This window comes from Puntigrus tetrazona, chromosome 24 (genome assembly GCF_018831695.1).
Source record: "Puntigrus tetrazona isolate hp1 chromosome 24, ASM1883169v1, whole genome shotgun sequence".
NCBI lineage: Eukaryota > Metazoa > Chordata > Actinopteri > Cypriniformes > Cyprinidae > Puntigrus > Puntigrus tetrazona.
The window spans coordinates 14,655,325-14,725,469 of record NC_056722.1 but is presented as its reverse complement, the minus strand read 5'-3'; the positions used below and the strand labels follow the sequence as shown (position 1 = coordinate 14,725,469).

General features: G+C 38.0%; 1 protein-coding gene across 1 annotated transcript; it reads right to left on the bottom strand.

Annotated features, from left to right (window-relative positions):
- Positions 1-9,603: 9,603 nt before the first annotated feature.
- Positions 9,604-46,379, bottom strand: LOC122330209. The gene is made up of 2 exons (XM_043227071.1): positions 45,448-46,379; positions 9,604-9,989 (listed from the first exon to the last, which is right to left on the bottom strand). Exons 1-2 carry the CDS (start codon positions 45,749-45,751, stop codon positions 9,604-9,606), a joined length of 690 nt encoding a protein of 229 aa, XP_043083006.1. The 5' UTR covers positions 45,752-46,379.
- Positions 46,380-70,145: the final 23,766 nt, after the last annotated feature.

The following is a 70,145-nucleotide window of genomic DNA, read 5'->3' as shown; positions in this document are numbered from 1 at the left end:
TCTTTGTCTACAAAGTGCGGTGGTGATAACTCACTTATCTTTAATTCACTTATCTTCATGGCTGTCTATGCTTTTATAGTCGTACCAATAAGGCTTGTGCAGAGACAAAAGAAAGACGATAAAAGTAATAACTGCACCATACCATCTACGAGTCAAATGTTTTATTAATGAATGAGAAGGCTGGACAGAGATGATTTTAAGCTAGACTGAACTGGCCACTGCAGTTCATTTTACCCTTTTTCTGGGCATGATACTTCGAACATGCTGAGATTCCCTTGCCATAATGTGACATCAACTATTCTCATTGGACTAGAAAACACTCACACAAGATGCCTTGGAGTCTACCTTGTCCTTGTCTGCTCCCGGATTGTAGATAAAGATATTTGACTTTTTCCTTAGTTTTTCCACTCAGTCAAGCTTATAATGGGTTAGTGCAAAATGGCTTTACTGTACTGTACTCTACTATGCTATTCTCTCTTTGTCCTCTCACAAGATCTACTATAATATTAAATACCTTCTATGTACAAATGATTGGCCAACTTGTATCTGAAATGAGTAACAATGTCGAAGTTGTTGGGCACTTAAAAGATGTTGGCATGTAAATGTGGAGCAAACAGTGGTATGTTGTCTGCCTCAAGCCTGCGGTAAATCATTATGGTGACGATGCCTGAATAGCCTGTTTTTCTGCTTAGTCTCAAAAGAAATAAACAAAAATCGGTAGCATTTTTATTTTGATGGAGTCACTTTAGACATTCTGCTAACAGTAATTAACTTTGCAACATCAGAAATGTTTCAAGTATATGTGAACTTCTACTAACTACCTACTCCAGTCTACTCTAGTTAGTAGACATGTTGTTTGAAAATTAATGAGAATTAGTTGACATATAGTTACAAAATGCGGCGTGGCGTGAACATGATGAACCAGATGCGGACAAAGCAGCGGCTGGCGCAGAAAACTTCACTGTTTGTTTTGCTTTAGCGTGAACAGGCCCTAAACGCACGTTCATGCATTACACGCGCCAAGCACTTTAGTCAAACATTCTGAGTGATGGTTTAGTCTACTTTAGAATGGGAATGTATGATGAACTCACATCAAGTGCTGACTTAGCCTCTAAAATATCCAATCACGATGTTTCTAATTATAGATAGTTCAGACAGCTGGGAGGCATTATATTTAAGTCTTGTTTTTAAGTATATGTGTTTTTACTCAAAAGCACAAGAAGGCAGAATCTCATCATTTCCTTTCTACTACTTTCGCATTGCTTTTCTGCGTCAAATCATCTGCACAAAATTAGCTCCTTCTCCTGTCATCAAACCCCAAATGCCAATAAAAATGAATGACTGGCACTGTGACCAATCACCCCTGAAATATAGGATAGCTGAATCTTTCAAAAGTTTATTTTATTATTCAGACAGCTATCCCACTATGAAACTAACTAGTGTAAGTAGCCTCCAAGATGCATGTGAGATGCACACAATCCAATCAATGACTTAAAACCACCACATTTAACAACCAAAAATATTTTCTTCCCTAAAACCAGACACATAATCTTATCAGTAAAGCAATAACAGACCTACAGTTGGCTCTATATCGCCTGCACACACAGCAGGCCGGTAGATACTGTATCTAAATCCTGGCCAGAATGAAGATATCTGGAAAGTTAGTCCATCTGGTCTGTGTGAAAGGTATAAAAGGCCGCTTTTTCTCTTTTCCCTTTTATGCAGCGCCTCTTTCTTTCCTGAGTGGATAGTGCATGAGGGTGAGGTAAAAAGTCTGTCTGGGCCAAACAGAACCAGATGGTTGCTCTTTGTTTTTCCGCCGGCAAAGTCTTGTGACATGCTTCCACCGTGCCGGTGCTTGAGGTGGTCTGGTCCTGCACGCAAAGGTGGGACACAGATGTTCGACAGGGAGGTGTGTGTTTATAAACATCTGAGCGATCCGGTCACATCATCAGCGCTGACACCTTGGCAGGAAAATATCACACACACAGATGGGTTTGAGTATGTTTGCTGACTTTGCAGGTTAATTCTCAATATAATACAGAGGAGATTTTTTGCTGGCGATGTGCAGTGTGTATGTCAGATTGTAAAATTGTTCAAATGTATTATTTTTTAACAACAATAAAATAAACTACAGCCAAATTGTATATAATATATAAAATAAATATTTTGTGGGGTTTTTTTAATAAAAACGAGACAAACTGCTTTACAGAGTTTTAATCTGACATTCATTTTTAATAATATATTGATATATTTCAAATGTATTTTCTACTGCAATAACAGTAAAATAGGCATAACTACTAGTAACTAACCTAAACCATATTCTAACCTTAACTCTAAAATACATTAATGTTATTCATTAATATTAACCTCCCACAGAGGCTGAGTGCAGAAAAGGTAAAAAAGTCTCATTGTCTGTGACTAATAAAGGCTTTAATATAATAACGCACTGGCTGTATCTGAACTGACCCTGCTTGATGATTTTAACCCCTATATCCTCTAAACTGTCTCTAGTGTTAAAGCCCCATCTGGAGGGTTAAATTTCCAGGTCACCTCCTGAGAAACTTTTAAGAACACCTGAACAGACAGTACAGATACGCGCTCACCACCAATAACAGAATGTCACTAGCTATTTTTAATATTACTGTTACTGTCTGTGTCAGTCTCATTCAAGGAGTATTAAATACTGTAATCATCAGCAATTTCATGGTCTAACTGGAAAATTGGCTGTTTTCCTACTATTTCTGCTAACCTTGGTGGTTTGAAACTGTATTAGAAAAAGAAAGAGAATGTGCTGACACATCAATAACCTTGAGTGTGTGTGTGTGTGTGTGTGTGTTCTAGCTGTGAGAAATCCACATTCTGCAGAAAAGGTTATGTAGCATCTTAGCACTAATACATGACACTTTAATATATACACAATACCATTAATGTCTATGGATCGCGAGATTTGTAAATATTTTGGAAAGAAGATTCTTATGCTTACCAAGGCTGAATTTATTTGACGACTCCAGCCAAGTCTTACCGATGCCAAACGTATTACTTCAAATCACAGATCAAACTACAGCTTTAGCCAAATCTGGCTCCACTCAACAAAACAAAGCCCGCTCTCATTCCAGTCTTCGGTCTGGTAGTGGCTCATGAAGAATGGGAGAGGTCAGCTCACAGACTCTCCCTCTCATTACAGGACACTGACGTTTGCCACACGCTCACATATAAATCACACAGATACCCACGAGCACAAAAACACACGGGAAGAAAGAGGAATTATATCTTTTAGGTGACAGCATAAGAGAAGGTGCTGGTGAAAGAGTGGAACAACAGAAAGCCGAATAAAGGAAAAGAGGCAGCAAATAGTAACAGAATGAGTCACTACATTAATACATATGCTGAAAGATCACTTTTCAAACCTGTCCAACACAGAGACAAAACACTCCTGAGAAAACTCACTCAAACCTCCTCTATTCTTTTCACACATTCTCAAAAACCTTGACGTAACTGAATCAGAAGTTTCACTTGCATAAACCCATATATGCAATGTTGTAAACATACTCTACAGTTCAAAAAGGTCAACCAGGCTAAGTAAGATTTTGTTCGGAAGAGGGAAATATTCAGGAAGTTAATGACTCAAAAGTGAGCGCCAACAACATTTAAAATATAACAAAGATTTAAATTTGAAATAAACATCTTTGATTGGGTCAACCAAATTCTGTAAGCAGGACTAAAAAGCATTTAATGCAAGGGTAATTTGTTTACTTGCTCTCATATGCTGTGTCAAGTGCCACCATAAAAAAAAATGAAACCCGCTCAATAAGATACATCCTTCGGTTAGTGATTTTTGCATGATAAAAGCACCTCTCGCACACCATAACAATGCATAGCTGGTTGGTCCTCTTCACATCATGCTTAAACGAGCATCAAATCCCCATCAGAGCAGCTCTCCACAGTATTTGCATGGCCCTGTGAAATTGGACCATTCATGGGAATAAAGCAGCCAAACATGCAAAACTGAAACTGCACTGATGCTCTGAACCGACAGCGTCTCCAGAATGAGCTCATGACCGGAATGACCCGCAACTGAACATTTTAATATATCAATTCACTCATGTCTGCTCTTGGCAGACAACGGCAATGATGGAGAACTGGGAGGGTGCCAAGAGGTTGATCTGTGACCAGCCAGGGTAACTGCACTAAAATAAACTGTGCTGGAAGATCATTACGAAGAAGTAGTGAATAGGGTTGTCAACAAAGAAAACTGTGCTAATTTGGTGATTCGTTTAAACGTTTCTGACACCCAACAATTTAATATTACAGTGCAATTAGTGCTAATGATTATCCAATATAATAAGAGACTGTTAGTTAGCGTTTCAAACCGGCATAAACAGTGGTGTTTTGCTCAACACTAATTGGAACAATGTAGGTCTTTGTGCAAAATTAATCTTACACTTAAAATCAACTTCCTGTAAAACTTAGTTTTTACCCAGAATGCTCATCCGCTTGTGAGCAACGCATTAGCTGTCAAAGTCTGCAACAGGATGAATTCTTAGTTTAACTTTCCAAACAGGTCTAAGCAGCTTTCGAATGGAATATATCATGCCTCATTTCATTTGAAAGCAAACTCTAACAGCTTCTTTACAGCATTATTGACGGTCTATCAGTTTATTAGGCATACAGTATGTTTTGTCAGGTCAATGAAATATAGCATTGTATTGTAATACCTAACTTAACCAACAAAGCCTGATTGGAAAACCATGCCCACATCTACATTTTTTCAAAACTCTTAATAAACACTACTGACTTTCAACTTTCATTCCTTTCCACATCAAATAATAAAGACTTTAATAAAGTTTTTGCATGGTTCCTCACACAACACAATGCTATAACCTCACAACACTTGCATTATAGTGCATTATTTGTGAACTAAATAAATTGCATCACATTACAGGCTCCATATAACTGGTTCTTTTGACATAGTAAACTTGCTTGGTAGCTCACCCGGTACAGATTATACTTTTATTTAAATAATGCTATAAATCCTTCCCCTATATTGTCTTAAGTTTGTAATAAGAAATTATTAATCCTGCTGCTTTACATTTTCTGGTACACAACTGGTTGTTTTAAACTAGAACTGTTAAATTATCATAAACCCCCCCAGAATGCATTAATTACCACCAGCAAATTATCACAAAGTACATATTTTTATGATGCGTTAAGATCCTTTTTAAATCACTATTATTGTTAATAACGAAAAGTCTGAAATCCTTGTTGAAACGTTTACATCGAATAGAAAATATACGTTTCCACCTATTTTGACATCTTTGATCAAGCTCCGCCCCCTTCCATTATTCGCACCTTGGACCCAACCAATTGAAATTTCCCTAAAAACTACTATACCAGCAACGAGCCCCAAAAGCCAGGTCTTCAGATCTTATATCTCCAACGCAAACTGAGGGCAAAAACAAATCTCAAGAAGTCTATCGCTGTCTAAAATCTAAACCGGGCATGATGGAACAGTCAGAAAGTTATATCAAACGTCCAAACTATGGCTAAAAAGTCTCCCCCCCCCCTAAGCACACCTGTTTAGGGACAGCAGACCCCTGGCATTGTTTTCCGCATCTTTTCAGCCGTGTCACACACTAGAATGAATCGCGTGTCGGGTTACTTACTGCAACAGTAACGTGCAGGAAACACAAACATGCGCGCGCCTTCTCCAGTTACAGAACGCGCCGCTCAGAAGTTTGCGCGCAAGACAATCGCACGATCACCGAGTTTGCAGGCGAATGGATGGAGCATATATAAATAGATTGCGAGTTTTTTGTTTGTTTTTTTTTAGGTATGAGGAACTGTTACTATACCTTATTTCACAATTTGCATGCACTCTCAAAACAATCGTCCTCACTTCCGACCCATACTCGGTATTCCCATCATTTGGAGGAAGGCTGAATAGCATGCCATGTCCTTTCAGTCTCTGTTTCCCGGAGTAAGTACGGTTCGCTCAATGGAAGAGCACGAGTGTGCTGCGGGCCCCTCCTCTCCGCGCTTTGCCCCGGCAGCTCTGCGCGCTCACCTCGTTGTAAACTGAGCCAAGTCTGCGCTTACATCACACATTACTATGGTGACTTCAAATCCCTGTAACTCTCCACCCAAAATACCTGGCGGATCACCGCACAAATAGAAATACGCTTGTGGCTTGCAACGTCAAATGACTCCTAAATTAAATCAGAGCATGCAACATATTAACTACGACTTTTCCATCAGAAATTCCTCATTTGCTGCTTATTAATAGTTAGTAAGGTAGGTTAAATTTAGATATTGGGTAAGATTGGGGATGTACAATAAGATCACGTTGAATAAGGCGCTGATATGTTTAATTACTGCTAATAAATGGATAATATTGTAGTAATGTGCAATCTAATAAGCAACTATTTCAGAGACCCTAAAATAAAGTGTTTTCTTAATTAATTTGATTGCGTTTTGTTTAAGTTTAAATAAAAGAATGATCACAACCTATGCTTTATGCATTTGTTTAATATTTGCTGTTTAATTTTATTGTCCGGTTTCAAATAAAACATTTAATAGGCAATTCTGCAAAAAACTAAATTATATAACAATAGGGCTGAGAATAATTTTGAACGAATAAATCTGACTGCCATAATAAATGAACATGCACCATTTAAATCCATGCATTCCACTATTTGTATTTGTATTTTTTTGAATGCGACATTACACTTACGGTATATTTGTTACACTTTCATTAATATTATATTAAAGTACAAATAATGCAAAAACAACCTGATAAAATGTGATGTGACACTCCCCGATCTCTCCTGCTTTTGATTTAGAGTGAGGTGAAGGGCAGGTGGAGGCTTCCACAGCTAAACTAAATGCTGAACACCTCGCCTTAAGCGTGATTCAGCTGATATAGCTCAGCGGTCAGCCATACAAAATTAAGACACAGAGACAGAACAGCTCGAATGACACACACTCGATGCATCATACCCAGATTAACGCAGGACTGAAGAGTTCCCATATAATAACCAGCCCAACCTTTAAAACAAGATACGCTTTTATATTGTTTGTGCAATTATTTTATAATAACAGGTCTGTGTTAAGTATTGTAAAAGCAAATGATTAACCATACAAATAAGATACAGAGAAAAAAGGTTAGTCAAGTGTATGGATGACTGGGCACTAGACCAATCAAAATTCCTCTCTCTCTCTCTCTCTCTCTCTCTCTGTGTGAGTGTGTGTGTGTGTATGTAAACCCACCTTCACTGTTACAAACTCTCTCTCACACACACACACACACTCACATTCCCCAGCCAAGTACTCTCAGTCTTGAGAAGCTGTCAATCACCTTCATTGTTCTGCTGTGTGGGTCTTTAAGAGCAGGTGAGAGAGCCTTTTGTTTTCAATCAGAGTAAACACACGCAACACTCCCTCACTCACCCGCTGTGGAGAGGCGTTTGGCCCCTGCCCCCACCTTTTCTCTTTAATACCCCCTGGGGCAATCCAAATAACATTCCACAGGCCCACTGAGTGGATGAGTACGAGCAAAAACGAGTGGAAAGAGAAAGAGCGCATTTTACAGAAAGCATGTTGATCTCACAATCTTAATATCACAAAATGATACATGTAAAAGTATTCGATTATTTAGTGCTGTGATATAAAGAAAACACACTACCAGTCAAAGGTTTAAGGTTTTTCATTTTTATTTTTTTATGATTTTGAAAAGCGTCTCTTATGTGCACCAAGACCACAAATATTAAAGTTTATGCTAGAAAAAAATATTACAGTTCACTGTACTGTTCATCAAATATTTGGTCAAAAATTCTGTAAATTGTGATACTGTGAAATATTATTACAATTTAAAATAACTTAAAAAAAATTAATCCGGTGATGGTACAGCTGAAATTTTTAGTTGTTAAACAGTTTAGTTGTTTAACAGTAAATATTTGCTGTTAAAAAAGCATTATAGTATTGTTATTATATCTGTTGATAAAAAGTTGTGTTTTTTTAACAATAGTATAGTTGCTACAATGTTTAATCAATGCTCTAGTGCGTATAAGAGCCTTCTGTTAAAAAAAAAAAAAGAAAAAGATCCTAACTATCTCAAACCTTTGAGCAGCAGCTTAAAGATTTGGTCAGCGCTAAAGTTTGTCATTTCTATTAAACATTCTGACTAGAGTGTGAAACTGGACAGAAAAGGGAAATTTCAGGGCATGGCCGGACAACAAAAATGTGTCATTATGATATATGGCACAGACTTCAGTTCTCACCTCAGGCAACAACGGCTGGGCACAAGCACTGAAAATGGATTCTTTCAGCCAAAGGGAAAAAATATAAAACAAACCTCCACCTGTTCGGACTGAGAGGTCATTCTATTTACAACCTTTTTTTAAGTACCCGGGGCTTTAGAGTTATGGGTTTGTAGTGAGATAGAGAACTATCCAGCTTTTTATTATTAAAATAATTTAGCGTGCAATGAATGGAGTTAAAATGGGTTAGCCGAGAGGTGATCCCTGTGGTCATAATTGAAGAATGTGCAGCGTAAGGACAGCAATGTCTCACATTCACACACTGAATATAGTTTCATATTGCGAGATGTGTCAGTCACTGCAAAAACCGCTCATTGTTCACTGATGACTTTTTTTAAGAAAGCAGACCAGAAAAAAAAGTTATTTATCTTCACTACTTCTTTTCTTGACTATTTGGCTTCTATCTGATATTTACAGCCACTAGACAATTCATTCTTTAAGATCCGGAACAAAGAAAACCTTTAGACAACCTTTGGCTCACCCGCTGAAGATCAATAGATAACACACACACACACACAGAGACACAAGACACTTTTACAATGAAATAAAATCAGTGTCTGTTACTATAATGTTGCATGGTGCAATGCAATCATTGCAACCATTTAATGCCAGATACATAACTTGTTTTAATGTTTCTAAAGTAAAACTGCTGCATTCTCCTTAAACCATTCAGCTACTAGTTATTGATCATATTAACATTTCCACTTGTTCTCCCAGCATTGCAATATGGCATATTTGTATAGCATTTTTACCAAATCTGTTTCAGTCATGTGACATATATGCTATGATTGTGACCATTAGTGTGACAAAGTTGCAAAAAACGTCAGTGAATACAAAAACATATGCACGCACATATTAAAAAAAAAAAAAAATCTGATATTTCAATTTGATCCACACTGGACGCCAGAAATATTTTTTATCGTTTAGCGAAGACCTATCAAATCTGACATTAACAGATATATTATATTTTACATAATAATTCTATTTGTGTGTTTACTGTGTATATTTATTATGTATATATAAATACATATGCATGTATACATTTCAGAAAATTTTTTTTTATATGAATATACATTTAGATATGTGAATACACGTAAATAGTGTACTTTCAAAAAATACACTGTATGTGTGTGTATGTAAAAAAACTACTTTTTGGAGGAAGTATTGCATAAGTGGCTATAAAATGGCATGTATGTGATACTCCATTATTATAAAGAGATTTAGCCCAGGGCTGTCATTTAGCTCCGTTTATGATGCTAAATACACCTATTTCCACAAATCAGCTTCATATCCGTAGTTCAAATGCATTTGCAGACAGATTCTGCCCTTCTGGGGCTGACACTGGGACAACAGATAGTATTGACAGTGAGTGGACTTCACCTGTTCTCTGAGTCTCTCCTGATGGCCCATGATGGCAGAGGCGTGGTGTGGGTACTTCTGTTTCAGATGTTCCAAAAGGCCTCTCGTTTTTATCCATATCTGAGGGCTGCATGGCCAGGATCTCCTGTGAGCTGCGCGCTCCGCCCACCGTGTGTCTTCGTGGAACCCCTACACGGCTGGATTTGGCCTCACAGCTTCTACCGGGGCTGTTAGCGGAAACAACCTGATGTTTACGGGCCAGGTGCTCGGCGTCTTCGCTAGAAGTCACCTTTAGATTTCCCTTCAGAGGTTCTAGGGAAAAAATAAGTCAGAATAGAGAAAAATATGAGAATGTTTCCTTGTGGACAGCATTTGCACTGGGTATTAGGAAAATCAATACATGTGTGCACACACACACGCTAAATAAACCTTTACGGATGTCAGGCAGATGATTCTCAGATGGAGCTGTCGGGACAAGATTTATTAAATAAAGATGACAGGTTGATCATTCTCAAGCTTCAGTTTCCAAAAACCGAAAGAAGCAAACATGTCCTAACAAAGCTAGCAAAGCGTTAGCGCTGAACGTTTACGTATATATCAAATGTGACACGCACACCCACAAGACACTGACATCAAAATATCAATGCATACACTTTCTTAGAAGTGAGCATAATCGAATGCTAAAGTAAGACAAAAACATTCAGTCATATTTAGTTAGTGTCTAAAAGAATGTCTAAAAGTTCTGAGGAGAAAAATACTCTGTCAGCAAAACTACTGTTGGGAATGACCTGCCTCTCTGATGTATTGCCCTCCGGTGTAAGGCTGGAACGCAGATGTTTGTACCTAACCTGAGCATTTTTTCCTCAATAAAGAGTTGAGATACAGCCCAACTGGGATTCATTGTTTACTTCATATATAAGGTGAGAAATATTAGGCTAACGTTCACTTGCGCACAGTGCTCTGTTGTTTACCATAAATGCTCATTAATAGGTCAATAAATCTCCCAAAGTGTAAGAGTGCAAGGTTGAGAAATCCTGAAACCCATCCTCCTCCCCTGTACGCTTAGTGTCACAGGACAGCAATCTATCAGGTCTATTTATAACTGCTAAGCTACACACACACACTTGTACACACAATCTCAAAGTAAGTCAACAAGAAAATCAAGAAATCCTGTTCCATTCAGAAAAACGTTCTACCCTGTCATTGCAACCTTGCTTTATCACGTCTACATCAGCGTCACGGAGCCCTTACCTTCCGCAGGCATGTCTGTCTTATTCTTTTCACCAAGTTCTGCCATGTTCTCCAATACAATGACCCTATAGATACTGGATTTAAGAGCCTGTCTGTAGAGAGCAGCTGTTGGCAAGATTCCACAGCCTCTCACATGAATGAAAGACGCTTTAGCAGTTTAATTTAATGGAGTCTGGATTACTCTGAACTCTTGTGATCAGCTCTAGAAACTTGCAAATTGAAAACACCCCGCTGCATGCTGAGTGTGCAGGAGCCTGTGTGAGTGTGTTCTCATTCCCAGACCTAAAAAGGTGACGGTGACGTTAACGTTCCCATGTAAAGCTTAGCGAGGGGCCCTCGCCAACAGGTGCTAGATCCACACTTCCTCTCTCCTTCTCTCCTTTGCATTTTTAGCGCAATTTTCTCACTAAATGTTAAAGAATATTTAGCTATCTTTCAACAAATGACTCGGAAGAGCTTAACCCTTTAGAAAACACAGTTAGGAAGTTAAACGCATATATGATGCTTTGTACATTATTATACATCATTATTATTATAAATAATGTACTTTTTTTTCTCCAGTAAAACATTATAACAGTACAATCCACTGAATGTACAATACTTTTATCACACACAGCCTCAATTTCATCACTGTCAAAAAATTAAATATGGCACTAAACTGGCTAAGCTCAGTAGACATTAAATAAACAATTAAATATAATATATTATTGGTTAATAGTTATTAATTAGTTTTAATTGATAAAATATTTATTATTTTCTTAACCGTTTTTTAAAATTAAATTTAATAATAAAAAAAGTGTTTGTCCAGCACAGCCTAACAACCAATTCATACATATTTTATGAGGTGGTTAATTCATACAAAAAAACGTACGATTTAACAAATAATCAAATGCATAATTAGAGGTGCTTCCTGTTGCCGCTTATAAAAGTCAACTTCTCATGTTTGGTTGAACCTTTTTTCCAATGTGTCTAATGTGAAGTGATTGTGAGAGCACTGTAATCCTTCAACAGCTGAATGTGGGCGGCTGCTCCACAGCTTCCTGACGTGTAGATTATTCAATGAAGGGTATTTTAAAATGTTTCAAATATCTTCTATAATCCTGTTCGAGTCTGCCATTACATCAAAGGGGCATAAGAACATCTATGTCTGTGTGTGGACGCATTCAGTGTGTAATTCATAGTAGTTCAGTCAGCTCAGAAAGAAAGATGAAAACTAATGCATAACACATGGAAAGGAAAGAACCTCTTGTACGTTCATGTAAGTCTTATATTGTTGTTTTTGTTAACTAAACACTATCCCTCATGTCAGGGTACAGACACCATGTTTTATTTGACATGCCTATGAGAAACTCTTCTACTTCTGCGTATTTTGCATCAATTTTTCACCCAACAAAAAACTGAAAATGTATATTTCTAAAATATCCAGTGCTAAGAAAACGTTGAAAATGTTAGACTTTAGTAAATACTCAGATTATGTAATCATAATAGATAGATCATGTGCAAATAAAAAGACTGTGAATGTTTCTCCAAGTTATATATCAACCATGTTACTATTGTATTTTTCCATTTTGAAAGTAACAAATTATTTGAAGCTTTTAAAAACGTGAACTCTTCAAGGACAAAGTCTTGTTTCTAATCTCTAATCTTGTTTCTAATGTTTGAAATCTTACATTTCAAACATTTCAACCCTGTTACCATGATTTTGTGAAGAAAACAATAATTGGCGAGCCAGTATTTGAAGAAGTATCAATTTTTCCAAGAAGCATCTTGTATTTTAATGAAACTGTCAGTACGATTGTACCATTTGATTATATCCTAACATATATTAAATTAAATGCAAAATCATTTTACCAACTTACTAGCATGTTGCTATATTATGCTTTAACGTACTAAAATCTCGATAGGTGTATTTTAGAGCACGTTTACATAAAAAATGTTTGCAGTTTGGAGTCCCATTTGACAATGTAAGTCTATGGGAATTTTGACCTATTTGGAAGTCCGCTACTGGGATTTCATGAGTTGGATCAGTTAAACAGGATAGAGCAACATGAGTCAGGCGAACCCAAGTTTGTTTGATCTAACTCAAAAGCTTTAAGAAGCGTCATGAGGAAGTATATGCCACAGTGTGTTTCTCTAAGACATATGCATATTATTTCTCTAATTTCAGTTTTTAAAGTGATACAAATGTATTTTAAATACATTGATTCATAGAATGACCCTGTTATAGTGCATTGCAAAAATGCACTGCATTGCAAAAATCCATTGCCATGGATGTTAAACAAAATCTTTCGGTCATTCTTCCGTTTCAAAAACCAAAGCAAACCTACTACCTCCATAAAAGTCAGTTACAAGCATGAATACCTAAATGACCAAATGTTCCATGATAAAACATAATACCAACTGTACGGTAAGTCATTATCATCAGCAGCACCTCTCATATCTACCAAAGCACCAGTGACCTTCTGCAAGATGTTGATTAAGCTCTTCCCTATCACACATATTCCCCATTGCTTACTTTCCCCCAAACCACAAGCCTAAAGAGCACAATTTTCGTCCACCAAACCACACGATTCTCCCTTTCCGATTAAAAAAATCTCACACTAAACAATGCAGAGGAAGTATAACCACATCCCTCACTCCTTCCCCTGTAAAAACACTTTTAAATCCATTCCAGTCTTCTACACCTCCTTTAACTTGCAATTTTTTGGTCACAAGACACAATGGCCTGACACTGAGCTGTAAACCGAACGGGGCATGTGTCTTTAGTAATGAGATGTGTTGTGTGTGTGTGTGTCCCGGTTCGTTTGGGGTCAGTGGTGTAGGGTTGTGCTCAGTAATGGATTTATGGAGGAATGTGTGCTACCACTCATAAACTTTCATCTCCTCTCTCTAAAAACAACGTACATCTCTCTCTCTGGTTGGACAGAGCTCTTTTGTGTGGCTGGGGATATTGTGTTACTGCAGACAGTGACTGAGTAAGAGATGAGAGTCTCATATAATAAGATAAGTGAATCTTACAAACATAATTTTAAACACACCCCACAAAAATGAATTCTCCTAAATATGGTCATCCTACTATTCATTTGTGTCCAAAAGTTAAAACCAAGTACATTTGGACTTGTAAAGATTCCAGAAAACATGTTTGGAAACCATCATAACCTTTGCAGTTCAAATTGAAACGCACACACACACACACACACACACACACACACACACACACTTCTCTACAGATTGTTTACTTTCTCTACACCTCTAATAAGCCCATTTAAAGATCCTCCAAACCCAGAGGCATTCTGGGCTGAATGATTCCAGCTGTCAATCACTGTCATTTTTAAGGATGAGCTTCAGGGTTTGGGTGGCAAGATGAACTCCTCATCTTCATCATAGTCTTTTACTTGAATAATTAACTTTAATTAGATTGTGAAAGCATAAAAACATACAATAACATGATACGGGAGTGACACTATGTGCCTTTTTCCACTGATCACAATGCTGGGTGGCACGTTCAGCCAATGAGACTGATAAACCCTTAAGACAATACAAAGAATAGAAGGGGCCTTTAGGCGGAATCTGTTTTTATCTCCTTCATCAACTTGTAATCCAGATTAAATCTGACTCGCTCTGTTTCAACAGGTTCCCACAGATGATCTCGTTCCCTCAGCCAGCAGAAAGCCCAAGGCAGAAGACACTGACAAATTCCCATAGGAAAACTAGGATTTCTCAACAGAAAACCCACAAATATTTCGGACGACATACATTCACAAGCACAGCATTTAAGTTGACCACTAGAGACTACGGACTTTGCTGCAGTTAAAGCATGCAGATGTTTTACCTTCTCGGAAAGTTTACAACCTCCAGACCTTTACACACGCATACACACTTTTACAGGCGTCTGTAAAACAGGTGTGGAGTATAGAAAGTGTGTTACAAGTTCCCGTGATATGTGCAGGTGAGCGATCTGATTTATTTAAAAGAGCTTTCTGCTGTAAGCACACGATTTTGTGATGCTGTAATGGTGCCACAATGCAGCCTGGTAACATTTTTGCCTCTCTCACAGGAAGAGTTCAGCTTTCGGCCTCCAGTATCTGTTTACAGTGGATGTTGATCTTTTGATCTGCAAGCAGAAGAGCAGAACCGGATAAAAGTGTCAGAGTTCAGTCTGCTCAACGCTTGCCTTCGTTATCAGATTATGCTCTTATTCACCCACTGTACTGTAGTGCCCTTATTTGTATAAGGCCAAATCCTGACCTAGTGCTCTAGATCTATCTATCATTAACACATTATTTTGATTGGTGCACAACATACAACATACTGACTATGACAAACCTTGCAAGTATGTGAACTTATTCTACTAAACCTAAACCTACCCCGACAGTCTACACTGGGAGTTTAGTAGACTGTATATAAACAATTGAGAATTAGTTGGCATGTAGTTGACGTAGTTACAAAGTTACTTATATTTAGTAAAATGTCTAATTTTCATAATATCAAAATAAAGTGTAGCATATCTATCTATCTATCTATCTATCTATCTATCTATATATCTATCTATCTATCTATCTATCTATCTATCTATCTATCCATCTATCTTAGTATGGTTGTTTTGGAAGTGACCACAAGAGGGAACTATCACAAAGTGAAGATCACTTATTCATTTTCCTTAATGAGAAATGAGAAGGGTACATTCCTTACAGATTTTCTTCCAAATTATACTTTTTATTTTTTCGTAATCTGCCGTTTTAGGGTTTTCTTTGCGTGTTACATGACAGTTTGAATATGTGAGTTACCAGGCATTTGGCCACAATTGACCCTTCCCCTTAATAAAGTGAATAAAGAAGCTCTCGACTGTGTGTTTGTCTCTGTGTCAACGGTCGCCCTGCCAACAGAGGGGCTTGCGGCACCCTGAAGAGAGGAGATGTGGGAGCCGCCTGTGAACAGCTGCTCACACACACATACACACACGCACACCGGCCCTAGCTGTGAGAATTGCATCTTGATTATATTTGGCAGAATGAACTCATGGATCATTCTGCACACAGCTGGAGAAGAGACATCCAAAGGTGTGTGTGAGAGAGAGATAGAGAGAAAGAGAAAAAGGGAAAGAGATGGGAGAAACGAAGAGGATAAAGAGGGAAGCGCTACATCACAGTTATATTGTATAGTACAGCGAGCAGCCAAAGTCATGCTCTCTGTTGAGATTTAACAGGAGTCTGCCCTGGCAGGAATACAGCTGTCTGTCTGACCAGAGATATAGACAATAAGGTACTGAATACAGTCTGCTGAACACAGACACACACGCCGTTCTTATCTCAGTCCAGATTGTTCATTCTGTTCAAGGGCTTTGCCAAATTAGAATTTATGTTTTAATATAACACTTCTGAAATGGCTTTATTAAAATGTGATTAGAATCCATTCGCTGCTCTAAAGCAAAATAAGCACCTTCAAATGTCAGCGCCTTATTCAGACATGACCGCGCTCCACACCTCTCTCTCCCTTCATTCCGTCTCTGTCCCGTTAAATTAAACCAGCACTGTCCCGCATGGTCAGATCTTAAATTCTGGGGGTTTCAGAAGCTGCTACATTCACTATACGCTTTCACTATATAATGACTCAAGCAAACCATTTGTGGTAACACTTAAGACCACATATCATTCGTATAAATATTACTTTAATACAAGCTAATGGTGATTTAAGGCAAGTAATAATCAAGAACTAACCTTAAAGTGCCCCTATTATGAATGTTTGAAAATGACCTTTCATGTAACTCTGAATGAAGTGAATGAATAAAAACAAAGTTTTAAATCTGAAAGTGCATTGTGTATATTTTCTCACAAAAGAAAGAGCCAACTCTGAATCATTGAACTGAGTCATTTTTAAACGAGTCCCAAGCCATTTCATGTTGATGCCAAAATGAAACATTAGCCCACTTATTAGATTGTTGGTTTAAATAAAAATTTAAAATTAATTCTTGCCACTAGGTGCCACTTTTGGAGCGTTTAAAACTCATAAGCACTGCTTAGATGAAATCGACCAATCATCAGAGGGGTTTGAAAAAATGTATCATTTGGGAGTCGTTGAATAAGGGAAAAAAATGCATATGAAAAGACAATTATAGTGTTTTTTAACCTGTTTTCAACCTGTTGTTTGGGACTCCCAAAACCAAAATATGAACCTTTTCATAACGCACAACAGGGACACTTTAATTATAAGTCAAATAAAGTAATATGATTTAACGTGTAAAAAGTGTTAATTAATACATTAACCAACAATCATGTAAGCTTTACAACCCTTGGTCCCAATATAATTTAACTGTATAAAAAAGCAGAGTGAAAATTCTTCTGAACATCTATTTTTGTGATCCGCACAAGAAAGAAAGTCATACAGGTCATAAATCATGGGGAGAATAAATGATGACTGAACTGGCCCATGGCACAGCACCCGCTGTCACACCTTCATCACACCCCTGGCTCTAAAGTGACCTCTAAAATATGTGTTCTTTTCTAGATAGACAGAAATAAAAATCAAAGGGGAACAAGATTATAACATTTGACAGCTATCGCGCCTTGGCACAATATGATACAGAGCTAAACAGACTACATAGTGCAGAGACGCATGAAAACCCACAAATATACACTGCTATTCATCTCATAAATCACAAATGAAGATTTTTTCAACATCTGGTCAAGTTAAAAACTTCTCAAAGTCTCCATCACTGTGTACACAAAGTCTTTCCAGCCTTAATTACTGCAGCCTACAGAAAGAGTTTCCCACACACTACAGACCCCGGCACACTGATATCATCCAAGACAGCGGTCAGAAACACTAATACACACGCTGATAGAGAAAATACCAGCTTTTAACAGTCATATCTAATGAACTGAGTCACTATGGAAAAAGCAAACATGGCTTTATGCGACTAAGGAAAGACTAGTTTGGCTTCCTCATGTAATAAATAAAAATTAATGGATGTCACAGTTAATCTATTGTCTTATAATTTGACTAATCTTTCGATGACAAAGTGCAGTCTACTATTTTGCTCGAAAATTTGTCACTTTCTTTGATATTTTATTTTCCCTCAAGTGTGCCCTGAAGAAGTAGTCCACATCAAAAAGAAGAAAATTCACCATCATGTTCCAACCTTTTACGGCTTTCTTATGGAACACTGAAGAAGATGTTTTAAAGAATGCTAGTAATCCATCATTTCTCTACCATTATAAAAAATGTACAAAAGCTGTCACTGGGGTGGTACCTTTTCAAAAAGGACATGTACCTTTTTGTACCTTAAAGGTACATTTTAATACTTAAAAGTGTACATATTTGGACCTAATGGGTACAAAAGTGCACATTTTGAAAAGGTACCGCCCCAGTGACAGCTTTTGTACCATTATTTCTGAGAGTGTATATTGAATTCTTCTTTACAGCGTAGGGGAAAAAAAACTCTTTTGCTACCAAAACTTAGATGCTCTTGGGGCCGCTGCCCATCTACATTAATGTTAATTTTATTGATACAACTCTGCCTCCCTCTAGTGTCTGATTTACAACATGCACACACATCTGGCAAAGTGATTTCTTTAGCTGTCACGTTAAAATTTCTCCCAGCTTTGCACAGACATGCGTTAACTATCGAACTGCTGTTGAATAACACAATGGGCGACCAGTTTGACAAACTAAAACTGCATCTATTTCGCAGTATTAAACAGAGAGAGAGTTAAGAGTTACGTTTCAGCCAGAGGCACAGCAGACTGTAAACAAAAGGGTACGAAAACATTACATGACAGAAGGTTAAAAAGATGGGATGCAAGAAAAATAGAGGGCAAAGAACGGAAGGGTGAGGATATACAAAAAAATGTAATTTCTGTAATGGATGAAGGCTGCAGCAAATGATCTGATTCGCTGTCTATGACATCATCCCTGCTAGACCTCCTCCCAGTTGGACGATGTCATCAGCACTGAGGCATGTCAGTGCTGTAATGCAGCAGGACCCCGGCTACACACACACACACACACACACACACACTCCTATACAAGAGCACGGGGCTAAGACACTGTTTGTGTGGCACAAAAGCTTCCGAGGGCGGTCAAGGTCAGCGCGAATGAAGTCAAATTAATGTGAAAGAATGACCAAGCGCTATCATGTCCCCAATCCAGATTCCTGACCTATTTAACCCTGATCCAGTTTCTCACAATCCAGATTAAGTGTCCCAAAAGTCACAAGCAGAGAGCAGTAAAGCAGATGCGCATCATCCCTTAATGCCCATGTGATGCAAATCTGATTAGCGCAAATGTCAACATCATCACAAGATTAGGAATTACAAAACACACATTTACTACATTACAAAGGATGATTTTGTTTATGACATCAAACAGAGGCTTCGCGGAAAGAGATCTGTTAAATTCCAAACGCTTCCGTTCGACACATACAGACATGCTTTGAACGGTCAGTGCAGCTTCACGAATAACCCATTTTAATAAATACAATTACAAGGTCATTAAAAATTGTCTAAAGTTAGCAATATACGCATGCAAACAGACCAAAAATGAAAATGTTAAGATCTAACAATCCTCCGCAGTTGAACTTGGGAATCAGTTTGATTCACGTATGAATCATTCACAAGAACAGTGTTGTGAATTAGATCTACCAACTGGAATTAAACCACGCTGTTTAGAAATCTAGGCTCAGTATAATTAGTGTTTATGAATTTGGCCAATATTAAAATAAATAAATAAAATAGAATACGTAATAAGCAGTATTTTATGCAATATTAAACCATTTAAAATAACTCTCTCTATTTGAAAATATATTAAAGTGCGCCTATTACAGATTTTTGAAAATGACCTATTATGCAGTGTATAGCCTAAGACAGCTCTAAATGAATGATGACATCCATAATGGCACAGTGTATAAAGTTATTGTCTCTCAGAAGAATAAGTTGACTCTGAATCACTGAAACGAGTCATTTTAAAAGAATCCCAAGCCATGCTGACGTTAACATGAAACGCTTGGTCTTTTCATGTTGGTCTGAATGAAACTGAAAAGTCCAAGTGGAGCTCCTGGAGCTTCTGGAGCGGTAAAAGAGCTCTTTCCCTGGTAACACTGTACACAAACCAGCACTGCACAAACGCTTAACTTTATTATCCATAATAGGTGCACTTTAAAAATGCTATTTATTCCTGTGATGGCAAAGCTAAAAATGTCTTATTATTCTAAATGTTGAAAGTAGTTGTGCTGCTTGTCATATTTATGGAAAGTAGCATTTTGCTATTTACTGTATATTTATAGCATTTTACTATATATTATATTACAGTATACTTTTTTTACTGTCACGTTTGATCAGTTTAATCATGTCAATTCTTAGAAGGTTAACATGGTAATGGTCACGACAATGTTAATGTTTCTGTCTTGGTGGAACAGTTTGATTCTAAAGCCTGTAGTCAAAACACACACGCTTACAGTCAAACACACAACGTGTTACCATTCTCTGATTATGCGACAATTTAAAATATAAAAAAACAACCCTGCTTCTTTCAATCATTCCAAAACAATAGACATTTCATTACTGCACTACGTGCAATCGGACAAAACCGATTGCATCGGTTGTTATTGGAAAATGTGCCAAATTGTTGTTTGTCCACTGCTGAGCTCAACTGAATTGTGAATTTGGAAGAGGAAGACGGGAGGTAAACTTCCATCCGAGGAATGGGGACTATTGGTGGAATGTAGAAAAAAACATCTGAGGAACAGGCAGGGGACAGGGTGGACTCGCTGTGTCCCGTTGCTACTTCCATTGTTGACATTTTCCTGAGGCTTTCCCTTTTCCTTCCATTCAAGCCACATTCGGAATATTGCGTGACCTTAAGACTGAAATGTCGGAAAAGACCCTGAGGAAAACGAGCTTCAAACAGTTAATATACGCGCACGTGTGGAAGGTTTTTTGCGAACGCATTAATACGTCTGCGAGCAAATCTTTTTTTCTCTTTAAAGCATCTGTTTGCGCCCGCCGATCTGCTCCTTCGTGAATCTCTAAACCATTTGCCTCTGTCCATTTCAAACCAGTGAAGAAGAGGAACAACAGACAGGAAGGAGGAGAGGTAAAGATGCATTTCCACTCAGCACGTGCAGCAGCTGCCAGGAAAAGCTCTCAGTGTGAAAAATGACAAGTGCGGCGTGTGTAAAAGAACGGGGTGGACAGGGGAGAGGTGTGGGAAAGATGTTCTGCCTTATACTGACACTTTTTCCCATCATCCACCTGTCAGAGTCAAATCACAACACATTATAAAACTCTACCTGAAAATGTGAAGAACAACAGATGGAAAAAGTAAGTGCTTTTAGAGTTTAGACAGAAAGTGTGTCTACATTTTTTTCCCTCATATGTCATGACCATAAAACCTATTTTTGAAAGTGAAAGCTATGACTGTTTTTTTTATTTTAATGATTTTCTGCTTAGTTTTCTACTATTTTTTTTCTTTTTTGTCGCAGCCAACTAATATACAGTCTCTAATAAAAAAAAAGCGTACAATTACAAATGAAAAGGGTCTTTTTTTTTGAAGAATAGTTTTGTTTTGCTTAAAGAACAAAAAACCTAGACGCCGCAAATAACAATTTCAGTTTTAGACAAAATAATAATACATACAACACACAGCACTTAGCACTTGATCAATCCATTTCTTAGGAATGCCCTGATATTTAATTCAAGCAGCCCTATATTTTCTTGGTCCGTCCATAACTCATATTTCCAAAGAAGGAAGATTCATCTCTGGATAAATAAACCCAAAGTGGCTTTCAGCTGTGTCTTTTTTCCACTCAGTCGAGCTAGACTCACTTATCAGAAGTTATCAGAGGATCTGGCACAGAAAGAGAGACCAGAGGTCATGAAGATAATAAAGACCTTACTTTAAAGTGAATTTGGGATCCTTCGCTTCAGCGTCTGATAGCTGGCCAGATGCATTAATCTATTCCGGCATGTCAAGTTTCACCTAGTTCATTCAGCTGCCTGCAAACATATTTATGTCTCAGACACATTCCAGTCGCATGAAAACGAATAATCATGTAACCACAGCCAAATAGGCCTTATGGAAAATCATATCCTTCCTAGCAGCCAGTAAGCCTTTTTTCGGTGAAATTGCCCTCAATGCAGACATCAAAAATTCATCTGTTGAATTAAGACCAATCCGTGCAGAGCAATTTTGTACATTCGTGCTAACAGCTGATTATAAAGCGGAAAAAGATAAGGCGTCATTAGCATATGGTTAGCGCAAATAAATTAGGAAAAAAGAACGAGAGACAGAGACAAAGTGAGATGACATAAAAGCGTGAAAAAAGGTCCTGACTGTTAGCAGTTAGAGGGATTTCATCCATTTTTATTAAGATTAGCCAAGTTTAATACCCAAAGACTTACTAAAGACCAAACATAATTAACTACTCAACACTTACTCTCTCTCTCTTTCACACACACACACACACACACACACACACACACACACACACACACGTTAGTGTCCAGCTGGGATGAAAAGAGCACATGGCTGATGAATCTGTAATTATAAGATGAAAGTAGGGACACTCTAAGGGATTATATGATGTACCATAAACCCTCAGAAATTACAGAATGACTTTTTTCCACTCAGTGTTTCCTTAAAGGAGACGAAGAATGATTTCAAGAAGTTTTTGCTTTTTTCTTTAAATATACTACAATACAAAAGCACAATGTCACAATCATATTATTTTTACATAATTGTTGATAAATTAAATGCATCTTTTTTTTGTGCAAACAAGACTTTAAATATTAAAGAATCTTAATGACCCCGAACATTTAGTATATTTCTGGACTAGATTTTACATTTAATAAAAAAACATGAGCATTGCTAGCTTAAAGTGTTGCCAAATCTGTAGTTTTTCCACAAAATTGGGCTACTTTTAGAGTACCATTTTTTAAATAGCCATTTAGCCACAAAATGTGATTGGGTTAGTTTTGATTGAGTTTTGTTATGCAGAACTGTTAGTGTGTTCTAGGTGGCTTGCTAGATGATTGCACCAGTCAAAAAGGCCCATCCAGTTATGATATACTAGCCCGTAGACATGCTTTGAGTCACAACTTTAAAATAAATCTATAGGATTTCTCTGCAATTCCATCATTTAGCAGGCCAAATTCCTGTCCAATAGGATAAAAGTAATAGCACATCCCTAACTCAGCAAGAGGCATGTTTTGAGGCATCATTCATGTCTATAGCACAAATAGTGCAGGACGAGTTTTTGTCAAATCTGTCTTGGACTGCAGTGATATCAGCCTCCGGTCTGGCGTCAGTGAAATATCCGCGGACTCTCTTTCAGGCTTGGTGCCATTTGTAGGTGATCTGCTGTTGATTGCCTCAGCGGTTCCCATGGCAATGGGGTGCCTGTGGGTTACAGGCTAATCTGAGGAAAATAGTACAGGCTTACCCCGTGCATTACTACCTGTGGGGATGTGATAGGTGCATCGGAGGCTCAGAAGACTATGCTTTGATGCTTTGAAGAAAATGCTGACTCTGTATTTCAGTTTGTTAAGTCAGGGCATTGCTTTTAATGTACGATATTATAAAGACAACTTGTTTTCGTAATGTAATTTTAAAGGTTCAGCTCTGAAAACGAATGTCCCACCCTCCCTGCAAACTGCTGTCCAAAGCCAAGCCCAAAGACAGCATTACTGCAATACATCATGTGTCATTCACCGGTGAGAAAACTTTATAGTACAGTTAGTAACAGGATTACAATACCTGGAAGGAAGATCGGGCTGTTGATGCTTGCCTGATATTCTTACTCTATACGTACGTGAACAAGCTGATGACGTATCCTGTCTGTGCGGATCGAGTGTGCAGGGGTATGCAAATGCACAAGTTGAAAGGCAGGTGGGAAAGTCAATGAAAGTATTTGGATTGGTCTATTGGTTCTATGCCTTCCACAAGAATACATACATATAAATACATTCATACCACTTAACTTAATGATTGTTATTGGGATATGAAGAGACATTCAGCATAACAAAAAAAGCCATTGCACCCTTAAGGCTATTTGTCAGTGTACTAAACCCAAAATAAATGAATGAAATATTATTTGGCATCAGTTATTTTGCATTAGATTTTTAGCTGTGTATAAAGCACTTTTATAATAATTTTTAAAACAATTGCCAATTTGTCAATGATTTTATCAATAATGTGCTTATTATACAGCTTACTAGAATACTCAGTTTTGATTGGTCATTCACTGTATTCCGCAGTCAGTTACTTTTGTATAATGACTTCTAAATGATCTATATAAATCCCAATTTTCAAACATAGCTGTGCTAATTTCATGTCTCTTGTATGACTCCATATTCTCTTCTCTCACATAAAATAACTTAAATCAATATTTAATATCCATGCATTTATTTCACTGTGTCACATCTGGATCCAAACCACCCTGTCACATTTATTTTTCTATTCATTTCCATCTATCTGTGCATTAATCTCATATGTGCGTTGAACAGAGCGAGCTAACGAGCAACCGCAGTGGTTTACATTGATGTAAGCTGTTACACAGAACAAATAAGCAGATACGCAACCACAGACTCCCAGGATTTGCCTTTAAACTTTTGATATTCCATGTCACAACAGGGAATTGCCTTTTACTTCACGGGGATAATCAGTCTCACAGCAAGACATACAGACAAACCATGGACGGCTGATGTAAGATCTGGGCCCTGCATTCAGATCATAAAATAGCAAAAACAAAGGCCATCCATTCATCCAACATTCCGTCTTTATATGGCAAACTATAAAAAAAGACCTTAAGAACCTCTACACAGACCAAGCAAGCCAGCAGGTCAGGCTTATGTAAGTTGTGGGAAGCCTCATTCCTCACCAAGACGTGAGGTAATAGCACTGGCGAGCTGTCACTTTCCCGCCTTCGTCTAGCAGAAGGAGAAATAATAAAGGACAAAGCAGAATCTAAAGCTTAACAATTTTATTTTTAATTGGAAAAAAATGCATTTTTGCAAAAACTCAAATGCATAGTCTATCTAAATATACAACTGACTGCAGTTAACAGCTAAAATAACCACTAGTGAAAGTGAATCACAACTTTTATTCCTGTTCACATTACAGAGATTATTGATTCATATGGCTTATTTTGTGCACTACCTTGTACAATGCTGCTCGTTTGCGAACTTCTTCAATACTTTCATGTTAAACAGCTTACTTAATATGCAGACACAACTGAAATTTGTCTCTTTAGAAAAGTTTAAACAGCGACACAACATCGGGGTTTGTTTGAGAATCCTGACTTGCTCAGCATGGCAACAGTTCAACCAATAGCGTGAGCTCTGGGCGAGGATACTGTTTGTACAGCCATTGGGGAGTGTTTGGAAAACCTGTGTGAAAACAATTAGCATTTTTGCTGTTTTGTTTCGAGGCGATGATGGCACAGAAACTATACCATTCAGAGAATAAAAATGTGGTTTTCTGTTTTTTTAAAGATTGCTTTACAATTTCTAAACTGTTATGTGTCATGAGTGTCTTGTGTAAACAGTTTCAAGCCTCTTCTAAACGCTACAAATTCTGCAAATGCTTTAGTTACCCTTACGTGCATTTGTCGAAGTCTAAACACTTCCAGGGTTTTGATCAAAGAGAAAAAGATTTGTCTTTTACTGCAAGTAGACTAGAAAGAAGTACTTTCCCATTTTGAAAGAGAGAAGGATTAGATAAGTGTCGAGGAACCTTTGAGGAAGTTTGTTAAATGAGGGCGATTCAATTAGCGATTAGTTCCTATCGCTCAGCCAGGCTTGTATAAAAGGGGCATGTGCTCTCAGACAGGATTAATATTTAATGGAGAACTGATGGATGAAGACTCCTCTGAGATGGTGCTACAGGTGTAGTTGTGCAGAGCTCAAGTACAGAGGAAACATGCTGATATCTTGTGCCGAAATCGAAGAGCAAAGGCGTAAGAAAAATAAGCACTCTGCTGAGAGCAAAAGGTTAAGTCCATCTCAATTGAGGCAGCTGTTTCATCTGGCTCTCGCAGATGGTTCGGTGATTTTTGCGGTGACATCATTGTCTTGCCTCTTATTTTTTTATTCTCAGAGACTGAATAATGTTCTGCAGAAAAATTTGGGTGGGAACACAGTGAGAGGCATTTCTGGAAATGACCGGACAATGCAGGATAAAATGGCTCTGTCAAAAGCAGACACAATATTTTGTTATCATCAGCAGCTAACATAACTACAGTATATTGCAGGTCATGTCAACAAATGGCATTAGCATCAGTCTGGTATGCTATCCTGTCATTAGCTTCAGTTTCTGACAGCCTGTACAACAAAACAATTACACAAAAAGCAAGAGTTGGCAAAATCCACCAGTTTTAAATCGGGTTGGCTGGCCACTAGGCAGCTTATTTGAGTCTGGATGCATAAGTTTTTATCAGTCCATAAAAGTTTACCAGGCTGCTACAATAGCTCCATTCACATCCAAGTTGTTAATTTAATTTATGTGAAAAATTGGAGGACTGCTGAACAAAGTTTCCATCCCATGTGTTCAGGACAACAAAACCGAGGGAATAAAATGCTAAATATTTAGTCACTGTTTTTTTAATGAGAATCTAGGAATTTATTCATGTTTTACTATATAAAACATTAATCCAATTCACGTGATTATATAGTATTCATGCACATTTTTATTACATATTGTTATTTCTATTTTGTATCTTCTATGCAATATTTAAAAATTTACATAAATGTATATCCTTTGACAGCTGCAACAGTATTCAAATGAGCAGTTGCACATCAATCTGTTATAATTGTACTATGATATCAGACCCATAGATTTCACATTAAAAGCACTACTACACTACACTCTACTACTAGATCAGACGTCTTGGACATGTGCTGCAGTTCTTTGCCAGAATGTGCAGCATACTGATAGTCTGGCTTGTAAGACTCACATAGCACATTCGGTCTTATAGGCCTTAGGCTCCACAACACTATTGAAAAGACCAGCTTTTAAAGTCAGCTAGCTATAGACCAACATCATGCAAACATAAATCTGTGTGTCTAAAATGGTGTTTTGAGCAAGAAACTTCAAATAAATCCCTCTGATAGGACAACACAATATTCTTCTAGTGGACCCTCTTATAAAACAACTTAATGACCCAGATAAAAAAAGAAAGGAAGGTAACTCATTTAGGTTAGGTGTAGGCAATTCGTACAAATTAATTAAAGAAATGCAACTCAATTACGATTTAGATACGATTGATTTACATACGATTTAGCAAAAATAATAAAGTGAGGTTGTACAAATGTGTCCAATAATAGGCTATACACATTGGGATGCAGGGAGTGAGTCCATCTGAATGGACGGTTGAATCACTGGATCCTTCGATTTTTTCAAGAACAGATTATTTCAAGGAACTGAACACTGTTGCTCTGTGCTATTGTATAAAATTAATAGTACATTTGTGCTTGCAGGCATGTGCTTATGCATTGAATTTAAAACAAAAACCCATATGTGGATATTTTTTTAAGGGCAATCTAACTGGATGCTGTTGTGACATGTTTAAATAATATAGGCTTTTTTGGATAATGTCAGCTCTCTTATCATCTCTCAGTCCCTCACAGTTACACAGCCAAATATGTCAGGAGAAAATGAAAATTCTAATCAAGATAAAATCATCTTTTTAAAGAATTTCAGAATCATTTTCCAAAAATGAAGATTTGCTTGGAGTTTGTGCGCACTTGTTACAGTAACGAGTTCTGATTGGCCGATCGCCATTATTCAATTTGTGAATTAACATAACTAGACAATTTTAACATTTCATGTGCATGATAAGTTTTACATAATGCACAAAATTATTAATCTAAAGGGGACGGCAAAGAGGGATGGTGGTTTTACAGAGGGGATGCTTTTTTGTAATTTTTCTGACTAGGGGGACTCCATCCCCCGCTTCTCCCCTCATTTTAAGCCCTGGTTAGAACCTATCAAACCTGCGCCATCTAGGGTTTCATGACAGAACTTTGTATTTAGAACAAGATAACCGGGGTGTAAAATACAAAATTAAACTACCTGCTCAAGAAATGGGAATTTTTACTGGTTGAGCACTGGCTTTAGCAGGCTGTCTGCAAGGACAGAAAAACTCAGAAGTGCCGAATAAGTAATATCCTCTGCCCAACAGTTAAGAGTCTATTACATTGGCTTTATTCCCTGGCTTCTGAATCCTGAGAAACACACACATGCTTAAACACAGGTCCAAAAGCTTCCTCATCATAAAATTGAGGTTCCAGCTATCAGCACAACTGAATCATACTTGAATTTATATCCAGCATCTCTGGACAAACAACCTTGGGAGAAAAGCTTTGATATTCATTCCAGACACGCATGGGATGCGGCCCAAGACTTCAGATGCAAATCTACTTAAACAGCATGAAGGAGAAACTCGGAAAAGTTGTCACTACCCAGAGGAATTCTGACTGCCGACATAACTCTGAAACCAATGAGTTCAGATTTCACTTGATTATAAATTAAGTCAACGGCATCCAAGTAATTCACAACTGACAGGCGTGGAACGAGATCTCATGAGATGGTCGTTAAACATGTTTACAAATCTACGGAAAGAAGAGTAAATAACCAAGAAGGCCAATGATGGGTTACAATGGAACACCAATGGGGTGATAAGAGGAACTCTCATTGTCTCAAACAATATGTTTGTATATTTGTGTGCATGCTGTAAAACCACAGTTCTGTGGTTGCACAATGATAGATAGAGTGCTCAATGACAGATGAGTCGTTACTTTCCAAGTAAACATGAAAACCACAATACTGCCATGTTTGGTCAAAACTAAACTTTCCTTTCTGTATGAGAAAGATTTGAATGCAAAAAAAGTTTCACACCTAAGCAGTTTTATTAGGTATAGGAATGTTTTACAAGAACATTTGACCATTTGATCAACCAACGTGATGCATGCCAAATATTTCCCAAAACATTTCAGAGACCCTCACTATGCGCAAATGTCTCCACGTCCTTCCATTATATACAATAATAAATTACGAGAAGCATTGTAGACCATCAACTAGAATGAATAAACACAGGGGGAGGAAGACTATAAACTTGCTGAATTGTAAAAGTAATGGATACGGCACTGAGGACGCAGAGGTTTGGCTGTGGAGTCGGCATTTGTGTTTTAATTACGCTCTAAACATGTCTCAATAAAAGTTATGGGAAAAAAGTTTTTAATGTGCTACAGAGGAGAAGTGGAACTGAACAATGTTTCTAATATCCTTTTACAGCTCTTTAAGTATAAGGGAAAGAGAAATAGAGAGCTTGTGCTACTCACCCTATTTGCCCTGTCCAGGATCATACATCCAGACAACAACCGAAGCGTGAACGAGGGAGCAAGAGCGATTGAGACCCAGTCCGCCTGCTGCTGCGGCAGGGAAAGTTTTTTCCTCGTTGTAGGACTGCTCCTGTTCTTCAAACCCTCCGACTCTCTCTCTCTCTCTCTCTCCCTCGCTGACACTTCCTGTGCTGTCCCTTTACACCAACTCAAATCACTCCCCCAGACTCAGCCAAGGAGCATTGTTTAGACAGGACGTGTTGTGTGAGCGTGTGTGTGTTTTCGATTGTGTGTCGCGATGAATGCGGTTTTTGTAACTCTCTTGGCACTACCTCGAGCCTGGATCACCTCATTGCAAGAAGAAAAAGAGGGGAATGGAGAACTTAGAGAAGAAAATAAAAGGAGATGTGTGACAGAGAGAAAGAAAGAGCCACTGATGAAGAGTGAAGTGAGAGAGAGAATCCCTTAAGCTAAAGCAAAACATGTGGAGGACTTCCTGCTACGGAGCCCCCCGTGACACAAACCGGAGGGCCGTGTGTTTATGTGTGTGCGTCTGTGAATTTAGAGCTTTCTCTCAAAATCCCTCAGCTTGCTGTTAGAATCAGAGCCAGGTTTCGGTCTTTAGTGAGGTCTTAAGTGACCGCAACAAAACATCTCCAAAACACACAACAGATCTGTCTCAGAATCAAGTGAGCTTTGGATATCGACTGCATAGACAGCTGTCGTTTAAGACGGCATCTTAACTGTCGTGGAACATCATAATTGAGCAATTTGGATCGCTTTACATAGGTGGCATGTCCATGTGCTGCATAAAAGAGACTCAAGCTGAAATAGATTTCAATGTTAGCATGTTGCTAAAATACAAGTGCAATAGCGATGTACCGGAATCACTTATTACCGAAATAAAAATTCTGCCAAAATAAACAGTTACCACTTCTTTGATGACAGATTTTGACTGTGTCAGCATCTTTTTTGTGCACACAACTTTGACACTAAAGTAGCAATATATAGAATTTGTTCAGATGTATCAAGAGGCTTGTCATTGCCAAAGAACTTTACTATGAGTGGTTTATCACCGTAGTGCAGCATATCAAGTTAATTTACCCAATTCCACAAATTAATTAATTTATTTATTGAAAAAACCCTTTGTTTTGAATAAAAATACTTACAATGCATTTTAATACATTTAAATGTCAATAGTTTTTCACTGCTGAATGATTCAGAGTTTGTTTCTTTGTTTTCGACTGCCTGTATTGTGAAAGGTACATGTGATGCTAAGCTAATTTCGTGGCACTTTAGGCATAAAGAAACCTTAGAATAAGGTAATACATTTCTAATGACACAAAAATATTAAATTTGAGCTTGTTGCAATGCATTGTGGGATTGTAATGGCGCTTTCGCGTTTTGCCTAAAACAACGTAGCTTAGGATTCATAATAAAATGACCAAGCCTTCATGTTGAGAACTCCTTAAAATGCTGCCTACATAGCCAGCTCACCAGAACACATGTCTGAAGGGTTTATGTATGTATGAGTTTGAGGGTTTGTGTGTTCAATTCAGTCACTGGCAGACATACTAAAAGAGGGGCGGAGTGAAGAGGGAATGAAAGGCGGATGGTAAATAGTGGAAAAGACATAACTGTCCTTGGTTATCTGCAAAACTTAAAACACTCAGCAGACGCTGACACACTCAGCCCTGCCCCCAAACACTCATGCACTTACTAAAACAAACACACACACACACACACACACACACACACACTCAGGCCTGGATACAAAGTCATGTGGATGTCAAGAGACACTTGTATATGGTACGCTTGTGTGCTTCTGCAAACACAACACACACAATGAGAAGAGTGTCAGATACAGTATAAAGAATAAATTAAAATAAAATAAAAAAGATATACATTATGCAAATGATATATTATGCAAATAAATAAATTAATATATAAGTAAGCAAGCAAACTGGGTTGTAGCATCTGCCAAATTCTGTTCTTTAAATCAAATCAGTTCTTCCGCCGCATCTGAACACAAACACAACAAACATGCACACTTTATACTTTCTTACAGGCCTTTCTGCCCAGTAATGCAGAACAGCCTGCTTAAAACAGGCCATCCAATTTATTCTCACTATATAAGGTAAATCATGGGGTATCATGAAAAATTAATATGCTATGGGGTTTAGAATTGCAAAATGACAGCAAGAGGGCTTGGCTGAATCAGTATCTGCTGACAAAAACAAACCCGTAAACATACACCGATGACAACAACTATTTTACCTTTTACTCTCGCACACACCTTCCTTCAAGATATCATTCAAAAACACAACGCACATTACAGAGAACTCGCCTATAAACACTATAGACCCAGCGAACTTGGAAAAATATTTGCTTTGTAGCTGGAGGATGACGCTGTGGTAGTCAAGAACAAGCGCAAGAAAAGCTGAGAGCAAACAGGCAGAGGGTTGTCTATTGCCCACGATATGTTTAATTCTTTATATTCTGTTAGAGAGCTGACAGCCCTGTGGGTCTGTCTGTTTAGGATATATCTGCATAGTATGTATGCAGATGAATTCTTCTTAACTGAAAGTCAATACTTCCGTTGCAGTTTATATATATATATATATATATATATTATATATATATATATATATATATATATATATATATATATATATATATATATAGTGTTAAATGATAGTGGTTAGTATTGTAATGAAAGGCTATAGGTTTAAATCCCTGTTTTAAAGATGTCATGATGTAATTTCAAGTTTTCCTTTCTCCTTGGAGCGAGGTGTTTTTGCATAGGTTAAAAAAGTTTTTGTAAAGACTAAAATCTTATTTTCATAACTGCCTAAATGTTTACACAAAGAAAGTAAGCTGTTATTTTCACTGTAATGTTGTTGCCGCCAGCGCCATGTTCTGGAGACGCTGCGTTTTACTGTGAAAGTGAAACTACTTTGTGTCATCATGCCGGGACACAGCCTAACAATACAGTAAGGGGAGTAACAATCCCAGGGACACTGTCCCATTCCAACACACTGCTGGCCAATCAGAGGAAGGGAGGGGTTTCAGGAAGGGGTGGCAACAATATGTACAGTAAGTGGAAAACAATTTCTTTTTGGAACCTTAAACAGCATAAACACATTGCAACAAAATACCAAATACACAAAATAATGATCTTTTAGCAATATCACATGACCACATGATCACAAAAAGCGAAAAAAAGGCAATATTGTGGAAATATTCATTAAGTAGCTATGACTCCAGTCTTTAGTTTCACATGATCCTTCAGAAATCCTTTTAAGATAAAGGAACATCATTTTCTGAAACAGAATTTTTTTGTGATATTATCAGTGCATTTATGATTAATGTGTAGTAGCTGAATAAGACTATTAGCATGAAAAAAAGAAAAAAATACTGCATACTGTATCTTATTAGCACACGTTCCAGTAATAATTACTTTAGGTTTATTTAACCTTTTGACCCCAATATAACAGCCTAAGTTAATTTGAGTTGCCTGTGTGCGTGCAAATGATTAAGTCGGAACACAACATTGTAAAACACGACGAAAGAGAGAGCAAAAAGGAAAAGAGAAAAGGTTGAAGAGAATTAAGTTTCTTTAATATACAGTCATACTTTAAATCAATTAAACTATCCAGACACCCAAGGAAATGGAGGAGAACCAGTCTGTGATGTCAGGAAATGAGGGCTGTTCAAACTTACACTAAACGCCATGTTAAAACACTTACATTTAATTCACGCAGACACAAATTCAGATGAACTGCAGTGATTATTTCCAGCATCCTCAGCCACTGAGCATGCTCCAAAATATCACTCTACTACAGGCTACGAAAGTTCAAGAGCTGACAGGAAAAGAGAAACAAAAAACACAGACAATGACAGCTTTTCATATGATGAGATCTGATCGGAGGTCCAGGAAGGCCTTAACTGTAACTACGCAATTTTGAGTTTTTCCTTTAATTATGCTCAACATTCCACGATCCTCTTTCTCTCCGTGAGCCTGAAGGAATTCAGAGTCAGATGAGAAGAGATGATTGGTCTGGCTGTCTGACTGATGATATCATAATGGCTGAACTCATTCTATTTCCTGAGTCTGATTATGGGGACGTTTATCAAATTCTAATATGCACGGAGGCAGTTACTGACTAGCGACGCTAAAATGAGAAGCTTCTCTCCACTCTGCGCACACACTAGACAATAGTAGACATGAAATAGCTATAATTATAATGTTCTTTTCGGTTATTTCTAATGTTGTGTTTGTGCGTGTGCATGTCGGTGTGTAAGAGGAAAGAAGAGATAAATTAAGAGATGTTTTGTCATGACTTTAACGGAATACCTTTAAATGGCAGTGCACGCTATACTGTAATTTAGAGAAGGTAAGGAGGAGAAGCATAGATTGGAAGTGACTTTTGCATCTGCTATTAACTGCTTTGCAAAGCTGCAGCTGTGTATATGGTTTCAGTCAAACCTACAGAGCACGGGGAATTCTGAGCAGTCTAAAATGCAGTGTTTAGGATAGAAATTTTGTGGGACTGAAAGGTAACACCAAATGGAATTACCAATATAATAATTGTTTTCAGATTTCCCAAATGCACTCGCGCTGCCAAACTATTTCAGATTTTCTGCGAAGCACAAATCAACAGGCTAACAGAAAAAAAAGCTCGTTTCTATGAAACTAATAATGCATATTAAAGCATAATAAGGAGATTTTTTAAAACACTGACCAGACTAATGCCTCACTCATAGTTTAATAAACACACAATCATCTGCCAAGCTGTAGAAATCTGCCCAGTAGACTACTAAGTACCCCTAATTACCTAATGGCATGAGCAAAACACACACACACACACAGAGAGAGTCAAACCCGGTCAGCAAAACAATATCTGTCTCAACAGGTAAAAATTCCTTATCCGATCACCCAAACACACATCTTTCAGTACCTTTTATGGAGACAGTTGTTGATGATTCAGTCTGGCTCAATAGATGTTGGAGAGCTTAAGATGAGCACATGCTGATTTATACCAGCATGAATCTACACGCTGTCTTACATCGTATATCAGCTCCGCTTCGTTCTTCAGTAAATCAAAGTGCCGAGCAACTGCAGCCAGACAAATCACCCTTAGGCCAGCCATGAAAGCTCGCCAATCAACATCAGGTACCATCTTAAAACCACTAATCATCATTATACGGACTGCACTGACGCCGCATCATCTTTCAGCCCAGCCGAGTCCAACAGGTGTTTGTCAGCAGATCCCTTATGAAAATGAAGTGCACTTAATTCTACCGAATATGCACTTGCAGTGTACTTTAAATCTTAAAAGTATACTTTTGAAGTTAAGCTGTTGCAAACATTTCTAAGTTTTAAAGATATTTTATATAATGTTGGTAATCAAGCATTTAATAGTATTCTTTCACACTGTGCAAGTCAATGGCTACCAGCAACAATTTATGGGTGAACTATCCCTGTACTTAAAGAGCACACATACATGACTCTTTACTTCATGTTTCTTAACACACTGAACCCTCTGATGCATCGTGGTCACTACAGTGGGAAGCTACTTGGAAGCCATCATGAACCAGTTAGAATGTTGTATCATGTCCCAAACACCATCTGACGAACCCCCAAAGTGTTGTCTACAATTGATTGTTGTACTTTTATCTATTTTTTTGTTTTGAGATATTGCATAATATATTCGTAGATAGATGGTGGCGGGAAAAGGGGACGCACCATGTACCTTGGAAATAAGTGTTAAATACTTCTATTCTCTGAAAACCAGACAGATGTTACAAATAGATTAATTCCGATCTTAACAATATTTGTTTTGTATATTTTGATTTTTGTATATTGTTTTCTGTGACAGAAAACATATTGGTCCATTGCAGTAGACGTCATGCACCAAAAGGTGTAATTCTGCCTATGGGCCTATATATACCTAAAATTATTTTTTGTAAAATATTTATATATACATAATAAATGCAAACACACATGTGCTATGCAAATAAAACCTTTGTAGATGTGATTAATTGTGATTAATCATTTGACAGCACTAATTTATATCTATCCATCCATCTTTCTTCAAATATATTATTTCCGTACTAAAGAGTATTTTTTTTTCTTCTTCGTTTTTGTCCTTCACTGTTGTTTTACGATAATGGATACTGGTACTGGTACTAATGGTATTTTTGGAAGAAAACTTTATTGTTACAGCCATTACTGAATTAAATTTCTAGTCTGTAGCAAGAGACACTTCGTATTTCTGTCTGTGCTATAATGTGAATAAGAAAAATAAGAAATTAAGTCCACCTGGGACTACAGGAGGTAGTTGTTGTCATCCCTAAGCAAAGAAAAAAGTATAATACAATATATATAAAACTCCAACCCTGAGCTACTCTCCTGCAGACTTTAGTTCTGTGATTATGAAGTGTCCCTAAGCACCTTGATTAGCTGATTCAGGTGTGTTTGATTGGGAATAGAGCTAAAATCTACAGGATGATAGGTCTCCAGAAGCATAGGGTAGGCCAAGCAACCAGGATGAGTGGTTACCAGCATGCTAAGCCAGCAAACCGAGTGGTTAGCTTGCAAAATGTAAGCTATCTTAAAAAAAACTAACAAAGAATAAAAAATCAGTTCAAATATTTAACAATGAAACATTGTTTAAAGTGGAATCGCTTTGGAATCGAGTCCTAATCAAACTCATTGGATGGTTAAAGACAATCACTTCTTCAGCTGTGGCTAACATAAACTGAAAGTGACCGCTGGATTAACCAGCTTATCAGCATCCAGAAAGAAAAATATAGGGCTGAAATATAGGGAAAAGAGTTTTGATTTGAAAAGGGATTTGAAAACAACTGATGCCAGATTCAAACCTCGGTCTCTTAAATTAACACCAGGGCTCAATGTGTCCGGTGTATAACAGTTAAACATTTCCGACACAAACTGATTTATATCAGGTTAGATTAGCTGCAGTCTAATTCAAAAGATATCTTTTATGACTTAACTTAAATGAAATTGTAAAACTTTTCCACGGCTGTTGAAATTCACTGCATGTATGCAGCGCTTCGCCTCTCACCTTTAAAACCTTCCTTTTTTCTCGCTCCATTTCCTTTTGTTTCTATTTCACCGGTCTCTCTGTACCAGGTGCCTGTCTAGCCAGTAAATGGCGTGTCAGAATGGAGCGAAGGGAGAAGAAGAAAGAGTGTGTGCACACAACCCATACTCAGCGGCAATGTTTCAGGAAATCCCTTCATCTTTTCATCCTTGCTTAACCACTCTTTTCTTGAAACAAGGAGTCTCTTTAGGAGACGCGTTCATTAGGTGTGTGTGTGCGAGTCTCTAACCCTCTTGGCTGACCCTAATAAGCAACCACACACAGCTTGCTGAATAGACTTCAAACAGAGACGCTACTTTTAATCAGCACCGAGAAAACCAGCTCACAACCTGTTCAGAAAGAAGAGGGCAAGAAAAAGCGAGGGATGGAAGGAAAGAAAGAGATAAAAGGAGGCGGAGATAACTAGAGACAGACAAACAAGAAAAGTGGCAACCTCGAACAAAACGGAGCGAAAGAAAAGGCAGACAGAAGAAACAGCAACAGAACAAAAAGAAGACGACAAGCGCTGGAGGAATTTGAGAAACAGTCCATCCACTGCACCAGATTACGATTAAAAGTTACAATTTTCTGTGTGGGCCTCAAACCTGTCAGAGCTCATAGTCTCATAAGGGCTCTGTAGAAACTAGGGCAGAGAACACCGGATCTCCAATTAAGCTGCTGCAAACTCAAAAGATGTGACTTTATAACAGATTATTTGATTATTCATAAGAACTTGCTTAGTGACTTTGCTCTAATGCATTAGAAGGAGCAGGCCTATTAAAAATGTGGAAAAAATCTTACGCAGTGTCATTTGCGTTAGACGTAAATGATCAAATCAAAGCACGTTTATTATCTTCAAGCAAATCATTTACACATTTTCAGCGTGGCTTACGTTGCCAGGAACTTTTTTAACAACCAGTCAAAAACGTCGTATTTATTTTGGCAAACCCGCATTTATCAGTTACCATAACATTTGTAACTAACGCTTATGCAACAGATGAGCTTTCACAGGAATTCCAGCATCGTGTTGCTTTAAATAAAGTCACAGCTGGGAGCTAAAGACTGGATTCCCATCCAGGAATAGTCACAATGGAAGGAAGGAACTATTTTAGCCCGCGCTCCTGCTACTGCAGATCAAGTGAAAACAAAAATAAAATAACTTCTTGTTGTTTTAACTTCTTAACTTAAGATGGTGTAGTCTTTCTCTGGCATGGTCTGGGAATGAACATCTGTTTCATTCTGCAAAGTGCAACTGTTCTTAATATCTTTGTTATGGTGATGAGACTATAATATTATATAAACACTTAAATACACTATGAATTAGTGTTTTGAAATGATTAGCTCCCATAGTGATGCATGTCTGGATGCGGTTAAACCACACAACATGTTTATCCGTACTGAATGCAAAAAGAAACATTAGAAGGGAGCTTAGTAGTTCATCCAAAATTGAACATTTTGTCATTTGCTCATTCAAATTGTCATTCCAAACCTGTATAACTTTCTTTCTTCTGCAGTTTCACGTATTTTTTTCTACAATGAAAGTGGATTGGGAATGGAGCTGTCGAAGTCCAAAATTATATACAAGCAACAGACTGAATTTTTATTGCTCTTTGTTCCACAGAAGAAAGAATGACATGAGGTTGAATATATTTGAGGGTGAAAGTGGATGAGTGAGCTATCCCTTTAACACAACTTTCTTACTTCTGCAGTGCAGTCAAAAGCACTTTTCCCCTGCTGGAATCAACATCTTCAAAAGCTTTATCAACCACTCAGACAAACTCCCTTAGGTCTCTATCTAATGAATGAGAATTTAAACACAGTTGCCCACGTTTTTATTGATTTCTGCTTAGGAGAGTTATCTCTGATGGACGCCTTAGGGACACTTGCACATACTCATGAAGAGGCACTTAACAGAATCCGTGTGTCCTCGCGCACAAACCCAAAATTTCCGTCTGACTTTTTTTTTCATCCTTTTCTATCAAAACGCTATTGATGCAAAAACGCAGAAAATCAAACCTATCCGATGTTTTTTCTAAGGTACGAAGTTTTTGAAGGCAGTGTAAACGTAACTGAAACAATGTGAGGTCGGATTTATATTGTAGTGTGCAATAATTTCGGACTAGGTGTGCAATGACCCTTAGTGTGTATTTCAGCTACAAAACGCAACCCTCGGTGCATAACGTCTGCAGTCTTCGCACGTGACGAGCCTCAGGGCATGAATTCAGCTCAGAAGGAAATAACCTCAAAGCCAGGTGTGTTAAATGGAGGTCTTCTCCCCCCCCTCTCTCTCTTCGGTTTCTGACTCACATGACCCAGGACACTTTGTGACATCTAAACCTTGTAGAGCTACACCATGAATCAACACAAACTAACTCAAAAGTCAATATACTTGTGCAAACACATTCAACTTGTTGGTTCTTGTCTAGTTGGTAACCTAATTCAAGGTTTGTCTAAGGTGGGCAATTGCTGGGAGGGTCTCACTATTTTTTCTCACTATTTTATTGCTCCAAGGTTCTGAGATCAAAGCAAAGTATAATACTTGAAATTTTTAAAATACAAACTTGAAATGCATAAAAGTGACAGTGTACATAATATATTAATTATTGTGGTTCCAAATTATTGTGGTTTTGTTAGGTGAAACGCAAAATAACATATTTTGAAGAATGTTCGTGCTGCTTTCCTCCATTTAGGAAAATAATAAATCTACCTGGCAATCTCGTGGCATAAATGTACCTGGGTGCACTTTTTAGCGAGACGCAAAATACGTACCAATAAGTACAAATCACTGCAGTTTCCAAAAGAAATGAACACTAGAGGCAGCAATACACCTTTTATTCCTATTCACATAAATTTACAGAGTTTCAATTAATGAAGCGTAGTTTTCACACAATTACATGTCATGGTTGCATCAACAAATGCTTTTTGAAAATCAGGGGTTTTTTTTAAATCATGCATTTGTTAACACTATTTTTGTAGGTTTAGTGTTGGATTTGGTGTAGGGCATATTTCCAACACAATAGGGCATTAGCTTTTAGCGACAGATATTTAAATTATAATTGTCGCAATACATACCTGAAGCAATGTGTTTTAGCGCCACTCATTGGGCATTTCTGAAACTGCAAAACATGCAGTAAAGTATGCAATAACGGTATCGCACAAAAAGCGCACAGAGGTACATATTTTTATGAGACCAGGTTGGAATGAGTAGACATGTTCCACAGAATACACCAAGTTAATGACATAATTCAAAGTTTATGTGGGGTGGGCATTGTTGAAAGGGTTCCTTCCTCTCAGGTTCTATGGCAACTTTGTCCTGTAAGCCGTTTTTGCAGGCGCAGTGTCGATTAAGCAGCCTATGAGCTCAGCAGAAAGGATTCTGGAAAATTCCTGAAGTAAGGAAAAGTGCTACTCCCTCTCCTGACATTAAGTCTCCCTGAATGCTTTAGGAGACTAGAATATCTCACAATGCAGAATGATAAACCTTTCCTTTCATTCTCTCCCTCCCCTTTTCAGTCCTTCCTGCCAAATGGTGAACAATTACCAGATTCCATTTGCCATTAAGTTAAAGCACTCAGGCACTTTTCATTAGCTGAGCTGGTCGGTGACCTGTGGATCAACTTCTGCCCACATGAATTCAGTTTTTCACAAACAGAGCACTCCATCTGTCCGAAGGAATAATAGTCTGCTGGTCCGAGATTAATGGAGTGGCTTCCAAGCACAAACTACCTAATTTAAAAGAGTAATTTGGTTACAATAAATCTGGGATGAGCAAATACTGTCCTTTTCCCTTTGTCTTGTGGAGAAAAAAAGAAATCCTACTCTTAAACAAAGTAGGGGCAGTTCAACCAAAAACCAATCATATATTCACCCTAATAAGCAGTGTTGCCAAAACTACTTTTATGCTTGTATACGAATTTTATCAGGGGAACCCCGTCAATATATGTGTATTTTACCGCCTGAACACAATTTTTACTGGGGGATCCCCACTGAAAAGTGATTTGGTTAAATTTAATGTGCCCCTATTATGGATTTTTAAAAATTACATTTGGTCTAAATGAAGATGCAAATTTATTATTTGCCAATAGGTGCCACTTTTGGAGAAGTAAAAATAGTCATTCAGACCAATTATCGCAGATTAGCGTTATGCAAAGGAGGGGTGAATCTTTGAATCTTTGAGTAAAGAGTTTGGGAGTTTGAGAGTAAAAATAAATGCATGAATTCAGACAATGAATGCATCTTTTGACCTTCCATGCATGGGATCCTGTCATTGGGAACGCATAAAACCAAAATAAAAACCTTTTATTGCACATAGTGTTGCATTTGGGTTGGTTTTGCGGTGAAAACCTGGCAACCCTGCTAATAAGGTTTCAAACTTTTATGACTTCTTTTCTTCAATGAACCACAAAACATGACATTTTAGAGAATGTTCATGCTGCTCTATTCCATGCATAGTACTATAGAAAGAAAGCATAAGCAGATGTTTTTTTTCAGCGCCAGTAAATCAAGCAACACAGGTTTGAAACAACGTGAAAGTGAGAATGTGAAGGGTTTTAGGCGAATTATGCCTTGTAGAAATGCTAAACTGCTATTGATCTTTAGGATCTTGCTGATACAGTGAGTTCTACAGAGTGTCCTGTCTTCAGTTTGGCCAGTTCTGGATTAGGAGTGTCTCACTTTTTAATCAGAGAGGATTAGGGGTTAATGAGCAGTGCTCATTAATCTAATCCCACTCGTAATTCTCTTCATAGTGCTTCCACTGGCTTCAGCCTCCATTGAAATGTATTAGATCCTTCTCTTGATAATAAAAACTCATCCATGTCTGACACTTTCATCAAAAATCATAGGATTATTTGCTAGTTCATCCTAAAATCTGAAATTCTCTGCTTATTTACTCACATCTTTTTAAACCCGCATAACTGACTTTCTTCCATAGAGCACAAAATATGTTCTATACAATGAAAGCATAATCTAAATGTTCAGAGTTTGTTTTTGTTTTTGAAAAGAAGCCACAAATGCTCATCAAGGTTGCATTTTTAGTGTTACATGATCCTTCAGAAATAACTTTAATATGCTGCTTGAGAAACAATTAATATCAACAACATTAAAAAACAATTGGCTGCTCAATGTTTTTGTTCAAACTGTAATCCTTTTTTTTCATTTTCTTTTAGGAATTTCATAAGAACAGCATTTAGTTGAAATGATTTATTTTGTAACATATATCTTTACTGCAATTTTTGAGTAAATTTTATACAGTTTTTAGAAATCACAAGATAGCTTCATATCAGGAACCGACTGAATTTTATCATTCTGTGAAAAAGCAGTGAGCTTTCCTCAACGTCTTCAACTTCAACGTTTCGAAACAACATGAGCCATAAAATGATGACAGAAAACGACTAAACATCTTAGTTAGCTTTTTCACTTTCTCTTGATCTGAGTTCTGCGATGTTAAAAAAAAGCCAAATTAAATGTCCAAATGCGTTATTTTGGTGTACTACGCTAGCTATCCCATAAACCCCCGGTGAAATGGTTCTCATATCAGCAGATTGCAGACTGATATGTTAAACACGTCAATCCGAGTGACCACTCAAAGTCTAAGCATGGAAAATCCAAACAGCAGAAGCTTGAGTACAGATACAACCAGCTTAAGATAAACTTAGCTGTGTCTCCCTCCCTCTCTGTCCTTTTTCTTTCCCATAACCTCTGTCTGGCTGAACCATGAGTAAGCAAGACCACCCAGCCATGAAATTTACTGACTGTGATACAGTTCTTTGTCCTGCTACACCTGCTTGTGATAAACTTTCAAAGAGTGCTAACAGCAGATTAAACAAAAGACTGAACCATTTTACCTGCATATAAACAGAAAATCCCTTTAAAAAAAGCCGACTGCTGATAAACAAAACTCCCCCTTATCACTCTATCTGCCAGACGCAAAACGGGCAAAGAGAAAAAAGAGAACGTATTTGTTTTCCTTCCAGATGTTTCTTTGAGGGCCCGTTTAGATAGAAAACATTATTATCAGATCACAGGTGATTATATTCTTGCGCTCGGATCTGTGAGGGTCTTCATAGTGTTGTATTTACGTTACAGTATAACTTACATATAGTGCCGTTCCAAACAGGTAGGTGTACTTCTACACTTTAGGACACTTAACTCTTCATTGGCAACCTGATTTCTGTCTTTAAATACTAAAAAATACATAGCATTCAGTTGGAAATTACATTTTAATTACAGGAAAATGCACACTCGTCATCTCTCAGGTTGGGAATTGTATCACCATTCATCCGCTCATTCATTGTAGAGTCATTCATCCAACATGTAGTGACCTGTGCTTGAACTCCGTGTCTAGAAAACTTTAACTCTTAAATGCCCCGTTTAAAGTAAAAACGTTTACAATGTTTGCAGTTGAGCAGAACTGAGCAACAGTTTGCTTTTTTCATTCACTCTAAAAGTTACGCAGGTTAGCTACTAGCATAATGACTACTGAATAGAATAATTGAATAAAATAATGTCCAAAGTCATTGCTTTTGTTACAATGAAAGCGAATGTCTGTATGGCTGTAATGCTTCAACAAAAGGGCCAAAAAAGTGCACTGGCACTCAAGGAAAAATATCACATCAAATGGTCTTAGTGATTTTACAGAGCCATTTTTCATTATATTCATCAACCATGTGTCATTAAAATAGCTATTTTATATTAACATTTTATATTAGCATTGATCTGTATAAGGTTTGGCATAGATGTAGTCTAGAGTCCATAATCAAAATAAAAAACCTCAAATAATTAGAATTTGATGTGCTAAAACAAAAACAAACAAATAAATAAAGATAAATGGCAAAACAAATTCTAATGCCTAAACTACGATACGATAATGTTTTTTAAATAACAATAGTAAAATAACACTGGTTCTTAACATGTAAAAGGAACTCAAACGATATTTAACAACTTAAATGTCTATTCTACAGCATGGCTTCAGAAAAGCATTAATCATATGGGCTACATAGAAAATTTTTGGTCTTTTTGTAGCCTTTTGGAAAGCTGTATTCATCATTTGTCCATCCATCGACAAAAAAATCCATGCGAAACCCTGTAAAAAGTTTCTGTGTCAGCTGTTAATGATTCACCTTGACAGTGTTTCAAACACATGCCTGTGACTCGTCTATGCCTTTAAAACTATGGAGGACCAATTTTCATGGTAACATCTGGATTCTAGTCCCTATTTACACTTCTCAAAAATGACAAAAAACAGGTTTTTACAGAGGATCATCACACAAACGAATGACAAATAGGAGTGACACACTCATTTCTGTGCGTGAATGTGTTTGGTCGTCGGGGATGTTAAAGGAATAGCTCACCCAAAAATGAAAATTCGGTCAGTATTTACAGTTCCAAACCCGTATGACTTTCTTTGTTCTGGTTGTTTTGGGTCACCATCGGGAAAAAATACTATTGAAGTCAATAGTGAGCCCAAAACAGCCTGGTTACGACTTTCTTCAAAATATCTTCCTTTGTGTTCGGCAGAAAAAAGAAATTCATACAGGTTTGGAACTACTTGAGGGTAAGTAAACAATGACAGAATTTTCATTTTTGGGTGTACTATTTCTTTAACCTCAAGAACTCCATATCCTTAATATCATCTAAATCCCCACCTAGGGGTGTCCCAGTCCTGCAGTTTCACTGATCAGACATTTAATCATTAAACATTGAGGAATGTGACTGGCAGGCATCAGAAGGTCACTGACTTGACAGGATTTGGGTCTTCATCACCACTTTAGAGCAACTTTGAGTTGACACGGTGCTCTTCAACCAACACCAGCAGGATTAAAAACCCCACTGGGGCGGAATGTGATAAAGAGGTGCCTAATCACACACACAAACACATGCACACACACAAACTGGCATTAATCTGCTCCCCGCTGTGCTGGAATGAGGAGGCAATGTGATGGTGAGCCCATGTGTGTGCGTTTTTTTTTTTTTGTTTGTTTGAGGAATGCAGCAAAAATCAACCCAGCTGCCGATCTAATCCCACAAAACCCATTGTCATATATGAATAAACATAAAACCTGCACCGAACACTTTTAGCATAATACCATATGCAGTTCACTTACATTTAGATACTCCAAATCGAGTACGCTAATCTACTTAATACCCTAAATGCATGTAAAACCTATGCAAACAAAACAGTATGTTCCATTTTTACTCACACCCAGTTTCAAAATGGATACTCATCAAATATAATCATAATGACAAATACCAGTGTTTAAAAGAAATATCTACCCAATATTTGTCAGAATATTAAGGCTTATGATCATGTGATCTTTACACAGAAGACAAACAACGTGTCACTTGTTACGTGTCACACCGCTAGAAGGTCTTGAATAGGGAAGAAAAATACAATTTCTTCATAAATAAGATGATTTGTGTTTCACAAGAGATCTCAAGATAGTCTCAAACAGTGCTATTAGAAGCAAGTCTGCTATCATAAGCCTGATGTTTCCCAAGATCAAGATTTGTAGTCATACTGTATGTAAACAATCATGTCATTTATTTCTATTTTCAAAAGATTTTAAATTGGGCTAACTATTCGACTAATCTGATGATTCTCTTACAGTAATACTTTTTTATTCATATTTCTAGATTGTTTGCACATGTGTAAGATTATATGTTTTTGTTTTTAGAGTGACTTTTTAACATTCAGTCAAGGGTCTACAAAAATGAAAAAGTACACATTTACAGTAATGTTTATTAATGTGCATTGCCCCTGAGAACAAATAAAACCAAATAATCATTTTAATTTAGTTATTCTATTTAAAGTTATTCTGCATAAACTATCCATTTTATACCAAAAGGTGGGAAAAAACATTTATTAATGATTTGTCGATTACATGTGTGCTTGGGCCTACTTAGATTTTTTTTTAAAAGAAAAAACTTTTTTTGAATCTCTTGAGCTAAAGAAAGCGCAAGTTCTCAGCAATAATATTTTCCTCCTAGAATTTATTCTTTCAAATGACGAAGACATGAAATGTTTGATAATCAAAGTTCGACTTTGTGGGTATCCACCTTTGGTTTTCGGTTACTTACTGGGTTGTGTGACTTGTTGCTGGGTTATGGTTGCGGAGGACCCTTTAGATTGACTGATTCTGCGCTTTGCTTGACCCATCTCCTCCTCTTCCTTCATATTAGTGTTTTGCTGAATCTGCGGATGTGTCGTTCCATTGACCGGAGGCCTTTGGCCAGGTATACTGCCCTCACTTCCTATCCGCGTCACCTTCTCCCCCATGACGTGCATTCTGGGTCGGCCGGCAGGTGTATCCCGCCGAGGCGAGGGGAGCTTGGAGCCAGGACCCGCCGAGGACGGGCGAGCAAGTCGTGAAGGTTTAGACATAGTGTAAAAATGCTAGTTAACCTCGAGAGAATCCAATCAAGTCAGTTCACTTGGTATTCCATCTGAGCCGTCCAATCATATCACGCTAGTAGAATATCCGAAACTGTGTTCCACAGGTGTCCAAATGCCGCCTGGATTTCCACAGAGAATGAATTGCACCGTCTTAGTCTTACTCTCCCTCCTTCTATCTCATCTCTCTTCCTTCCTGTCCCTCTGTGTCTTTACTCAGCGAACGAGTCCAGACGAGTGCAGGTAAAAGAACCAGACGGTTAGAGAGACGGAGGAGGAGGAGGAGGAACGAGGGGGAAGGGGTTAATCACCACCTTTCCAAACGAAGCCTCCAGCGTTCCGAAGTGTATGCGTGTGCGCCTCGGGATGACTGACAGAGGGACAAACGGAGATAAGCAGGCTGTTCCCATGTATCAGCGAAATTCCAACACACTGTCTCAATCTCTCTCTCGTCCTGCCCTCTTAAACTCCAACTCTCCTTCTCTCGCTCTCCCCACCTTCTTTTTCATCTCGTCTAGATGCTCTCTGCTTGCAAAGGCAGAAAAAGTCTCAATGCTTGGGAGCAAAAAAGGAAAAGAATGGAAAGGGAGGAGAAAAGGTCTTCTGTTGCTGTCACAGCTGTGTGTACTGATCCACATGTGACTCTCTCTCTCTCTCTCTCTCTCTCTCTCTATCCACTGCTCTTTCAGTCTCCAATTTACCAGAAGACCATCGCTGCGGTGCGTGCTGTAGAAAATTACACACATACACACACACACACACGCACGCACACACGCTTGGATATTTCTGGAGAATTACAAAGCGGCAGAAAGGAAAGCGGGATTACGCTAGCATAGCTGGTACTTGAGCTCTGCAGTTGGTGTGTGTTTGTGTGCGCATCAAAGCAAGGCATGTTGGAAGCTTTACTTCGGGCTCAAAAGAGTTGGAAATGGAGGAAAAATCCTGTTTGCTGTTGTCAAAACAAGCCCGAGCACACTTGAAGAAAGTTTGCGCAACTAAATATCAAAAAAGAAAGTGACAGAATAACTTGCATTTTATTATGGCAGTAAAATATACAAGGGGTTTTGTTTTTGTTTTGTTGCTCTTTCAGCATTATCACAGCATTTATTGCCATTTCAGCATTATTGTGCAAACAACTGCTATCAAAAAAAAAATTTTGCTGTATACTTCAGTACTAAACTGACAAACAATTTAAAATATGCACATATATATAAATATATACAACTTACTAATATAATACCGATTTATTTTTAAATAATTTCATTCATATATATATATATATATATATATATATATATATATATATATATATATATATAATTTAATGTTGTTTTCTATATGTATGTGTACTGTGTATATTTATTATGTATATATAAATTCACACACAAACATTAACAATACATTTATTATATAGCTTTTTTGCTTCCTTCAAGGGCACTTCAGGAAGGGGACGCTATTTTTGGGACGTTCCAAATAAAAGTGAGCAACCGAATGTCACCAAGCCAGCAGAGGGAGCCCTGACCTCTGGGTGATCTGCATCCACTCCCTCTGCGACAACTTCCTGTCCCAGGACTATAAATACTGCAGCAAGCCACTCAACTGCAGGTTGCATTGTTTCGCCTGTTGTATTGTAGTTATATCGTTCGTGGATTATTGTCTCTGGTTTTGACCCTGTCTGTATTCTGATTCTCTGATCGTTTGCCGCCTGACCTGACCTCCGCCTGTCTCTGGATTTTGTTATTGCCTCGCCTCCTATATATCTGTTAGCCCTGTTCGACGCCTGCCTGTTATGACCATGCCTTCGTTTAATAAAAGCCTGCACATGGATCCGCACGCCTCAGACCGTTCATTCGTGACAGAATGCAACCTCACACCAGGATCCAGCGGCTTTTCACCCGAACCATGGCCAGGTATGCACCTTGCAATGTCTTTGCTAACCCTCAAGCAGGGCACCCGATCACTTGAGGATTATACTCAGGAATTTCTGGACCTGGCTTACTTCTCTGATTTACCGGACTGTTTGCTAATTGAATTTTTCACGAGGAATAAATCAGCCACTCAAAACACAACTTGTTCAAGAGGGTCCACGTGAATCACTTGCACACTTTATTGAGTTTGGTTTAGTGACTGTGGGGTCAGCTCTCACGTTGGGTATTATGGAGGAAGAAGACACTGCATTTATTCCCAAGATGGCCGCCTTCCCCGAGCCGCTGCCCAAGATGGCTGCCGCCTGCCCAGCGCCGCTTCCCAAGATGGCTGCCGCCTGCCCAGCGCCGCTTCCCAAGATGGCTGCCGCCTGCCCAGCGCCGCCCAGCGCCGCTTCCCAAGATGGCTGCCGCCTGCCCAGCGCCGCTTCCCAAGATGGCTGCCGCCTGCCCAGCGCCGCTTCCCAAGATGGCTGCCGCCTGCCCAGCGCCGCTTCCCAAGATGGCTGCCGCCTGCCCAGCGCCGCTTCCCAAGATGGCTGCCGCCTGCCCAGCGCCGCTTCCCAAGATGGCTGCCGCCTGCCCAGCGCCGCTTCCCAAGATGGCTGCCGCCTGCCCAGCGCCGCAAAGGCTCCAGTGCCCAGCGCCGCTTCCCAAGATGGCTGCCGCCTGCCCAGCGCCGCTGCAAAGCCTCCAGTGCCCGCGCCAAGATGGCTGCGTGCAAAGCCTCCAGTGCCCGCTGCGCCTGCCGTGCAAAGCCTCCAGTGCCCGCGCCTCGTGCAAAGCCTCCAGTGCCGCGCCTGCGTGCAAAGCCTCCAGTGCCCGCGCCTGCGTGCAAAGCCTCCAGTGCCCGCGCCTCGTGCAAAGCCTCCAGTGCCCGCGCCTGCAAAGCCTCCAGGGCCCGCGCTGCAAAGCCTCCAGTGCCGGCGCGCCTCCAGTGCCGTGCAAAGCCTCCAGTGCCCGCGCCTGCGTGCAAAGCCTCCAGTGCCCGCGCCTGCGTGCAAAGCCTCCAGTGCCCGCGCCTGCGCAAAGCCTCCAGTGCCCGCGCCTCGTGCAAAGCCTCCAGTGCCCCGCGCCTGCGTGCAAAGCCTCAAGTTATCCCACCTCCCACCCTTGCTACACGTCGTCAATGGATCCCAGCAGCCCCTGCACTCATCCTCCTCCCTCCACCTGGAGCTCGTCACGGGTCTGCCAGTCTCCATCGCCGCCGTGGGTGAAGGATCCCTCGCTTCACCGTCCCGCCTCCGAGTCCCAGACTCCACCTCGGCTTGTAGACCCGCCGGCTTCCCTTAGGCTCCTAGCTCCCTCCTCTCTACCATGCTCCGTCATTCCACCAGCTTCACCAGGCTCCATCGTCTCTCCGTCTACGCCTTGGTCGGTCGTCGACCATCCGTCGCCTCAGGATTCCACTCCTCCAGCTTCGCCTCGTCCCTCCATCCCTCCGGCTCTGTCAGGCTCCTCCCTTCCCCCGGCTCCACCTCAGTCCTCTGTCGCTCTGGCTCCGCCGCGTCCTTCTCGTCCCCCGTCTCCGCATCAGTCGCCGAAGTCTGCGGGATCGCCTAGGACCTCCAGCGCCGCTGTGTCGCCCTGGCTCTTCGGCTCTCCGCCTCCGCCTCAGTCTCCCCGACCACCTGCTCCGCCGCCGTCGGTCGGCTCCATGGGGTTGATGACCGTTACCTCTCCATGGCTCCTCCCTCCGTCGGCTCCACCACTGACCATCATGGCTGGGCTCTGGATCGCCTCCCGCCCCGGACTCCTCCCGTCTTCACCCTGGCTCCTCCCACCGCTCTCTTCCTCCTGGTCTCAGTGTGCTGACTCCTCCCGGAACCCCTCCCAAGCTCACAGTTATGTTTTGTGTTGTGGAGCGCCAGGAGTCGCTCCTAGGAGGGGGGCTATGTCACCAAGCCAGCAGAGGGAGCCCTGACCTCTGGGTGATCTGCATCCACTCCCTCTGCGACAACTTCCTGTCCCAGGACTATAAATACTGCAGCAAGCCACTCAACTGCAGGTTGCATTGTTTCGCCTGTTGTATTGTAGTTATATCGTTCGTGGATTATTGTCTCTGGTTTTGACCCTGTCTGTATTCTGATTCTCTGATCGTTTGCCGCCTGACCTGACCTCCGCCTGTCTCTGGATTTTGTTATTGCCTCGCCTCCTATATATCTGTTAGCCCTGTTCGACGCCTGCCTGTTATGACCATGCCTTCGTTTAATAAAAGCCTGCACATGGATCCGCACGCCTCAGACCGTTCATTCGTGACACCGAATCCCTTTACAAAGGGCACTTCCAGTAGTCTGTTAGCAATGGTCACTTCACAGCAGTGATTTCCATTCGTGATCATGTGATCTTCAGTTAGGAGCTCTTGCGATGCATTTTAAAAATCGTAAGTAGAATAGACAGATTAAATTGGTCTTCATTTAAATGTGATACAAAATCTTTTTGTCAAATATGATTTAAGACAGTAGTGTAAGCAAGTTTAAGCACGTTTAGCTTGAAAAAGTTTAATAGTAAATAAGACACAGTGAGACAATGCTAAAATAATAATAATGAGAAGTAATATTTATTTGCAACAACTGTTGGAGCGCTGAATGGTGCATGCAGGTACAGCGTTGTCAAGGTAACGTTTGGTCCCTTCGAAGGGAAACATAGGACATAGGGATGCTCACTTCTGTTTGAAATTCGCACTTTGTTTCGTCTGAAGATGCACCACAGTAAAGTTTTTGAAAAATGACATGTGTCCTAAATGTCCTAATTGAACTATGACCTAATCCTGGCTTAGTCTAAGCCATGTTTGTGAAACCAGCCATTATTTAGTCTAATCAAATCTCACATTATATGCCGAGCTTGCAAAAAAATTCTTATCATCCATCTCTCTTCACAGCTGATTTTCTTTCTAAAAAAATTGCTTTGCATATAACGCTGTCTTAGTACTACGTACTAGTAGTTTTGTGCTAAACAATTTTTTGATGGATCTCAATTTATCATAATTTACTATAAAAACACACTATATATCCTAAGTATGAGTCAGAATGGTTTTGAACGGGTAGCCTACTAACCCAAAAGCCTGTGCCTCTCTCAGCTGCTCTCGTGATTCCATTTCACAGAAAAGCCTGGATCAGACCATCCAGCGGCGGGATATTTACCTTTGGATTTCATACCCAGAGAGTTTGGGGGAAAAAAGTCCCAAAGGAGCAGATTTGGCTGCCACACAATCCATAAAAAGATATGGGTAAAATACATAATACATCTAGACAAGAGATTTAAATGTAAAATATTTCACCACTGGATTAAACCCCCACTGACATGGCTTCAAACCATTCGGCCATCTGGACAAACCATACATCAATCATTTCAACATGAGGAAGTGATCATATTTGACCATATCTGTGTAGCGGGTTTATTGGTGGAGCAAGAACTGACCTATTTCAGAAATGACAAACAGACACATGAAAAATTATTTTGTTCAAAATTCGTTTTTTCCAAAGTATTTATATGCAAATACAGGCACACTAGCATATCATGACAGATTTCTGACCTACATTTCTTCTCTGCTAAAACCTTTGACCTTTGACCGTGCTATACACAAAACAGATGGGCCCATTTTACAGATTCAAACCTGCAAAATGCAGATGTTGTGAGCATACGTGTGTGGTTTACACATGTGTGTCTCAGTCAGCGAGTGTGCATATGTATTGCGTGTGTGTTTCGGTGTAATTTAAAAGCCCTTTAATAATACGCTGTATATTTAGCAGCCCTGTGGATCCACCCTATAAGAACTCCATTCACTGTTATAGCTCAATGTAAGCTATATTTAACCGTCTAAATAATATATGACTCATGAGATTTCCCATTTATCTTACCTTTTATACCAAAATAATTTCTGTTAACAAGCTCTTAGCAAGGAGCCTGCAACTGTGTATAAATTATTTATATATTTATCACTATTATGTATTTTTAAAAAGTAAATTATATGCATTATTTTATTTAAATGTATTTCACTTTAATATTTATTTGGCTTAAATTTGTTTTCTTATTTATTAGGTTTTGAACTTTTTTCCAACAATCGCTGTTCTAAGTTGCAATAAAAAAAAAAAGTAATTAATTTTGCGTAAATCATTCATTAAATTCATTCGTAGGTGTACTGTCCCACTGGACCGAATGAAAGTTAGGTCGTTTTGGCGAGCAGATCTGAGTGTGTCTAAAAATATGTTTTGATTCTTTGACAGCAGTGACTCCCCATTTAATCCCCTCATCCCCAGTTACTAAATAATCCAGAGCAAACAAAGAGTGTGTATGAGGTGAAGCATCTCAAGAGTTTCCCAGAAGCAAACAGATACATCATTATATCTTGAGTGTCTCATACCTGACTATCAGCAGAGTGAATCATTACTGTCGCGACATGAAAAGGGTTGGTGTGTGTGTGTTTTCGTGCCCCCAGGGGCCAGTTTCTTCAAGCGCATTGAGATTTTCATGAGCCAGAACTGCTTTCACCACAAGACGTACACACGCAGCTCCTCGAGTTTTTCCTGTTGATGTAATCACAAACTATCATGGGAGTCTCATTGTGCCTTTGAAAAGGGTCGGCTAATAGCGCACATTACTGTAACAGTAAATTTCAGCATAATTACCGGTATCTACTAAGGCAAACATTACTATTTCTGTCGATTTCATTATTTTTAACCTGTAATAGTTCAAGTATATTGCTGTTTTACCATTTAGTAACAGTAATCCCAGTCAACTTACAATTGCTTGCATTAATGCTTACCTCATTTGCCACACGTGACCCTTTTTACGCTTCACACCCCGTTAGCTCATCACCTCAGAGTTCCTCAGAGACGCATGCTACGTTGTTCTTTCTCCAGAAGCCTATAATGACTATTCCCGACTTGCAGCTCTTTCATTAAAACCATCTCAGTTTTCCCTCACCTGAGGTAAAAATGACTTTTCTGCATTTATGAAGACCGGCGTGATCCTGGACCATCACCGCGCATTTCCCTCGCCATCGGGGGATGTAGCTCAGATACGTCTCACCCCTACGATCACCACCACAGTTCTGCTAAGCAGCTTAAGTGAATAAATGTCTGAGATCCTCTGTGATAACTTTCAGGTAGTCGAAAGGCTCATAAAGGTTTAACCAGCAGACGTACAATTATACCTGACATTCCTCGCTAATGAGCTGGAGGCTGCGCATCAGACCACTATGAAGATGTACAGGAACTGAAATTCCAGATAATGTGGAGGAGGAAGAGAACAATTAACCGCCCAGAAGCCATTTTGAGTTGAAAATGGTGAACCCCTTGGCCAAAAACAGCTACAGTGACTGTCCTTCAATGAAGCATTAAAGATGGATCATAACGAAATATTTGAAAATATTTGAGAATTAGCTTTCGCGCGGCGTGTAACACAGCTACTGAATAAAAATACCTAAAAAGTTGACCCGTATGAAGTTATTGCCATACACAAGAATCGATGAATGAGTCGTTTTTAAACGAATCCCGTGTCATTGGCTGCCCACTTGAAACTAAAATTCATTTTTTTGCCATAGGTGCCTCTTTTGGAGCCGTAACATAGCACACGAAGCAGCACTGAGCTTACTGAACTGTTTTTGTTATGTAACGAAAAATGAAATCGACCGATCACTGCAGATAAGCCTCAAGCAAAGGAAGAATCAATCGTTAAACTTTTTGGGGTCAAGGTAAAAAGAAATGCATATTGTTAGACAATGAAAGGATTTTGTGATCTTGGGGAACTTTAATTCGGCAGACAGATGGAAAAATTTACATGACTAAAAGTCTAATAAATTAACATAACCCTCTGTGCTCTAAACTATAGTCTAAACCATACAAAATGTATTTTTAGATAGTGACCAGGTCTCACTGTAATCTAGTTGCTTATTAGAATGCATGATATTAGCATATTTACTCTTTATTATTACTTATAAAGCACATATTCTGCATGACCATGTTCTGCATTCCTAATCTTATACCCAAACTTAATAACTACCTTACTAAAAAAAAGGAGGTTATTGAGGCAGTTAAAGGCTTGTTAAAAGTGAGAATTGGACTAAAATAAAGTGTGACCGCTTTTTCATATACAGATGGTAATAAACTCATATAGACTATTTTTGTAATTAAAAGTAGTATCATATCTAAACTTTCAGAGGACATTGAAAGAGGGTACTGCAGTGTTTAAGATTAAATCACATAAAAACTAACTAATTAGAATTAAAATGCTTACCGAAAAGAAAAATGCACAAGCCTGCGACAGTGTATGACAGCAAAATGATTTGCTAAGTTTCCTGACCCCTGTGTCTCTGGGGCCCCCATGTGGCCTGACCATTAAACTCCATCTCCATCTGGTGCACCGGAGCGATTTACAGTTAATGAACGTTTGCTCTGAATCTTATCAGCATTTTGAGTCATTTTTCAGTGTTTAGAATTCTCCATTATCAATAAGCGTTTCCTTCTACAGGTGTAGTTAAAAAAACTCCCTCTCTGTGCTACAAAAAAAGCAAGAAATATCTCACTCTCTTGACATCCATCCAAGACCTGGTTTTACAAGCAGGAGAGTCAACACACTCCACCGAGCAAATGTGCAATTTCTATCTATCTCTCGTGATTATACCGAACAGTCCACATTCATTGATTGCATTTTTTTTTAATACTGCTGGGAGAATTACAATTACATAAGACCCCACTTTGTACATCCAAATGGCTATTCCTTCTGTTCTCCGATAAACCTTTTCGCCATTTGTTAACTCCTTACTTTATTAAGACCAATGCACCGTAAGTTAGCAAAGCTAGAAGAGTAATGGCGGAGGAACTCTTGAAGGGGATGTAAATAAGAGACAGTGACAGCAGCCTTATGGGCTTATTGATTTTCGCTCAGCGCTCTGTGCCAGGCTAATACAGGTCTGAGAGATGAGCACAGAACTGTTACAGAGCTGCCAAACAAACCAAGAGAAGCATTCCAGGCGGAAGAAAAATCTCGGGCTGAATCAATTGTGCCATTTTTCCATTCAAATCAAAATCAATGCTTTTGAAACGAACACTACTGACGCATTTAAGGTTTCGTACCTTTGTGTATATTAAACACTATGAAATTGGTATTGCGTGCGACATAGGAGATTATGTTCTATGTTAAAGCCTCCAATGGAAGCGGATTCGTTCAAAGTGGCGAATGTGATTTTTGAGCATGAAATCAAGCGCTCTTGTGCGGGACTAATTATGCTGCTTTTCTAAAGAAGAGACGTAGAGAAACTGTACAGAAGTGACGTTTGAGATGTAAGTGCTGTATTTGCAAAAGCTGAAACGTGCATTTAGCTTTTTAATGGGCTTCTGTTCTGTGAGGGGATTGTCATTTAGCATAGCTAGACTTTTTAATATATGCATTTTGTCCAAGATCTGCTAATACATGCACTGAGAAACGTCTGACTGACATCTATATACTGCTATTAAAAAGTATGAAGGCTTTTGTTTTTTTAAAAAAGAAGTGACAGTTATTTGAAGTTACAGTAAAAAGAATCATATTGTAAAATATTATTATAGTAAAACATTACTCGGTCTTCAGTGTCACACGATCCTTCAGACATTTTTCCAATATGTTGATTTGCTGAAAAAACATTTCTTATCATTATCAATGTTGAAAAATGCTGTTTAATCATTTTGTGGAAAGCACTGAAATGTTTAAAACGACTAAAAAAGAAATATTTTATAATATTAATGTCTTCACCGTCCCTTTTGATCTATGTAATGAATCCTTGCTGAGTAAAAGTATTAATTTCTTTTAAAAATCTTATGACCCCAAACGTTTGCATAGAAAATCATAATTTTTTGTACCATTACAACTCAATGCACTACTGAATAATTTTTTTTCTGCTTTTCATTGAATAAATAAATAAATATATAAAGGTAGTCATGTGACAATTCTTAAAATTAATTAATAAATACTATATATATATATATATATATATATATATATATATATATATATATATATATATATATATATATATATATATAAATATACAAAACAGACATTCTATTTGCTCAAAAATATTTAACATATCTCTGGATAGTCATGTGCCTGCCAAGCAACTGCCATTGAGATTAATGGGAATCCTAAAAGATGGTTACAAAGCCAGCCAAATTGCATCTTGCAGTTTTGCAGAACGTTTTTATCAGTTATATCAATCAAAAGCTGTCTGAACGACCCAGGGCCATGCCCTCTGGACACCGGACACTCACTTTAACAGTTCTACCCTACACTTTTTAGTTCATCTTCATCCTCTCTGTCTCTTTGTCTCTCTCTTCTCTTTCCTCCGAAGGAACACAGGCTATTTTTCTTGGCCCTTTCTGCACACAGCTGGGTTATGTTAATATGTAATTATTTCCCCGTCCAAAGCGTCACAATGGATTTTAAAAGGTCATTGCAGTGAGTGTGAGAGCTGCTGTAAAAGTCAGGGTCAGTGCTCAGTCTGAGGGTGACTAGCAAACCATCAGCAGGAACACCAAGACAGTGTACCTAGAGGCAAATAATGGGACACACAGAGCCTTCGTTTTCTACATTTCTGCCGTCTTCCTGTTTACTGGATGTTAATAAACCGAATGAATGCAATGTGTGATTTGAGAGGATATGGCGAGTGAGCACGCTGTATCTGATGTGTGCTTATTCAGGCCTAACCTGGTTGTAGAAACTAAAGCTGCAAACAATAATGGAAATTAAAGCTGCGAAAGTCAACTTTAAACCAATGAGTGCACTCTTTAGTAGACTCTGTCCAATTTGAAAACGTCTGACAACAAAGAAAATCCTTCTGTGTAAATGCAATATGACTAAAAACACGAAGTACCATACTTTTTTTTTCTAAAGCGATGCCATTTTTATTTCTGAAAATAGAATAATGTTAGTCCCACACTAAAATAACATACTTTTACTTTAAGCAAACTTTTAATAGTACTTTTAAGGTTTTAAAAATATATACTTGAGTGAATTTAATACTTTCAGACACTTAATGGAATGTTAATAATGATTATCATTAATAATGGCATTTTTTTCATGTTTAATATTAAATCCAGATGATTTCTGATCCAATAACTTAATAGGACTTTACATAATTATAAAGTTACATAATTAGGTCTCTGAAATATGATTGTAGGATAGGTGTACTGCTTAATATATTGACAAGCATTTCTACTGAATAGAACAAATATTTTAAAATGCTTGATGAATAGAACATTAAAATCTGATATTGAATAACGATTACGGAAAAATTATGATCAGGTAGGCTGGCTTAAATGTGCTTAAGTAAGTTGTGATGATACTTTAAACAGTTAACAGTTATTTGAAATGCAATGCAGGTGATTCTGTCATTTTTATGTTGTTCCTGTAAATTTTACAGGAATTTACCATGAACCTTTTAACAGGTTTGCACTGTAGCATTTTCACAGTTTTTTTACCTTCACGATCATTTTTTAATAGTGAGAAATGGTCCAAAGTGTTACGAAACTTAAAATTCCATTATTACACAACTGTACTCTAAGAAACAGTCAGAAAGAAACAGATTTGAAACTCAACACAATTAATCACGCTAACATTATGGCATGCTGTCATGCTGTTTTGTAGTCTTATGAGGTTATTCTCCAAAAAGGCAGGGCAGTTTGAGTGAACTACTGCTGTATTACTTAAATGAAGAACAAAAAACATCCTGAGGCCATGGCATTAGCAGCAGATACAGACAGGTACGCCGGTGACGCCCATACCTGACAGAGCAAAGCAACATTCAATCCACACTCGCAATCGGCAAATACAGTTATTTTAACTATAACATAAAGTGATGTGTTGAATCCGAGTGAAACTGACTGTGCTTAAAGTTCATGTAATTCCACGCTGAAACGTAACACATTATCTAGTTCAACATCTGCGGACCGTTAGAGCACAACCTAACACAAAACAAACCCGAAATAGCTTATAATGACACTCCCATGATCCTCCGCTTTAGCATATTCTCACTGAACAACAGGAAGGGGTGACGTTTCACATGGTGGTGCTAATGGAATACCAAATTAATTAATGATCGCTAGAGCGTTCACTGTCTTACTCTCAGTCAGCCCGGCTCTCAAAATAGCTTCATTAGTCACTGGTAATTAGGCGAGCATATTGAATGTCTCGCTGTGTTATAATACAGAAGGGATGAAGCAGCTATATCCTCATTATATAACAACCAGTCAGGCAGCGGTGATGAGCCTCCGTCCAATCTGCAAGGCCAGAGCTTGAATATGCATGAGCATGCAAATGTCTGTATTAGGGATTTGTGATAATGGGGTAGAAAAAGCAGGCAGACACACAGAACCGAAGACAGGTGGAGAGACAGACAGCTCGATGTAATTGTTATGTCATCAGTGAAGAGACTAGATGCTGCAAATGTTGTTTGTTGATACAACCAAAAGATAAAGAAAAAATTGGACCTCATGGAAATCAGAAACGCTGCAATGGAAACTAACTAGAATATAAAAACCTAAGTATTTAAATGACCAAAAAAAGTAAAAAAAAACTGTAATGCTAAAACTAGAAAATGATAAAAAGAAATAATGGCATGATAATATGGGATTGTCAAAACGTATAAAGCCAAGGTCATATATTATATTATATTATACCATTGTCATGGTTAAGGTGTGGAATGAAGGTACGAAGCAGAAAACATAATTATAGTATTTAATAATCCAGAGGACAATACGTATGTAACACAATTCAATATTAATACCGTAAGGTAAACGAGGATAATTAGCACAACGCACTTAAACATAAACGTACAATTTGTTTTCCCATTTATTGACTGACAGGTTTCCTCTCATGTTGAGACAAACCAGAAGGTCTGAGCTTTGTGTGTGTGTGTGTGTGTGTGTGTGTGTGTGTGTTCAGTGTAGTTCTAGACTAAATGTGAATGTGCATTAACTCACTTGCAAAACACAGATTTAGCGTTCATCAAAATCAATTAAAATAGTGAAATGCAAAAAATGACGTAAACCTGCAATAATTGAATATGCTAATACAAACATATCTAATCCCATTTTATTTACCAGTGCCTTTGCTGCTGACCTTTGATGACCCAGTTTAATCATACTAATAAGCAAAAATGACTTACTAACAACTGTGCTTCATTTTTTTTGAATTGCTGAAGAGTATTGAGCCTTCTTCTTCTGTATTCCATTAACTATCACATGAATTCTGAAAGTCCTGTAATGTGTTTTGTAAAATTGTCTTCTTATTGCTAAAATTATCCATGGATACGTATTGAGACGATGGTGGGCGTGCTGACCAGAGTCTGAAAAGCCCCGCTATATAACATCCATCATGTTTGGACTCAGCTGTCAGATGACTAGTTTAACATCATGAATCATCTCTAATTTTAAGCATTCTTTGTTCATTATAAAAGAAATCACACGTGTTTCTGATCGGACCTGTGCTTTAGTTTGGGGTTAAAGGGTCGCAAAGCTTAGCCAACGTGTCTCTCAACTCAAGACTGGCTGGCATGTCACGCATGTGTGTACACGTGTTTCTGCCTTCTCTCCGACATAAACACAGCCGGGGCTGACCTCTGTGGGACATGCGTTTCAGCTGCCCTCTGCTACAGACGTTCCTGTGCCATATTCCTTGTGGAACCCATGAAAAGCCACTAGGAATGATTATACATCTGGTCGGAGAGGACCTAAACGAACCGCTGAAATCTTACAGAAGGGAACAGCGAGAGAGGTAGGGAGAGAGGGAGAGAAAGCGTGTTAAAGGAAATAAAGAGATGGAGGACAGGGTGAAAAGAAAGAGAGAGTGAAGGAGGCGGCAGGTGAAAGACGTTGTTGGCCTCTTTCCCGAACTGAAGCATTGAATTAACCATCACTTCATTAGATCCTCATCAAATTCCTCATTTCGACATCAAAGACTTCCCTCGTTCTCCAGCACATCACATCCACAATCCTCAGGACAATGAACCGCCCGAATCTGAGCAAAGAGGTCCTGAGAAATAGTCATAAAAATGAATGGAGGGTCTTGGAATGCATTAGAATGTCTCTCAAAGTCACGGAGAAGTTCTAGAAAGAAACTTTCTGCCAATGGGGGGATTAAAGTGCCCACCATCTTTTTACACATTTTAAATGGGTTATAGACTGCTACAAGTCTTCTTTAAGTATAAAATAGGTGGCAAACCATAAGAATGTCCTTCATCCCAAAAATAAACGCATCTCTTACTTATGTAAACTATTTCAAATAGAAAAAAAAATCTAAACTGTATGACCTGTCTATGCGTGGAATATAAAAGAAGATATTTTGACAGATGTCTTACTGACAGAGACTTCCATTTTTACTATTAATATTTTACTATTTTACAGATTTTGCAGCTTTAACAATACTACTAGTGTTCAAAATTTGTATAAAATAGCTTTAAAAAAAGTCATGTAGCATTTCATTCACCTCAGCCAAGTTATAAGCGTTTGCTATTTGCTATAAAGAAATAACGTGGAGAGAAGATCATTTTGAATTTTACTTTACCTGTTACTGCTGCCTTAATGATTTAATTTAGGCCTACGTTTAAATAAATATGTTATGAAGCAGGTTATGGCGGCCTAAATTATTCTATTTAAACGACAAATAGAATAGCTATAATTTCTACGTTAATTTAAAAACTGCATTACGTGCAATTTACAAATTTTTAATTTGCGTGTAGTTAAAAATAAACATTAATTGAATAAATAAATAGTCATTTTGGCTCTGTTGGTAATTGCAACCTTACGGTAGCCTAACGTAAATGGGCTCCCTGGAGTTTAGAGAAGAAGATGAAGTAAATGTTTACCCGTAAAAATATTTTCTTTCTAATAAACACAATTTTTTTTATGTTGTGTCATTAAACTACACTGACACAGAGTTGAAATAAAAAAGAGCAACTAAATACACTAAGTGCCAGATTAAGTAAACAGAACGAATTTGTGTGAAAGCGCAATCCCACGAGAGTGGAAAATTCTGCTGGTGATCTACTGACAAAGTGCAAATTAAACATGCAAATTACCCATGGCTTTTTTTTTTTTGTTAAAAAAAACATTATGCACTTCATAAATGATAGTTTTAGAATAAACTGCAGATGGGACAAACTCCAATGAATCCCATGAATATCAAATATGACTTCTTGTTTCTATTATGGCCGTCGCTGGCGCTTTGATTTTCATTATTTTTCTTTTACTGCTCTGGCAATATTGTATGTAAAATAAGCGTGCCAATGAAAATCCGATTGAATAAGAGAGAACTGAATAAGAGACGGAGGACGATGAAGTGGAAAAAGGTTTCCCACGTGAAATAGAGTCAAAAGGGAAACGGATACTGTACGACAAGAGACGGTTAATAAGAATGATGGATGAAGAATAAACATACTAATGCTGATCTATATGGAAGGTCGAGAGACACGCTGAGTGTGAGAGGCACAGAGAAAAGGGCAACAGAAGAATAGCAGTCATGAATTAAAAAGAGAGACAGAAAGAGCAGGACCGGTGTAATGGCTTCACAGCTGGACGGGCACATTGAGGCCATGCCTTCATGTTCAGACAAGACCTTATAACAGGACCCAGAAGAACTCAACACTAAACACCATCTGTTTCTCCTGAGCCCAGCTTTCTGCCAACTGTTTAGAATTACTTTGCTTTCCTTCATGCCTCTAGAAAATTAAACACACACAACACTCTGAACTGTGGCGAGAGTTTGTGTTAAATTAATTGTGGTATTCACAATTCATTGCTTTCTTTTGCAATTAGACAATGCAATGGTGTGATTTTATCAATATTGTTGTAATCAAATTCACTCTTTATAGTAAAAACAAATGGTGAGATGCATCTTTTACTGGAAAGGGTCTTATGTGGAGGAAATTCTACTACGTATTTCAACTATAGATTGCCTTCCTGTACGTTTGATCACAACTGTTAATCACTGTTCTTAAACATTTTCTTAGTGTAAAGAAAAGTGTTAACAATCCAAAGAACCCTTTTTTGTTAGATAGATAGATAGATAGATAGATAGATAGATAGATAGATAGATAGATAGATAGATAGATAGATAGATAGATAGATAGATAGATAGATAGATGGATGGATGGATGGATGGATGGATGGATGGACGGACAGAGAGATAGATAGATAGATAGATAGATAGATAGATAGATAGATAGATAGATAGATAGATAGATAGATAGATAGATAGACAGACAGATAGACAGAAAGAAATATTTTGCATGTAAGCAAAACAGATCTGGTAATTGAATGGAGCTGAATAAAATCAAACAGAATCAGAGTTGAACGGACAACTTATGAATCAAAATGAAAACTAAATCTGGAATCCTGTTAAGATGTATTATACTTAGAGGTCAAATCAAATGCTGTCTTTTTAAATTTAAAAGAAGAATGAGGGAATAAGATGGGGAACTGACGGAAGCGGATTCCTCAGGTAAGCATCAGTGTGCAGCAGGTCCAAACATGTGTACCACATCTCTCAACTGAACAAAATGTACTCATAGATCACTTCTGTAACACAAACTCGATTCCATTTCCATGTCGTTTATACTGAATTTCTAAATCACCTTTTCAAAGGTCACTGTCTGTCTGAGAGCCTGGGGTTGAATGTGTTTGTTTTAAAAGAAACATCTTCAGACACTGAACTGCGCTGGTTCAGTCTTGCTCTCATATCACTGACACCCTCTTCACCGCCCTCCCCTAAACACCCCTCAGGCCCGTCCTCACATTCGCACGGCTGTAAGCGCAGACAAATATTAGAACCAAAACAAGCTCCTCTTTTGATGCCTCATGAAAAAACACTGAACCCTGAGCCAAGACACTCAGAGACTTGAGCGTCCTGAGAAATGGGTTTAATAAACCTCCTCATTGACTTGCTGAATTTGTTTTGGTCCGTTTGTGCGAGTGTACAAGCATGCACTTGATTGTGTTGTGAAGAAGGCATCAAAGCAATACTCTCATTAATGTCTTATGGAAACAGTTTAGTGTTTCCTCATCAGGAATGCTGACACCCTCTAATTTAATGTCTTATTGTGGGCAAAATGGAATTAGAATTGCTGGCGCACACACACATACACACACACACACACACACACACACAAATAAAGGCTCTAAATCTCAAGGATTTGCATATCTTAATGCAAGGTTCAGCTCACCTTCCTGTGTGCTGCCATCATGAGTGAAATGTTGTATATTATCAGAGCTGCTCCACTTTAAACGGAATAGTTCAGTCCAGAAATCAAAGTCAGTCATTATTTGCTGACCCTCATGTCTTTCCAAACCCATGCTTTAAATTGTTGAACAATATTCTTTTAAATATAATTAAGGTAAACAAATGCTGGGGTTGTCAAGCATCAAAAGGATGCAAAATCTCCAATAAAGTAAAAAAATATTATAAAACTAATATGGCTCAACAAAACTTTCAAATATCAAAACTTTCTTATAAATTCAAATATCAAATCAAGTGTTATAATTTTTGAGTGCCAAATTAGAGCAAATTAAGTCAGCACTTTTTGAACTAAATGAAGTTTAGTTTTTTTAATGTCTATTACATTTTTTCACCTTATATGCTGTTATAATTTAACTGATTTTTACTCTAGCATTTTCAGTTTTTACTGTTAAAATCAGTCATTTTTATAGTGTATTCATTAATTTATTTCATGAATTGACTTCATTCATGAATTGATTTGAAACCATTTCAAATTCAACTTTGGAATGACATGAGGGTAGATTTTTGGGTGAGAAACCACTTTAACAGGTATTTATGAAGTACACAAATAATAAAAAAAATAAATAAATAAATAAATTTAAAAAAATTGGAATATCTCCAAAACATCTGGGAGAATTTAATAAAATGCAAAAATATATTTAAAAACTTAGGTCTATATATATATATATATATATATATATATATATATATATATATATATATATATATATTTACTTTAATATATCATCACCTAAAGTCTGTCTATGCACTAGCCTGAGTAGTGGGGAGTTTTAGGTAAGAAAATAAATTGAGACATTCAGGAAAAAATACAAAGGTTGATTACAACTGAATGAATATAACCCCTAAATAATTTGTGAGCATGAGTGTTTAGCTGAGTGTGGATTGTGTAGATGAAATCAATCATATAAGGTCATTCAGAAAAGAAAAGACACTGCCTCAATGATAAACTACACACTCAAGCAGAAAAAGATGCTTGGCTGTCATTGAAACACTACAAATTGACAAATTAGACTTTCCAAAAAGCTGACTGACCATTTATTTATACTAATTCATTTCCTCTCAGTGAGAAAAAGACAAACTCGCACTGGTTAAACACAAGCTGCCATGAGGTGAATGGAAAAAGCGGGCATGATTTTTGTGGAGACTTTTCTCAGGCCATTTTCTGAACAAAATTCAGACCGACTGAGTGTAACTGTCTTGTAAAGTGGATTTGGGGTATAGGATTGTGCTGAATGAAACGAATAAATCCAGTGGTTAGGCCTCTGCAGCTAGTTTTGGTTCCCCAGAGAAATGTGTAAAAAAATCCGACCCACCCTGCTGGCTGCCTTCCTCCGTATTTATTTAACAGCCGAGTGTCTGAACATCTACATGTCTGCAAGACAGAAACAACAAGATCTTTCTATGAGTCTGAGCATCCCAAAGTGTTACTTTTTTTTTTTTTTTATCAAATCCTCCCCCACTCCATGCGTGTGTTCACAGGGACCTTATGTAGTGTTCACTGCTTCCTGAGAACTTTAATAAAATATAAATATAAGTAAATAAATAATTTGCAATTAAACTGTATTATCTATAAATTACAATTGTAGCTCTGGAAAGTTACCTATGGCTATGTTTTTATTAATACAGTGTGATTGACTGATTTTATGGTCTCAAGCATTCATAAATCAGACAAAAATAAAATTAAGCAGATTTATTACGATAAAACCATGGTTTATTTTGTTAAGGGTTGTGATGTCCACGTTTTTGTTTAGGAAATTAAATAGACACCAGCATTTCTGTTGCAAAAATTGGATATTTTAATTAAATGTTGGGTTGATCCTCCCGTAAGTGTAACAACCACAATTATCAGTCCTTTGGTGCTCTTTGTAATTCAATAAAACCATAATTAAACCATATATCGTTTGCCTTGCTGTTTTTATATAATATATTTCAAGCCATGGAAACTGGTATATTAAGTCAGATGCATTGTTACAGACAATAAAACATATTAGCCTGCTAACTAGGGGGTAAATCGGCCCTGGTTTCACCTTTGAATTCGATTACGATTTTATCATTTATTTTGAGCATTTTTATTAAATTATATAAGCAGGCTACTTTTTACAATAATTACGTTATATTATTACATTAATTAACTATAGCTAAGAATTCAAAGTAGGCCTAAATATAGCTTCAAAACACACAAGCAAGTATAATGCAATAAGCGGGGAAAGACGATTACAAGTGATATAGAAAAAGTACTTTCAATACCCAGGAGGGCTTTAGGAATCATGAAGTATGGGTTTAATCATAAAAACAAGAACAATCGTAAGTATGGGTTTTTCTTTAGGATGATTCCGGATTGATTCCGGGTTCAATCCCGTGGTGGAGACCGAGCAACAGTCCTGGAACAAGCTCTGTGAAGACAAATGCCTGAACCAATGCCATAAAGGGTGCATCGTAGTAGTGACACGTTATCATGCAACTCTTGTACCAGGGTTTTGAAGGAAGATCAACATTCACTATGAAAAGATACGTGCAAACTGTAATGGAGCAGAGATCGTGATGCCTTCCTGAAACGGAGAGCATCGCATTACACATATTGTCACTTGTCTTTACAAAACCTTTATGGGATATGTGCGAATATCAATCAAAAATCAATGGCAGTGTGAATGAACCACAATCGGACGATCCCGGAAAAAATCACGGGACACATTATATATGTAATTTACGGTATTTCTGTGGGCTAGACGGTTCGAGTGAGTAGAGTAGAGTTCGAATCCCGTCTCGTGGTACTTTGCCGATGCTACTTCATTTAAATTTTTATTTTCATTGGTAAGCTATGGACAAAAACCTCTCAGTAATAGTTCTAGCACCTTGATGAATCTATGTCATCAATAATAATATTATACTGTACAGTGCTTTGATGCAACCTGTGTTGTTAAAAGCGCTATATAAATAAAAATGATTGATTGATTGATTGAATAATAATGCAGTTCTGAAGCCAAAAGGTGGGTGTGGGGTTCAACCCAGTATTAAAAAGGTGTACCTAATGAAGTAGCTGATGAATGTTAATTTGTGTCAGTCCTTGCATCAGTCACGGCACTGCTAACATCCCGCTCTGCTGTTTGAGCTTCAGGACATAAATAGTATATAACAAAATCGAGATCAAAGATTTATATCTGCATCAGAGATTTATTCAGAAACTCCCAGAAAAAAACAACAACGACAACAACAACAACAACGTATCTTTTTGTTCCCATTCGATTATTTTAACCTGTCATCTTATCTTCTCAGCTGTCAGAACAGTAAAGGCGGCTACAGCGACCTGACAGAAACACTGACGGGTGCGAAGTGACATATTCATGCAGGCTTGAAAACGTGACGTGTATGAATGTGTGTGTATCTACTTTCATCTCACAAGTGGCTTGTGTTGAGAGAAATAGGTGCCATCTGCTACACTAAGCAGCCTGGAGTCTCGTCTCTCAGGTCCTGTTACAGGTACCCTCTGAATAATACATGCCACACTGGTACATGGGAACCTTTCTGCCACATTCTTGCATGCCACGCTCGGTTTGAGGGGGTGAATGTGTGTGGGATTAAGCCCTCGTTCGGTTAGATTACGGGAGATTAAGACTAGATTAAAACTACAGCTAATGCAAATCGTACCATGGACCAGGGCAGGTTTAGACCATTAGCGGAAGGTTTATTTATTAATGGCTCTCGCTAAAGCAACTTATCACTGTTGCTCTTGCTCATACTCGGGGTTAGAGGTTAAACCCTAAGTATTAAACAATTTTACCATGGCAAAAATGATAAAATAAAAAAAGAAGAAGGACTGAGTAACCTATAAAAGGCTAATATCTTTCTGTGCGACTTTATGTCTCACAAAATGATTTTATATTTCTTTTTTCTCGTAAAATGAGACTTTATATCTTGCCGTTGAAAACTTGCACCTTTTTTGTAAAACAAGACTTTCTATTTAACAATGACTTGCTATTTTTTATATAATTGTGACATTTTTTTGCAAATGTGATTTTATTTAATCTAACAATGTGACTTTATATTTCAGAGTTGTTTCTCATAATCGACTTCATATTTCACAATATTACTCTATATTTTGAAATAACAATGTTTCCTAATTATGATTTTTTTTTCTTATAATGTTTACGAGAGACTTTATATCTTGCGATTTTAACTCCTCATTTACTTAATGTATAAAAATGTATGAAATAAAAACATACAAAAATTGGGCGTACGGTCATTTATACCCAAAACTTGGAATTTATTAATATGAACATGAGGGGTGGCTGCGATCAAATCTCACGACTGGTCTTCGCTCGTAAGATTTTGAGTTGCCTGGTATTGCGCACAGCATCTCAATCTGCTGGAGTAACAAGATTTTGTAGGAACGCCACGAAGATACGATCATCGCATCATGCACCTGCAGTGCGGAGAAAAACAGAAATGAACTCTATAGGAATAAAATAAATAGAACCACACAAAATATAAAATAGGCTGAAACATATTGACAACAAAAAAAAACTGCGCAACAAGTATAGGCTGCACTCATTTTTTGCATTTAATGCATTTTATTTATGTCTTTATTTTATTAAATTCACCTGATTGCAAAGACGCCTCACTCAAACAAACAACATTATTCTAACGCCGCCTGACATTTCAGCTGTTCATCATAAAACTTAAATGCAGTCAACCACTGTTTGTTTTAAAAGGTCCACTCGCTTTAAAATCAGCGTGCAGTGCCCAAACAAACTTTTTATTTTTGCACATGTGAAGTAAAGTCTTTTTTAAGGGTGCATATAACGTTAAACACATTTGTGTGCTGTTTATAATGACTGTCAATGGCCCAAGTTGTGTTTTATTTTATACTTTAATATATAATTTTATAACTAGCCTAGTATTTAAAATTTTTGTTCTGTTCTGAATACCGTCAAATTTTAAATAATTGTTAAGTAAAAAGAGGCTATAATGTTTATATTTACTACTATTTCAGTATACATATAAATTACATAAATGAGTGCAGCATTATTGTTTGCAAATACAAGGTTAACTGGTGCTTTTGGGGTAAGATACATTTTTCTTTCATTAGATCACTTCCTCTTTTTGGCTGGGTTTTGTTTCTCCGTGTCCTATAAACCCTAGGGCTTCTCGAATCAAATCAAATCAAGTTTTATTTGTCACATACACAGACATACGTAGTACGACGTGCAGCGAAATGCTTCTAAAGGCTTCAAGGCTTCCAAACTGCGGTAGATTTAAATAACGATTGTTTTCATCTGACACATTTATCACATTTATGTAAAATTATGCTGTGGTTAAAAATACAGCAACAATGTTTTTGGTTTTACGGTTTTACTGTTAAATTTACAGTTAAATACCGTAATTTCATTAACTGATATAATGTTAATGTACCACTGAAATATGTTTTGTACCTTTGAGATACTCTGATGACCACCAAATGCAGGCGGTGATATATAAAAGTCACCTGATGAACCAAAGCCCATCAAAAAAGCAGCTTTTAAATATGAACACATATAGAAGGTGCTCAGTGTCATTGTGACTCATTACACTGAAATATGCAATAAACATTAATTTAAAAACATAAGATGTAACATACAGCTATAAATATAACTGATAAGAAAAACTAAGAAAAACATCAAATTCAAACTAAACTTGAAATGCAATGCAGGGAATTTTTTAACTGGAATTTAGGAATTTTACAGTTTTTTCTGTTAAAATCATGGTCATTTTTTACAGTGTACGATAGATTGGTGGCATATGAAGGCCCATTGTGATTATTATTTCTTAATTGCAACTTTGCCTATTATAATCGTGTCATTACATTTTACAATGTGACTCCATATTTTGCAAAAACAAATACATTTTTTGCCATTTTGTCTCCTAATTACCCTTTATATTTTGCATTTTATATAATTTATATTTTGATTCTTGTTTGATTATTACTTCTATAGAATCCCTTCTCGTAAAATTGACAGCACCGGTGTGTGTTTTCAATAAAAACTGTTCCCAGCTACAATGTTTCTTGCATTTGTTCAGCACATGGCTCTCAGTGTGTGTGTGTGTGTGTGTGTGTGTGTGTGTGTGTGAGCCAACATATGCATATTTACACTCCCCTCAAGCCTCGGTTTTATAAGAATGTTTAGTCTGCCGGTAATGCTGTAGAATTGTTAGGACATTTCTGCGGTCAGGGAAGTAAAACTAAACTTCTCACCGTGAGAACAGTCTCAGCATGTCAGCAAAAAAAGGAGGGAGAAATAGAAACCCCTTCATTCACCTCTTCGCTCAAAGTGTGATTTATACCTTTCTGACCAGAGGGATGAGAAGCGAGAAACAGAAACGAACTGCTGAAGATTTGCATCAAGGTAGAGGCTGCTGTGCTGGTGTTATTTTAGATGGGGGAACTTAAGGGCTCTTGCAAGCAGAGCAGTAAATCCGAACAAAAACAGCTGCTAGTGTTGTCTGGGGAATACAATTATTTCACACAGAGGAAATCCTTCTGTTCTTCACATATAAAACAACAAGTATCTTATCTGAAGCTTTCCTGGGCTCTTTCTTTTTCTCTTGTTGTCTTAAGGGAACGGTTCTGTCACGGTTCACTCAACAAACCCACATTACTTTCTTTTTTCTGTGAAACACAAAAGCAGACATTCTGATAAATGTCTGTGCTGCTCTGATCCAGTTTATTTGAATCGCTATAACTGAGATGGATATAATTCAAAGCTAAAGCTAAAGAAAAACCCAATATAATAAAAATGACAAAAGCACTAAAATAAAAAAATACCCTGAAAACATAAATAAAAATAATTCAAAATATTAATAAATATTAAAATCATATATATATATTTTATCCTACTGTTGCCATTTTTATTCTTGTTGTATGAAATTGAACAGCACGAACATTCTTCAAAACATCTCATTTCGTTTTTTTTTAACGGATGAAAGAATCATGCAGGGGTTCAAATTTCTTCTCCTCCCTTTCCCCCCCTTTTCGCTTGTCCTTGCCCTCCTCTTTTCATGTTTCTTCCAAATTCCTCAGCTCTTCACATCTGTCCTCCCCTTTCCTCCATCTCATTAACACCAACATGATATACAGGGACAATCTCAGCCACTTATCAAAGCAAAAACACACTTCATAAAATATTGCCACTCTACATAATTTAGAGGCTTCCGAGAGA

Excerpts from the sequence above, each read along its gene's own strand:
- LOC122330209 (XM_043227071.1), bottom strand. The coding sequence starts at position 45,751 with ATGTCTAAACCTTCACGACTTGCTCGCCCGTCCTCGGCGGGTCCTGGC. Across the intron at positions 9,990-45,447 it reads GCAACAAGTCACACAACCCA|AACCTCTGAAGGGAAATCTA; the intron begins GTAAGTAACCGA and ends TTTTTTCCCTAG.